At 37.6% G+C, this 72,089-nt stretch overlaps 4 protein-coding genes and 1 pseudogene across 23 annotated transcripts; 4 read left to right on the top strand and 1 right to left on the bottom strand.

Moving 5' to 3' along the window:
- The first annotated feature begins 1,534 nt into the window (after window positions 1–1,534).
- On the top strand, window positions 1,535–1,972 carry LOC110907052 (homeobox protein Hox-D11-like). The gene has a single exon (XM_022152084.1). The coding sequence runs from the start codon at window positions 1,535–1,537 to the stop codon at window positions 1,970–1,972; it is 438 nt and encodes a 145-aa protein (XP_022007776.1).
- A 20,922-nt stretch (window positions 1,973–22,894) lies between these two features.
- On the bottom strand, window positions 22,895–24,490 carry LOC110907053. The gene has a single exon (XM_022152086.1). The coding sequence runs from the start codon at window positions 24,488–24,490 to the stop codon at window positions 22,895–22,897; it is 1,596 nt and encodes a 531-aa protein (XP_022007778.1).
- A 6,734-nt stretch (window positions 24,491–31,224) lies between these two features.
- LOC110908874 (vacuolar-sorting receptor 7) lies at window positions 31,225–36,583 on the top strand. The gene is made up of 13 exons (XM_022153871.2): window positions 31,225–31,751; window positions 33,313–34,008; window positions 34,536–34,624; window positions 34,705–34,774; window positions 34,856–34,939; window positions 35,016–35,092; window positions 35,166–35,247; window positions 35,338–35,420; window positions 35,502–35,565; window positions 35,648–35,776; window positions 35,945–36,048; window positions 36,119–36,246; window positions 36,312–36,583. Exons 1-12 carry the CDS (start codon window positions 31,442–31,444, stop codon window positions 36,236–36,238), a joined length of 1,908 nt encoding a protein of 635 aa, XP_022009563.1. The 5' UTR covers window positions 31,225–31,441; the 3' UTR covers window positions 36,239–36,246; window positions 36,312–36,583.
- A 4,904-nt stretch (window positions 36,584–41,487) lies between these two features.
- LOC110908875 (ATP synthase subunit d, mitochondrial-like) lies at window positions 41,488–49,570 on the top strand. Of its 20 annotated transcripts, none has more exons than XR_002574966.2 (20): window positions 41,598–41,754; window positions 41,829–42,005; window positions 42,401–42,564; window positions 42,665–42,734; window positions 42,851–43,104; window positions 43,305–43,405; window positions 43,504–43,605; window positions 43,737–43,914; window positions 44,224–44,292; window positions 44,650–44,789; window positions 45,168–45,253; window positions 45,317–45,396; window positions 45,574–45,714; window positions 45,804–46,065; window positions 46,358–46,526; window positions 46,621–46,720; window positions 46,805–46,922; window positions 47,018–47,212; window positions 47,992–48,143; window positions 49,183–49,570. XR_002574966.2 is itself a non-coding variant. In XM_035982629.1 (3 exons), exons 1-3 carry the CDS (start codon window positions 41,703–41,705, stop codon window positions 42,273–42,275), a joined length of 303 nt encoding a protein of 100 aa, XP_035838522.1. In that variant the 5' UTR covers window positions 41,488–41,702; the 3' UTR covers window positions 42,276–42,394. The 20 variants fall into 20 exon arrangements, 1 of the variants encoding a protein (XP_035838522.1); XR_002574967.2 differs by adding an exon at window positions 47,583–47,680 and having other exon boundaries at window positions 47,992–49,570; XR_002574968.2 differs by adding an exon at window positions 47,579–47,680 and having other exon boundaries at window positions 47,992–49,570.
- A 7,906-nt stretch (window positions 49,571–57,476) lies between these two features.
- On the top strand, window positions 57,477–62,188 carry LOC110908877 (annotated as a pseudogene).
- Window positions 62,189–72,089: the final 9,901 nt, after the last annotated feature.

Here is a 72,089-nt window from a genome sequence, read left to right as displayed (position 1 = left end):
ATATTCAAGTGTATACGGTCGTATACAATTTATATGATCTTATAAAGATTGAATATTCAAAGCGTATACGGTCATATACAACTTATACGATCGTATAACTGTTGAATATTCAAACTGTATACGATCGTATACACTATATACGCTCGTATAATGTTTGAATGTTCAAACCATATACGACCGTATACGATATATACGGTCGTATACAGATTGAATATTCAAGCTGTATACGAGCGTAAACATTGTATACGATCGTATAAACTTATATTTTATTCTCAATTTGTTATATTTTTAGCGTATCCGGGACGTATAATACGTGCGTATAGGAAACATATATCTGAGGTGTACGTAGCGTATACGTGCGTATAATACTTGTGAGTACGATACGATACGTATACTTCATGTTTACGGATCGTGTACGAGATGTATAACACGTGAGTATATGAAACCTATACTTGATGTGTTCAGAGCGTATATGAGATGTACAATATGTTCGTATACAAGAACAGTAGTCGTATAATACATTAACGCTAATCGTATAGTGATTGCTAAGTTGTAATTGTTCTTTTTACAGACGATATGGCTGAGTCATCAGCAGCTGCTGTGGCCCGTAGAGGTCGAGGTCAGGGACGGGGACGTGGACGTGGACGTCGACGCGGACGCGCACGTGGACGTGGATAGGAGGAGGAGGTTGTGGCCGATTTTACTAAGACGGGGCAGTTTATTTGCGTAATCCCCCGAGGTACGACTGCCTATAGGGTTTTGGGCAGATTACGAGAGATGGAGCTGGATGCGCCTCGGACAATTAATATTCAGTTTTTTACCGATATTGGATCGATCGGTCGGGTCCGGGGGTTCATTGTAGCTAACTCCACGTGGGACCGCTTATCTAATACCGCCGCAGAGCGGGCCCACAAGGAGATTCCTTTAGAGTGTTTATGTACTTTTTCATTTATGGACACCCGGGGTGGAGGTTTACAACATTTTTTGACGACACCCGCTGTAGCTTTTACTCTTTGCGGCAAGACTCAGAGGATGACACTTCCTGAGTTCGCCATTGCCTTGGGTCTGTACTCACAGGAGTACTCAGTGTCCCAGGCATTTTTTGATGCGCACATCAGCACGTCCAGTGACGCGTTGTGGCCTTGGGGGTACTATTGGGTCCGGGGAGTTCACGACACCGAGTTCACGATCCCCGAATGCGCGGGCGAGTTGCCTTTACGACCCGTTACACCGATACCTACATCGGTGTATCGCCGTGACGATCGCTGGTTGTCATGATAGCAGGGAATGGGTCACCCAAAGTGACCTATTCTCCTTGCACGACTTACTTACCGGTGGGGGGGCCAACTTGGCGTACAGGTTGGCCGCATATTTCGCCGAGTACGCTTTTAAGCGTACCTCTTCCCACATTAGCTGTGGGGGCTTCGTCACCCGTCTGGCGAAGCATTTCCCTTGCCTCTTGTCCCCGCAGGTGGCAAAGGATATGACCCTAACACTCCAGCTTGACAGGGTTTGGAGGGGCACAACCCAATCGATGGGTTTGGCTCACGCGGTCGAGGGACAGGGGTTGGTTTGGGCGTATGGTGGGGATGAGGGAGAGGGAGCCGAGGGAGAGGGAAGCGAGGGGGAGGGGGGCGATGGAGAGGGAGGCGGGGGAGATGGAGACGACAGAGAGGGAGGCGGGGTACATGAGGGGGTCGATCATACCGTCGATCGATCACAGGTAGCTGCAAAGGATGTACAGGGTAATCGCCCGTACGTTCGACGGAGCGTGAGACAGCGTGTGATGCCTTCACCGGGGGTGGAGGAGAGACTCGTTCAGGTCGAGTCGAGACTAGCTCAGGTCGAGTCGGATGTAGCTGTAGTCAGGGGGGATGTACAGTGGATGGTCGAGGCGATTGTGGCTATACATTCTGGCGCGCCCCTACCTCCACGAGCTGGCGCTGCACCAACACCACCACCACCGCCGTAGCTGCTTATTGTATTTTTTTTTTTGTTATTTTACGTTTGAAACATTGTAAAAAATTTATCTTTTTGTTTGTTTTAGATGTAAAACATTGTAAATATTAATCTTATGTTTAGATGTTAAGTTGTTTGTTTAATAATTGTTGTCGTAGTTTATCATAATCATATCATATATTTATCATTTTACAAAGTGGAAACTTATTAAACATTATAAATACGTTTAACTACAAACTCGTAACATAATCCGATATATACAACACTATTTAAAAATTTATTAAACTTATTAAACGGTTTCCCGATTGCACCAAAAATTAACTTTTCTATACGGGATATACGGGTCGTATAACATTATATGGCCCGTATACATAATTCAAAACTAAAAACCCTTATCAAACCTGTGAAACAAAATTATGCAGGCCGTATAAAGTTATATTGCTCGTATATATCTGTATACGGCCCGTATATAAGTATATGTCCCGTATACAAATAAAAACAAAAAAACATTCCACCACATTAAATTCTGTGCATAAACATTCTATACGGCCCGTATACTAATAGGGATGTGAAAATAAGATTACAGGGGTGTATAAATAGAAGACCCCTTTTTAAATCAATTTCAAAGATTACGTCCGACCTAGATTATTACCCATCTATTTCAATCCAAATCCTGATCTTCTTTTCCTTTAATTTTGATTTGACCTCATTTAGGTGATGAATTAGGCTGAAATTATTAGTCTAATGATTGAAACTTAGTCCTATATCAAATAATTTCCAAACCAACATTGATTTCATAGCTTAAATTTTTTAAGGTGTGAATTATTCGTGAATGTAAGAGGTTCTAGCTTATGTTGTCTTAATCGAGTCCACGCTAGAGAGCACTCTCGCACAACAGATCCCCGGTTTAAACCCCTCATTGAGAAACTCATATCACCCAGACTTGAACTTAAGACCTAAAAGGAAAACTCATCCGGGCTCACCATAGGTAGAAATTAAATACCCATAACCACCACTAAAAAACTAGTGATGGTTGATTTCAATCAATGTTTTAAATACCGGTATGAACCGGCTGGTTATATCGGTTAAACCAGATATTGGACACGAGTCCGGTACGATAAAGGCCGGTAAAACCCGAATACGGTATGTCTTATGTACCGGCGGTAAATCCGGTTCTATCGGTTCAAACCGTTGTACCGGTTTGCATTATCTTAAGATTTTATTTCTTAATTTTAATAAAATACAATATTAAGGTAATATTGATCTTCCATATTTCCAGTAATTAACCTAGTGACTTCTATTCCAATATTTAATCGTTGTTGAAATTGTTACTGACCTCATACAATGCAATATTGTTTATAACTAATAAAAATATTCTTAAAATGCTTAATAGTTTACAATAAAAATAGTTGTTTTTAGATAAAACTATGATAAGTTACATAAATCCTATTGAGATTGGATTGTTTTTTAGATGAATTTGTATTTTATGGAATTTATGGGGTTAACTAGTAACCCGGTTCAACCGCCCGTTACAACCCGGTTCAACCGGTTAAACCATTTTAGAGCCCAATCCGGTATGGCTTAAAAACCGGTTTTTAAAACATTGATTTCAATCCTTAATCCTTGTATGAATACATTTTAACTTTTTTTAGCCAACTCCATTTTTATTTTTGACGCAAAAGGATGTCCCAATCAACGTTTTAAAAATTGGTTTTTAAATTACACCAGGTTGGGCTCTAAAATTGTTTAATCGGTTGAATCGGGTTGTATCGGGTGGTTCAACCGGGTTATTAGTTAACCCTGTAGTTCAATAAAATACAAATTAATCTAAAAAATAATCAATTCTCAATTAGGATTTATGCAACTGATCACGTGTTTATCTAAAAAACAACTATTTTCTAGTAAAATATTAAGCATTTTAAGAGCATTTTTATTACTTATAAACAATATTACATAGGATGAGATGGGTAACATTTTCAACAGTGATAGAATATTAGAATGGAAGACACTCGATTAATTACTCTACATATAAAAGGTCAGTATTACCTTAATATGGTATTCTATTATAATTGAAATCAAATTGATGAAAGGTCAGTATTACCTTAATATGGTATTCTATTATAATTGAAATCAAACTGATATGGATTTTTTTTCCCTAGTACTAGAGGGTGATTGGGATTACGTTTTGAAGTGATTATTTGATTATTGCGTTTGTAAAACATAAATAATCTAAAAAGGTGTTTGGATAAAAAAGTGATTATCTGCCTCCAAAACGCAGTTTAGAGAAGCATGTACCTACATGCTTTTTCAAAACGCAGTTTTGAAAACACAAAATCTATTTTGAAAACGTATAATCTATTTTGAAAACAACACCAAACACCCCTTAATATAGCAATTTGTTTTGGAAATGATCATGGAATCTGTATTAACTTTGGAGTGTCAAGAGCACCATAGAAAATAAAATAATGAATCGTGGAGTTGTAAAGCTACATCCATTTGCGGGTAGGTGAGAGGGGTGGTTTCTCGGTCCACTCCCATCGGGTTCCCCTACCAACAGACCAAACATCATCGTTGGTCAAGCGGCAACGACCCGACGGGTAGGGTATGGGTTGGGTCCTTGCTGCATGTAACACCTCAGAAAATTTTGTAGAAGCATATGGAAACAGGTGTCCGGTAACGCTCCAAATATTCCAGATTTTCTAGAAGAAAGGGACCAATTTCATGAAAATGGAAGATAATATAAGTTAGAGGGATCAAATGTGATAAAATGCCAAAAAAAATCATATTCTCATGGTCCCGTAGGGTCTGTAAGGCATTTAAAAATCACGTGGGCGCGCAAGGTCCTTACGGACCGTAAGCCTCCCCTTAGGGTCCGTAAGGGGACCGCTGGCAGACAAATTTGAGCTGGCAGTTACAGCTTGGTTCTCTGCCGCTTAACTCGCAATTGTGCCACCCTTACTCCTCCTTGAGACACCTGGGGTGCCACTAATCACCTCCTTAACACCTCATGGGACACTTGGCATCAATTGGGACCAATTTAGGCAAGTCAAAGGTCGAATCGAACTTTGCAACGTGATCGTAATAATGAAGGTGTTAATCCTTTGTGATTACACCATTTGGAAATCACGTTAAGTAGGTGAAATGACGAGTCAACGTATATTAAATAAAAAGTCAAAACATAGATTTTTATAAATTACGATAAGTGAACTTTTAAGTATCAAAACCCAAAGTTTTGACATCATAACAATTTATATAACATATCAGGGCATGTTTAATCATACCCAACTCGACATTTCCTGTTTAGAGCTCATTTCGTAGTCGAAATTAAAGTCAAACAGTTTGACTTCTTCATTGTTATATGACCGTATTATTGTAGGGAATAACCCTCTGAGGTTATACCTTCTGGTCATATCATTTGACGGGTTTATTGACAAGTACGCATAATATACTTTAAAATGCCGAAAATGCTCTTATGGCATACAATGGTTTCAAAACCAATGAAACTCATAGTCTGACTTTAAAACTGATATTACAACATTATGAAATATATTTTGGCATAATGGACTTGTTATAGACCTATTCGACCACCCAATACCGCATATGCGTGTGTCGCTAGTTTAAACAGAATAAAATGTATATAATAACCGAATCGGGTCAAAACCTTTCAAATTCATTTCTAATCAGAATGTTAGGTTATTAAACCCATATTACATATTTCCTTGTACTCAGAAGGGAATAAACCACATATTATCCGGTCAACGATTAATCTAGAGAAGCGAGCGTATCCATTAAGTTAACTGGTCAAAGTCAATGACTTATAAATGACCCGTTAACATTCTAATGGACAATATTTCCGTTCATTCCAGACTCGAAGCCTCCGATAAATTGCACCTAAGTTTAAGTTATTTTGTATATGGTTCTGCTAAACATATTAATATCATAAAGACTAGTACACGTAATACTCTTAGCCTATTTTATTTTATAAAGGCTTGTGATATGTCACTAGCCACTTGGTTAGGTATTGAAAAAGGGAGAATGACGTCATAGAAATGCTAATAACCCGTTTTAATCCGTTTTGCTTGATAAGTTAAACAGTTAGGGTTAATACGACCGTGTCCTAGATATCCCGACTCATTTAATTGCAAATGGTCATGACCTAAGCTCGGGGTGTAGGCTTACTGTAGGACCGGTTTTGACTCCGAAATGATTGCGAAACGAACGTATGACGTGCAGAAACCGTACACGAACATGACCTAACACACACGATGTAAAATAAACGTGATTCTATTAGAAATTTGACAAAAACAAGCACCTTGAACCACTTTCTCTCTCTAGATTCTCTCTCTAGATCTAGAGCTCTCTAAACTTCAAAATGTGCAAAAGTTCCTAAAATATGACATAACATCCTATTTATAGGCCAAGGCTTTAATGAAACTTTTCATTAATTACAAGATTGCCACCTTGCCTTTTGACTAGATATAACACTATAAAGACTCGTTTTCTTCTGTTTCTCTCTACGGCTCGGATTGACGAAGGCGATAGACATAAATGCACTAACAGACTCCCCCTTGGATATTGCCGCAGTCAATCTCGTAGCGTCTTGTCTTTCTCTCTCTCTCTTTGAGTTTTCTTGAAGCTTTAACACGTTTTCATCAACGTAGACTCTCTCGTGCTTGAACAAAATCCCCGTGGATCTGTCATCAACTTCAGCTCCCCCTTTCTGTAGACTCTTCTCTTCATCAGGCTCCCACTTTCGTCAAGCTTCCGTGCTTTGGGATCGACACCTTGCTTTCCGTGTACAAGCTCTTCTAGGATAGTTACATGGCTCCTTGAATCCATGCTTCCTTTTGCGTTGAGCTCGTCTTCAGACTCCCCCTTAGACTCAGCTGTCGGGATCGTAATCTGGTACAACATCTGTAAATCTCAAACGTTTATAAGTACAAACATTTTGATCATTCAAATATCCAGGAATTGTGACCTGGCTTTTTTAAACTTTCTAAATCAAGATTCTGGCTTTAAGATATAATAATATGAAAATATCCAGGATTATCTTGACTCTCTTCCCCTATCAACAAACTTCAAAGATTTGGCAGTTTTTAATAATTCAACATCGAAAACTGGCTCTTTTACAGATTTTAACAATCTAAGAATCCAAATCCCTCATAGTTAATCATCCAAGTTCAACTTAATGACCTTGGAGATATCACAAACTGTTTTTGATTTTTTATTAAAACTTCAAGTTTCAAATTAATGAACTTGTTTTATTTTCAGAAACACAATCAGCATACTTAGATTTTGAAACTTAGCCTCCCAGACATCGGTTGTCGAAACTAAAACAGAATCAAAAATCTTTTTGTATTTTTCTGAAACATAAAGCAGTAAAGAAATATTTACAAACATATTTACAGACAATATTTTTGTTTGAGTTCGTGTCAGAGGATCATATCAGTTTTTAATAAGTCACTAGTACCGTTGAGCTTTAAACACTTTAAGTTCTAAACGATTCACTTAGATTGTCAGTATACTGATCCACTCAAATTTTCACACAAAGTTCAACTGTTTCGAGATATGAATTTAGTGTTTTAAGGACTTAACTTATTCGCGTGTCCCACCTCAGAATATACTCCCGTATCCAGACTCCTATATTCAGTCTTACAGGTGAATGTACACTAATGATATCTGTAAACGGGTAATGCGAAACCGTGAGAGCTCATGTCAGAACTTCCGTTCGTGCAGAGAGATGACGGCTCGACTTTAGGTGTGTCCCGTTTGGGGATCTTTTCTTCAACAGCACATGATTAGCATTTTTCAATGTTTCATCAATCTTTATGCTGAGGGTGAGCTTTATGATTAAAGCAATGCAAAGTATTATACGAGGACTAGGCTATTGCTCCCGCAAAATCAAAAGTCCAGGTATAATACCCCAGATATCACCACGCACAAAGACCTAATATGTCAGAAATAGAAAGCCCTTCAAACAAGATTTCGGGGGTTACCCATATATCCGAGAGATGTTCCCCACGAGATAAGTAAAGTATTTGATATTTAGGTTTATATCTCGAAAACAATCTACTAAGCGTGTAAAAATCTACTGGCATATCATCAGTGAGACCGTTTATCACAATTTAACTTTCCATTTCTTTAGCGTACTGTGATTGTCTACCGATGTACTATCATTTCCTCTTTTTACACAAAAACTCTTTTTCGAATTTTATCATGTTTTTGGCTTTTTCAAATTTTCAAACGTTTTTGTATTTTCTGAAAACTCTTACTTCCCCTAAAATGCAAAACCATTTAAAGAAAATTTGACAAACCGACACTGATAGCTTTGTCTCGCCATCCATCTTCTGCTTAATGTGTACCGAATTGCATGAAAAGCAGTAAATACCCCCAAGATTTACAACACATTGATCTTTTACAGTTTGAAAACCGTTTTTCAATCTTGTGAACTTAATCATGTTTGTTCTGCCGTGAGGGTTTCGGTATATTCAAGTAACATATTTTTGAAATTTTTGGATTTTTTGACAAAATTTAAAAACAAACATATTTTTGGTTTTTAAATTTTTAGGGTTTTTGAAATATTGTTTATTTATATATAGAAAACAAACAAACTCCTTGTTTCAACCAACACAGGGTTCAGTAGCCTCCTCCTCTTGTGCCAGGCTGCTCCAATTTCCATTCTCACAGTCTTCAGTTTTCTTGAGCACCTGCACATTCAAATTACTCAATTACTTGAACAATGTAGCCCAGGTCTGTTTGACCTTAGGCATTTCAACACAATATGCATCATTTAACTTCGGAAAATCTTTGTCATTCTGAACAAAGACTTTTTCAATTTTCATTTCAACTTTGTCGTCATTAACCAAAGCAATTTGTTTCTTAGCACTCCATGTTTGACCTTTTGGAGTACCTCGTTTGTAAAAATGTGACTCTTTTTTAACATTTTGATTTTGAACAACATTTGATTTCCAAAACTGTTGGGGTTTTGTCATATCAACTGATGTTTGCCAACTTTGCGTTGTTCTGAATCAGGGTGTGTGAGAATTCCAGGTCTGTCTTGAATCGAACCTATTCAGGTTTGATTTCCAATTTTGGTTCGAAACAAACTTGTTTGTGTTGTACCTCTAAGTTTGTTTTGAATCAAATCTGGTTGACCTTTATTTCACATCCTCAGATTTTTGTTTTTCCACCTCATCAGACTTCTTTTTCTCAACATCAACAGGTTTCAGATTTGGACACTTGCGTGCAAGATGTCCAGTTTGATCACATTTGTAACATGTTCTCTTGGACACATCTTTGACCTGTGGTTGTTGCTTTTTCTTTTGAGCATAGAACTCTTCATTAGACTGTCGTCTAAATTGGAGTTCTTTCTCTTCTTCGGAACTTGTTCCATGAACAAAATTCATTTTTGTCTGATAATTTGGTGTTTCATTTTTCTTCCAATTCTGTTTCTTCTTATAACCCAACCCAGCCTTCATGTTTTTCTTCTTGTAACCAGATTTGTTATAGAAAGTTTTGTGACTTTTCCAGCAAACTTTAAAATTTCAGACTTTTCAATCTCAACCATCTTGAAAACTTTGTCAATCTTTTCTGAAATCACATTCTGAATCGGGAATACAACATCTAAGAATAATTTGTCTGATCCAATCATGGTATAAACCAATCCTTTTGAATCATCATTCAATTTATTTTTCAAATTTTGAGTTTTTCAGATATTCTTCATGAAAACTACCTTCATTTTCATCCTGTGATTTAGATTTACCTGTTTCAACCGACTCTTCTTTCAACACACTTTCAACGACTTTACCTACCACTTCTGAATCACTAGAATCATCAGATTTGGAATAGGTGACGTCAATATTGTCTAGCAATTGATCTACCATGTTGAAAGCTTTTTCGACCTTTTCATCATCATAAAATACGAACTTTTCCGGTGGTGGAACTTGATGAAACTCTGAGCCAATACCTTTCTTGTTTTGCTCAGAATCTTTCCCATCTGGTTTTGTGTTGAAAATTCTTTCAAGCACATATGACGGCGCATGGTAACTTTTTAATTTGTTTTTATCCTGTTCTAAATCAACTATCTGACGTTTTAGCTTAGCAACATCTTCAATATATGAATTTACAACATCTTGTTTAATTTCATACATTCGTTTTAGTTCCTTTGTTGTTTCAGAACAATAATTCAATCTTGATGGAACAAATTTCATTTCACCCTTCACCTTTTCATATGACTCTTTTGTAATGTGATATGCCAATTTTATTGAATCATATTCTTTCTTCATTTCTTGACAAACATTTTCTTTTTGATCACATTCTTTTGTCATTTTCAAAACATTTGCTTTCAAAACTTCACTTTCTTTTTCTAACATTTTACATTTTTCTGAAAGTTTTTCATTATTGTCTTTTAAAACCTTTTCGTTTTCTAACATTTCTTTGCATTTATTTTTGAAAACTTCTTCGATTTTGGTGAATTCAATCTCTCTTGTTCTGAATTTTTCGTCTTTTTCAGTACAAACACTGCACGTTTCCATGCATTTCTTGCATTGTTCAACAGTTTCATTTAAGACTTCAGAATCAGAATTTACCTCAGTGATTGACACCTCGGTGTTTGTTGCAACTTCTGTTTGATCAACATCTGTCTTTTTCTCATCACCAGCACCATCATCACTCTTCACTTCTTCCAAACTTTCTAGCTTCTCCTCAGCTTCTTCAACTTGCTGATCTTCTGTAACAGCTTCTTGTTCAACAACTTTCACTTCTTCAACTTTAACTTCCTCAGCGACTTTCTTCAAATCGTTCACCATCTCATCAACACTCTTCTTCATTCTTTCTTCATCCCTCTTCCTCAAACTTGAAATCATAACATCTCTAAGGTGTTTTTCAAATTTTTTTACATATGTTTTGTCTTTCCCAATATTTGTATAGTACTCAATGGATCGAGGAATTTCTAAAAGAACATCTTCAAAGATTATGTCTTTCTTGGGAACAACAGGTTCACCATTTCTGTTGACATAGCATTCTCATTTCTTGTCCCATCTCTTGTTGACTACAACACTCTCATACTCTTCTTGCATTTCATCCATTCTGTTCCAAGCAATGTTTCTTTCTCGGTACGTTTTCTCACTCAGAATATCTTCTCTTGTTTTCTATTTGATTTCAGCCATGATGTTTTCTTCTTGAATCACCTCGAAACAAACAAACAAACAAACACAATCAGTTCAAACACTTATCAAACAACTAAATTAAACTGATACTCTGTGCGAACTGAATCACTCGAACTAGTCAATATTCTGTGCGAACTGAAAGTTGACAGACTGTGCGGACTGCTATGACCTGGATCAAAATCAAACGACCTGACTCTACTCCCAACAATCTGACAAGGTTCAAGGGAACTGGACCTTTGAATGATCAAACTGTGTGAATTGAACTTAAGTCCAAATGACCTGGTCCACTTGATTGTGAGCACTATACGACAAAAACTTTTCAAATATACAAACTGATGAATCAAATCTCTAACAATTATTAAATGCTTACACACATATCACTGTATCACATGCAAATAAATTGGGCCGACTGTAATGATGTTACAAAGTGGGTCTATTATCAAGCTGATAAGTCACAAGGGCCAACACGAATTAATGTCAGTTTGTAAATGAGCCGTCCATCTTTTGATTAAATGCTGATTGGGCCTATTTTTTTAAATGTACAGATTGAAGTTTAGATTGGGCCAATTAATTTGTTTATATCAATTCAAGTAATCACATGCAACAAACACTACTCGAAATCTGATTGGGCCGATAACAGTTATTGTGTTTCAAAACCACATACACACTGATTGCTGATTGGACCGAACTATTACACATGCAAACCTTATCATATTTGAAACGGTATGACTCGATATATGTTGACTGCACAAAGTTTTAACTTTTTGAAAATGGCCGACATATATTAATTGAAACAGTTTTCAATGCGACTTGAAATAAATGCTATTCTCAATTCAAATGGGTCGGTGCCTTTAATTGTTTCACATGTATTGTCAGTTAACATGCAATTTACTTTTAATGATGTATTGTTATTGGACCGATTACTTTTGATCAGTTCACATGCAAATCAATATTCGATGAGTTTTAAGTACACCGAGTGTATCACATGTACTGACAAACTATTAAAGGCCGACAAACTTTAATTCATTACTGATTTAATTGGACCCAAGAACTGTTTTATTCAATCAAAGCACATAGATTCTGTTAATTCAATTAAGATGTTCACGTGTGACATGTTCAAACGAAATTACAATCTGTTACTTTCACGCGGAATTACCAAACGGAATTATCCTTTCAAACGAGATTACCAAATGGAATTATCCTTTCAAACGGGATTACCAAACGGAATTATCCTTTCAAACGGGATTACCAAACCGAATTATCCTTTCAAACGGGATTACTAAACGGAATTATCCTTTCAAACGGGATTAGATGTTTTCAAACGAAATTAAGGTGTTTTTCAAACGGAATTAGGTGATTTCAAACGGAATTAGGTGTTTTCAAGCGAAATTAACTTGATGTCACTCGTTATCGGACCAAAAACCTTCGACTTCTCTCAAACGGCTGGGAATTAGGATCTGAAACTTTGTAGGTTGTAGATCAGTTGTTTTTGCACAACATATCAAAAAATCATGTAATTTGGACCGTAAAAACCCGTTCAATTTGACGATTTTCAGTGAAAAACGTGAAAAAAATGAAAAAGATGAAGAAATAGATGAAATTCGGATCTGAAATCGATGAAATCCTGTGCGAAATCGTGTGATAGATCAGTGCAATCGAGCTCCTGCTCTGATACCACTTGTAGGACTGGTTTTTACTCCGAAATGATTGCGAAACGAACGTATGACGTGCGGAAACCGTACACGAACGTGACCTAACATACACGATGTAAAATAAACGTGATTCTATTAGAAATTTGACAAAAACAAGCACCTTGAGCCACTTTCTCTCTCTAGATCTAGAGCTCTCTAAACTTCAAAATGTGCAAAAGTTCCTAAAATATGACATAACATCCTATTTATAGGCCAAGGCTTTAATGAAACTTTTCATTAATTACAAGATTGCCACCTTGCCTTTTGACTAGATATAACACTATAAAGACTCGTTTTCTTCTGTTTTTCGTTACGGCTCGGATTGACGAAGGCGATAGACATAAATGCACTAACACTTACACATGAAAGACGCTAATGCTATGTATTTATATGATATTGGAAATGTGGTATGTCGATTAATCTTGTACCGACATTTGATTTCCGGTCTCCGATTGTATTGACAAGCATGTAAAACTGGTAACAAGAGATTTAGTTTGTCCCAAGTTATTTAAATATACCAAATGGTATAAAATAACTTTTGAAAAGATTTTTTAAAAGAGTCAGTTAATTGGATTTACCAGGGAAAACTGACGTATTTTCAAAAGACTAAGCGCATGTTATTAGCAAATACGGAATATGCTGGAACAGCTTGGTCTTGAGATTTTGGAATTTGCAACTACACGGAAAAGAGCCTATTAATCTCAAGTGATATTTATATTTCGATCCGCCTGTGAATATTTTTGTACGAACAACTTATATAACTTTATTTATTACTTTCAAGCTTTTATTTTATTTACATTATTTTATTTCCATCTTCCGCAATCTGTTGTGATTACTGTTATCAATTGTCACATATAAACCCCAAGTCCGGGCCCATGAGAAATCAGGGTGTGACACTGCATGGAAAAGTGGTTAATGATTTTGTTGTTTTAAAAAAATAGACCGTTCATGTTTTTAAATTATTTTTTCCTTTTAAACATTATAAAAATATAACCACAACATTTCACAATCACAAAAATAAAACCAAAAACTCTTACATCTCTCAACTTTTTATACATTTCTTTACCCACAATTTGTTTACGCAATGTCTCATGAGTTTTTTACTCCACCGTTCGAAATCCTGGATGTGTTAATATCAGACAACAGTAGCCTACAATTTTTTAGATATCGTCGAATGAGCCAAGTTAGAAAAAAGATATATTTATTCGAGTTATTTGTTTTATTTTTAATTAAGTTAAAATGATATATTTATATTTGTAATTAAAAAAAGAAAAAAAATGATAGTATAAAGATCTAAGTGGTGCCACTAAAGAGGATAGTTAATGGTAGTGCAAGATCTAAGTGACATGATGCAAGGAGATTGGTGAGCGTTAGGGTACCCAGTTTGGATACTCATTCTCTCTTAAGAGAGAGGTGACATGATGTGAAGGGAAGAGAAATATATTGAGAGAGATAAGAGAGAATTCCTCAAGTAAGGATAAAAATGTTATACTCTATGTTGTAGGGTGGCATCTTGTGCCACCTTACTTTAATCAAGCGCAAACACCAAAACATGTTTGTTAAAGTTGGGCGCCTAAGGGAGAGGCACCAACCCATTAACGGAGCTGAGAGGGTAAGGAAATGGTTCACCCACAATCAACCAATCACACTTTTTGTTTTTTTAGTTAAAACCACAACATGTTTGTTAAAGAGTAGGTTAATTAAAGTCCCATTGCTTATGTGACAATGACGTGACACTTTAATTACTTGAGTATGCTTCTCAAATTTTTGAATCTGCTGCAGATGTCATTATAGAAGGAGAAGTTGTTCTTCTTTTTTCTGCATCAGCTACTAATCATTTGGAATCGATCTAGTTGCTTAACTTATCTTATGTGGTTTGGGCATACAGATTCGACTAGCATTTCGTGGAAATCATAGTTGGTATTAGACAAGAAGGAAATTCCTTCTCTTCTGTTGTCACAAGAAAGGACTAGGTTTCTAGCCAAGCCAGGGAATCTACAACCGATTGTCAAAAAATCCCCCCTACGGGGTAAGAAGCAAGGAAGGAGTGCCACTTTCAAGAATTCTTTTTTAGTTCAATCACCCGCCGAAGTGAATCCTTCGAAATAGCCAAGCTGGTAAGTAGAAGGGCAAGGTGACCACAGGGAAAGACATTACCAGAAGGAAAGTAGTCCAACTCAATGTCTTACGCATCAGTGGCATTTGAGTGAAAGCAGTAAGTCACTGGCCAAGAATCATCGACTTTGGAGTTACCAGCTCAAGGCAACTCATGGGAATTTATTTAAGTAAGAACGATCCCTAGTGTCATCCTCTTCGTCTTCTCTTTAGGAAAGCATTTTAAGTATACTGTAACACCCCAAAAATTTTCGTCCAACTATGTGACGACACGTCTCCCGAATTTCCAACTAATCCCGACTATTTGGAAGGAGAGGGACCCACACTGAATATATATTAATCGACACATGTCCCAAATTTCCAACTAATTCCGACTATGTGGAAGGAGAGGGAATTTTCGTCCAACTAAGTTCGACACGTGTCCAAAATCTCCAACTAATCCCGACTATGTGGAATGGTAGGGACCAAAACTGCCCAAATGGAGAAAAGATATAAAGTCCAAGGACCAAAAACATAAAATTCCAAAAAATTTGCTCCTGAGGTCCCTCACGGGCCACAAGGCTTAGCCCTTACGGTCCGCAAGGGAGATTCAATTTGAATTACGCGTCAGGGATCCTTATGGACCGCAAGGCATAACCCTTACCGTCCGTAAGGGGTGTTCGGTGACAGTAGAATCACAACTATCATTCGTTTGTTGTTTTACTAGCACCTGGTCGTGTTTTTTCCACTCTTGCTCCTCCTTGTGATACCTTAGGTGCCACTAATCAGCTCCTAATCAACTTCGCTAACACTTGTCAAGATTTGGGGCCATTTGGAATTGTATAAATACCTGATCATGAGTTCTTTCAAACTCACACCTTCAATTTCACTCTAAAGCTGTTCTTTGGAGCATTCCCGAAGTTTAGGAGCAGATCTTAATCCTTCTTAGGAGTCCTGTAATCTAGCATGTACTTCTCCTTTGCTCAAGTTCATTTAACTAGTTAATTTCCAACTGAAAGTCAAACAATTTGACTTTTAGTTTGACTTTCGGTTTTGACCACTATGGTCAAGTTAAAGTTCAATCCGAACTTTAATACGTGATCGTAATAATGTTGGTATGATTCCCATGTGATCATATCCTCCGACAATCACGTTTAATAGGCGAAATGATGAGTCGAGCATATTATATCTAAAAAGTCAAAACTAGTAAATGTGCATTTTACGATAATTGAACTTTAAACTATCAAAACCAAATGTTTTGACATCATATCAGTTTGTATGGCCTAATATAACATATTTTGACATGCTCAACTCATCATACTCAGTTTAGGCCTCAATTCTATATCGAAAGTCAAGCAGTTTGACTTTTGCTTTGACTTTTGATTCTAACATGTTTGGTCGACATTAGAACACGTTTAAACCCAACAATATGATTGTATTAATATAGTGTATAACCCTCTGGAGTTATACCTCTTGGTCATGTCGTTTGGTAGGTCAAATGACAAGTCATGTATATATATATATTAAAAATGACGACTATGCCCTTTTTCGTCGTACTAACCAAATAAACGGTTTCAAACTAAACTAATTAACATTCTGACTTTCAAACAGAATTTCTTATGTTATAAAATATGTTTTGACACCTTGGGCTTGTCATAGACCCAACTAACCCCCCGAACCCGCTTATATGTGCATAAATAGTTATACGAACCTAGTTCGCATACACTAAGTGTGATGGGTCAAATTACTTCAAAATCACTTCAAAACATAATTTTTGGTTAAATAACCTTTATCCAATGATTCATTGCACTCGGATAGGTATAAACCACATTCTATCTGGTCTACGCTTAATCTCACGAAACTGAACCTATTCTTGAGTTAATGGGTCAAGTATAAGGAACTTACCTATGACCATAGACATTCTAACAGATAACTAATTCTGTTCATTCCGGACTATAGAACCCCCAGATAATCGAACTTGGGTCAATAATACTTAGACTTGCAGCTTTTGCTAAACTAAAAATCGTTATCGGTTGGAAGCTAGAAAAAGGTAAATACTCTTAACTTATTTTATTTTTAAACTTGGGATATGATAAACATGCCACTTGGAGCGGGTATTATATAAATGAGCCCTGAGATCTGCTTATAAATATAAGAACTCGGTTTAATCCGTATTACTTGATAACTGAACAATTGGGGGTTAATGGTACCGTATCCGGGCGTCGACACATGAACTATTATGTCCATACTAAATAACGCGCCGGGGTAGGCATACTGACTATAAGACGCGTTATTAAACTTTGGTGGATACCTTAATCATTATAGCACTGAAAATGACCTGCGCTGATTTCTAGTTCCTGAATCCCGACTGTATGACAAGTATTGTAAAACTGGCGATAAGATAAAATCCCAAGAAATATTAAATGATTACCTATTGGTTTTCTCTCTCTATGAAACTCTTTTTGAAAAACTATTTTCAAAACGAGTCGGTTAATTGTATTTACCAACGAAAGCTGACGTATTTTCAAAAGATTGAACCGTAGGTACCGAACCTTGATACTAAGCTGGGAATCCGGGTCGGCTATGATAAAAGCTTTTGAATTTGCAACTCGCCACTTAAGGCCTATGATGTCTAAAGCTCTTTTTACATTGGTCTCGCCTGTGGGCATACACTGAACGCTTGTATATAACTTTTATTTATAAATTCAAGTCTTTTATTTAATTAAATATTTTTACTCCAATACTTCCATTGCATATAAATTGTGAAACTATTATCCAATCGTCACGCTTAAACCCTACCCTTTCGGGCCCACTGGAAAGCGAGGCGTGACATATACCAGCACCATATTTTAATAACTGCAACAATTTGAGTCCAATTAGCTAACTGTTTTTTATTTTCTCAGTTAACTTAAAATAATTTACCAAAATATTCTTAGATAAATATAAAACATTATTAAATTTATAGTTAAATACATATATGAAGAAACACTAGATAAATGGTCGGAACCGAGATATCTAGGGGGTTTGAATCCGCATAAAAGGTTAGTTCTCTCTCAATTGATTCAGTCGCAGCCGAGTTCCTTCGCCGGTGATTATGCAAAACAGAGCACCGTTAGCCTCGTCAAGGGGAGAAGAGGGTTCTCTCCTTGACCCGACTCCGGTGTGAGAATAAGTATTTGTAATGGATAAGATAAAGTATTTGAGTAGTGAATGTGATCTGAGTTTATACCTGAAGAGTTCTCCTATTTATAACCGGGAGTTTGGGAGGGAAAATCTGTTATTGAAAAGATAACGGAAGATGCTAACGCCGTAGCGGTTATTTTTCCTTCCGTTAAGTCCTTTTAATCTTTGTTAAGTTGCTTTGATCCTGATGTGAATGCACACGGATCGTGACTTGATCTATGGTTGGGGAATTGCCACGTGGAAAGTGGTTTAAGTGGAGATCATTCTCCAATTACATGCTATCGTTGTGATTTCAGGACGTTTGTGGTAATGACACGTGTCCAGATGGTTATAACCGTCTGGGTGGTGCACGATCATATTCCTTCTAGAAGATTACTGCTGTAATCTGGTGTGACACCTTACAGTGTGCATACAGCTGCATAAATCTCAAGTCTGGGTAAAATGATATTTGGGCGGAAGTATTGTTCTTTGGGTTTTTAACTCTTTGCCAATGGAAAGTGGCGCAAGGATTTTATGCTTTCCTTTAGGCGCGCGACTATCGCTTGTTGATCTCTTTCTTCCTTTTGCAAGACCAATGCGCGGCCGCGCAAGGTTGAAGGGTTGAAAGGCCAGTTGGTGGTATGGTCCCATATCCTTTTTATGAGGTTTTTGGGACCTTACCCCTTCAAGTCCCCCCAGTCTAGTGTTGTACTTATGCAAATAAGTGGAGCATTGGACTTAGGAGAGAGAAATGTCTATTTGGGCGCGAAAAAATGAGAAATCTGTTGTGAGAAGATTGAATTTTTGTTTCGAAGATTTTGGAAATCTTTTGACTTTATGGGATGGTACAGCTAGGACTGCAGGTCAGGCTGACACTGCCAGGTATATGCTGCTATCCGTGCTTTTCACGCGCGTGTACAGACGCGTGTGTACTTTTTCTGCTGTTTTGGGGGACTGTGATACCCGGAAAAATCACTGTGACGGTTACCGATGCTATTTATTGCGATAAGTATATAGCGTTTGGGTATCTTCCTAGTGCCATCATTGTTTTGTTGAAAAACTTTTCCCCTTCCTTTCTTTCCTGGAAATCCATTATTCCCCTTTTTATGTCGACCGGAGAACATCAAGAAGGTTTTGCTGAAGAGATGTCAACTGAACTTCCACCATTGAAGTGGCCTAGAGCGTCTTTTGACGGTTTGGTTCGGAATCTCAAGTTTCCAGAAAGCTGGGGTGCTCTGTACCCTAAAGAGGGGCAGACAACAGCAGATGCTCCGGCCGGGTATATTACCCTCTTTTGGGATTTTTTCTGCGATGGCAACTTTCGTTTGCCTGTAACGACGTTTTTTCTTGAAATCCTTGCGTTTTACAACATTCATCTTTCTCAACTTCATCCTATTGGTATGGTCAGAGTTCGACATTTTGAGTTTGTGTGTCGGACTATGCATATTGAGCCGACCGTTCCTCGATTTAGGGTTTTTCATCAAATGCATTGTACCCAGGGATTTTATTCATTTGTTCAAAGGGCTACTGCAAAGAAGATTTTGCTTAATCCTCCGAAATCTTTCCATGATTGGAAACAGAAATTCTTCTTTATCAAGGCCGGAGTGATTCCGGTGAGGATGGTTTTGAGGGGAAAAGAAGATGTTCCTATTGAAACACTCCGGACCCCTTCTGATGAAACTTGGTACCAGGATCTGAAGGAGATACCTAACATTGCTTTGCCGGAGAAAGCCCTTGTCGGAGCTGGGATGAGTTTGAACTGGAAGATGGACCGGGACGACAAGCCTGTGTATACAGAGGGAGGCCATGGTATGGTTTAGGTTCCTCTCTTCTTCTTCTTTTCTATTATTATTTTATTATTATTATTATTATTATTATTATTATTATTATTATTATTATTATTATTATTATTTTTGAGCGTGTCCCCCTTTTTTTGCAGTTGTTTTGCTGTATGTTGTTGCATACAAAAGAGAAAGGGGGAGAATGGGTACCATTAAGAAAAATCCTGATGAAGAGTCTTGGTGTGATCGTATTGCGAGGAATTTTTCTCTTCCGCGGGACGCGGATTTGTCTGAACATCCTGCTGCTGGCGTAGGTAAGATTGCGCATACTGTCTGTTTTAACTTTTTATTTGCGCCCTTGAGTGAATTGTTCTTTGCGCTTAATAGGTGAGTTGTCAAATTTGGGCGTAGGCCCTGAGAAGAAAAGACGCGCTACGACTAGTAATGTTGCGCCAAAGAAAGGCGATGCTGGGAAGACTCAATCTTCTAAAGCTAAAAATGTTGAGAAGAAAGGTATGCGCCATTCTTCTGACAAGTGTGATTATGTGGTGGTTTCTGATAATTTGGAGGGTCTTACGCCCGCAGTTACTATTAGGCGACCGAAACCGGAACCAAAAGATTCTGCTGATATTCCTCCATCCAACCCAGATGATCCGATTGATTTGGAATCTAGCCCTGAGCATTTAGTGCAAAGGGGAGCGAGCAAGAGAAAACAACCCTATACTGACGCGGAGGGTCAACCTCCTAAGAAAGTTCAAAGAAAGAAGATTATCCGAAGGGGGAATCTTGATGCTTTTGTTACGGAATCTGTTCCTGGTAAGTAGCATCTTCCTTTGTTTCCTTTTTATGGATTAGATTCTTACGGATTTTTATTTTTACGGCAGCTCCTGTTGCTCCAACCTCCACAAACGTGCAATCTGTGGTGCATGAAGAACTTCCTCCTACCCCTCCGCATGCTTCTGCAGCTGTCCAGTTGAACGCTGCAGAAGGTGCAGATGATGATGCGGAGGAGTCTGTTGAAACCGAGAGGCCTGCTGATGCTGGCCTAGGTATGGTGGATGATACTGATACTCCTTCGGCCCCTGAAGTGGTTGCTCAAGACCAAAGGGGAGGGGCAACTGATAAAACTCCTACTTCTTCTCCTTCAGACGCTATGCCGGAGCATGCTGAGAGGACGACGGTTGAAGAGCAAGACTCGTCTGCCGGCGTTAGCAAACAATCTCCCATCCGCCCAGAGGAAACTTTGGGAGATTATTACTACCAGAGTTATTCGGAGAAGGATGCTGCTGACCTTCATGCCCCTGTTTGGAATTTGAAAAAAGGAGATACTTTCGCGGACTGGCATGTGTGCCAAGATTGGCTGCAGGGGATATTTCCGCCTGGGGAGGTCAAGTTTCAAGAAACCCGATCTTGTGAACAGGCCTATCAGTCTTATGTTGCTGAGACTGCTTCTCATGTTTCTACCACCCACCGTATTGTTCGTGAGTGGTATAATATGCATAAAGAGCAGAAATCTTTTATGGTGGCTCAGAAGAAATTTTCCAACGATGAGAGACGTCTGGCTCAATTGATGGCTAAATTAAAAGATGATCAAGCCAAGTTTGAGGCTGAGCGCAAGATTGAGGAATGGTCTGTTGCTGGTTGGAAAAGAAAGGCCGAAGCTGAGGCTGCTCTTCTTTCTGAAGAACGAAAAAATTGGAGGAAAATTTGTGAAAAAGATAATGCTGAGAAAGCAAATCTCTGCACCATTATTTGTAATCTCAAAGCTGATGTTGAAAAGCTGAAGAATCAAGAAGCGGAGGTTGAAAGATTGAAGAAGGAGAAGGCTGACTTAGAGGCTGCGCTGGCGGAGGCGCGTTCTCACAGGGAACGGAGTGAGCAACGGGAGGTACAAGCTTTAAGCACTCTTGCCATTAGAGATAAAGAACTAGAGGAACTTACTGCTTTGGTTTCTGACCAGGAACAACTGAAAAAGGACCTGGAGCTTGCGCGTTCCGAACATGCTGAATCCTCTCGCCGCTTGACTGAGGCTGAAGAGAAACTGGAAAGTTCAGAAACGGCGCGGGTCTCAGCGGAAAGTGAGCTTGAGCCCTTAAAGAACGATATGACCTGGTTGAAGGATCGTGGGATTGCTTGTGTAAGTTCCCTTCCTTATATATGCGCTTGCTTTTGCTCTTCTCTCTTCTTTTTTCTTTTTTGTTTTACCAATGTCGATTGATTTCATAGGTTGCTGAATCTGTATTGAACTCTAAAGAACTGGATAAGACTGTTGCTGATTTGGTGGTTGCTGCGCGGCGGGATGGTTATGCGCAAGGTTATGCAGAATGCTCCCAACATGTAAATAGTGCGCTGAAAGTTACTTGGGATGATAGCAAGTCCGCTGCTTTTGGCGTAGATACTGCTGCTGCGCTTGCTTCTCTGAAGGCAGAGTTTAATAATTTACAACTTCCAGTTATGGAGTTGATAAATGTGGCGCTGCAGTCGGATGATCCGGTAACGCAGCTTAAAGAAATCTTCCCTGATGAGGATGAAGAGTTAGAGTAGGGTGAAATTGTTTTTGAACAATTTGTGTTTCCCCCCTTTTCTCTTTTTTTTTTTTGTGTGGAATGTAGATCCTTATTTTGTTGCGCTTGTTTGTGTAAAACTTGAAACACTGTCGTGTTTGAATCTTTTCAGGGCGTATTTGTACGCTGAAGGTAATATGTTTCTATTTGTTTGAATGACTTTACAATATTTGCATGAGTACAATTGCTTTTACTTAAGTAAGGCGAATAAAGTTGGTATGAATCTCATGTGTGAAGCTTATGGTCGTTTGTGAAGTAATCACTGACCGCGTATGGAGCTCATTTTATACTACCATAATGTTTTTGCGCTTACTAAAAAGAAATTGCATGCATTTTGTAAACACAAATGATAGAAACTTTGTAATTTTATTCATGGATAAAGCTCAGAGGCGTTACAAAGTCTTTAATAATTAGATGGAACTTAACTTACTCCTTGATAGTTTCGCCATATTTGATGTTTTTTCCTGCGGGGAACTCTACAGAGTCCCTTGAGTCTTTGCTCGCTTGCTGGAGGTTTCTTCCCCCCGGGTAATCTGCTTTATCTCCTTGCGCATATTCTGGAGTAGATGCGCAAACTCCCCATTTTTGAGGGCTTTCTCTATTTCTGTGCGCAAGGAAATGCAGTTGTTTGTGGTGTGCCCAGTGTCCTTATGATATTCGCAATATTGCGCCAGGTCTTGACCACGTTTACTCTTCATTGGGATTGGCGGTTTGAACTGATAATCCTCGGTACTCAGAACCTCTGCCGGGGTCTTTGTTAGGGGGGTCCACTGCCTCTCCCTATTTTCATGCTTGTTTTCTCTTTGAGCAGAGAGTTTGTTAATTGTTGTGCGAGCATCTTCAGAGGAGCAACTTCCGGATGACTCGCGCCATGATTTTTTGAACCTTCGCTCGCCCGTTGCACTTAAATCTGTGGGCCTGCTGTGTGGTGGTGGTGGCCTATTTGTAGTAAGGTTTTTCTCCGTCTGCGCATAAACCTTGGCCGCCGCCATTATCTTTTCCCAACTCTTGGGAAGGCCATCTGTTCCGGATAATACTTTGACCATGTCGTCACATCTAACCGCGTACTTAAACTGAGCACGGATTAGCTGTTCGTGAACACCACCGATCTCCAACACTTCCTTATTATATCTGGTTATAAAATCTTCTAGATTCTCGTCATCTCGACGCCATATGTTCATGACATCGGATGTATCCCGCGTGGAACGCCTTTGCTGGCTGAAGTGTGTTAAGAATTTTTGGCGCAGGTCTTTCCATGACTCGATTTGCCCCGTCGGTAGGTTATCAAACCAGATTCGCGCTGGCCCAGTTAATGTTTGAACAAACAAATGACACCAAAGCGGAAGAGTCCAACCGCCAACCAACCCTACGCTGGTGAAGACTCTCAGATGATCGTCGGGGTCAGTTAACCCATTGAATTTCCCTACGTTAGATGGTAATTTTGCCCTCTCTAACGGAGCCAGAGCTATTTCCAGTATAAACTTCGAGTTTTCCGCTGCTTCTGCAGGGCGGTAAACTAAGTCATAATTATGCTCTGCCTCAGGGTTGTAAACCGCTCGAGGCCTGGATTTGTTAGAGTTTGGGTGTAGTCTGTTGAATACACTGGTGTTTGCACTCAAACGATATGTTTGATCGGATTCATCGGTGTGGGCATCCCATTGGGAACCCAACCTATCATGAACCGATTGCCTTTGACGAGGCTGTGACTCATGGTGTTGTCTCTGGTAGCTGTTTGTACCATCATAAGTTGATTCTTCTCGCTGGGAAGCATGAGCTCTAGATCCCGGCCTTCGTGATTGTGTTACAGGAGCAGTTTGAACACACAACTGCGTGTACACTGCATTTAATGCCCCTTGTGACCGGACATACCATGATATCGGAGTTTCTCCCGGTGGTAAAATTGATTGAGCGGGATTTGTGGGAAATACCCCTGGAGTAACAGGGTTATTTGCTCCATTAGATTGAACCTCATTATCGTCTGATGCCTCTTCTACCATCCCTTCTACTGGTAAATTGTTTCCGACATTTGGTCGAGGACCATGTTGTCGGTGAGAAGATGAATTTTCTGCCATGTGCAAAAACAGAAAAATGAGATGAACTGAATCGAAACGAGATAGAAACTAGAAAAACTGAGAAAACGGTGGGCGCCAATGAAGAAACACTAAATAAATGGTCGGAACCGAGATATCTAGGGGGTTTGAATCCGCATAAAAGGTTAGTTCTCTCTCAATTGATTCAGTCGCAGCCGAGTTCCTTCGCCGGCGATTCTGCAAAACAGAGCACCGTTAGCCTCGTCAAGGGGAGAAGAGGGTTCTCTCCTTGACCCGACTCCGGTGTGAGAATAAGTATTTGTAATGGAGAAGATAAAGTATTTGAGTAGTGAATGTGATCTGAGTTTATACCTGAAGAGTTCTCCTATTTATTACCGGGAGTTTGGGAGGGAAAATCTGTTATTGAAAAGATAACGGAAGATGCTAACGCCGTAGCGGTTATTTTTCCTTCCGTTAAGTCCTTTTAATCTTTGTTAAGTTGCTTTGATCCTGATGTGAATGCACACGGATCGTGACTTGATCTATGGTTGGGGAATTGCCACGTGGAAAGTGGTTTAAGTGGAGATCATTCTCCAATTACATGCTATCGTTGTGATTTCAGAACGTTTGTGGTAATGACACGTGTCCAGACGGTTATAACCGTCTGGGTGGTGCACGATCATGTTCCTTCTAGAAGATTACTGCTGTAATCTGGTGTGACACCTTACAGTGTGCATACAGCTGCATAAATCTCAAGTCTGGGTAAAATGATATTTGGGCGGAAGTATTGTTCTTTGGGTTTTTAACTCTTTGCCAATGGAAAGCGGCGCAAGGATTTTATGCTTTCCTTTAGGCGCGCGACTATCGCTTGTTGATCTCTTTCTTCCTTTTGCAAGACCAATGTGCGGCCGCGCAAGGTTGAAGGGTTGAAAGGCCAGTTGGTGGTATGGTCCCATATCCTTTTTATGAGGTTTTTGGGACCTTACCCCTTCAATATATAAATAATAATATATAATACATTATCAGTTTACCGACACACACCTTCTACATGCTCCTAGCTATGGATAAGCATTTGATATCGGGTAACGGTACCGTATTTCCCGTATCGAATAATTTTCGATACCTACTTTTCGGCGTCTTGGTATCGGTACTTTCGGTTTAGTATGGTACCCGTTAGGGCTGTAAACGAACCGAACGAACACGAACAAGGCCATGTTCGTGTTCGTTCGTTAAGAAAATTAACATGTTCGCGAACTGTTCACGAACGCATACCGAACATAAGTTTATGTTCGTGTTCGTTCGTTAAGGAAATTCAGTTGTTCACGAACAGTTCGTGAACACTAGTCTCAAACACAAACGAACGCAAGCAAATAAAAACAAACACAAACGAACATTTAACTTGAAATAAAAACATTGTTATCTTTAAACATTGGATATAAGTAGTTAAATACAACAATCCAATGATAAATCAAAACACAAGAAGTCTAATAGACCACCAAATGATGAATCAAGTTTAACTAATTTAGACATAATTATCCCCAAAAATGTCTTAGAATGTCCAAATTTTAGTTAACTTAGAAAAAATTGGGTTTCAAGTTTTCAATATGTTTAGATAAAAGGTTTATTATTTATTATTTTTTGATATAATCAAACGGACACAAATGAACGTAAACGAACATATTACCGAACGTTCACGAACGTAGTCGAACGAACGAGACCTGTGTTCGTGTTCGTTCACTAAGCTAACTGAACGAAATTTTTTGTTCGTGTTCATTCGCTAAGCTAATCGAACGGACATAAACGAACTTCCCGCCGAACAGTTCACGAACTGTTCGCTGAATGTTCGGTTCGTTTAGCCCTAGTACCCGTATTTTGCCTTCAAAGACCGATACCGTCCCATTACCGTACTGTACCGTACTGAGCATTTTTGCTACGAGTACCGTGCTTATCCCTACTCCTAACCGACCACCAGTAATCACCTGCCACCACCACCATCACTACCATCAGCTAACCACCACCACCATTACCACCAGCCACCACCACTATCAGCTAACTACAACCACCACCACAATCAGCTAGCTTGACACCCTAAGTCGAACCTAAATAGCTCGGTCAGACCAACGTCTTCTCCAGCTTAACCATCTTCTTCTACTTCGTTCAGACTATTATCAACTTATGTGACGACGGTGATGGTAGGGTTTCGCTGGAAAACACCAACAGACGCTGCTGTGTTGCCGAAAAGTTGGTCTGAACCACAATCGTTGCCATAGCTCGTCACTGCCTCTGCTAACCAACCACTCGATTAACAGATCTAGATGGATCGAACGTATGCAACCAGATCGGCCAGTGATTCTCATTGGGCTTTGTTCCACCTTCTCTATGGTTGGGCTTGACAAGAAGAAGCCATAATTGTCACCAATCAAGACTTTCCTCACTCCGATCATCCAGGTCCAACCCTTAGAATAGGACTTTGCGCCAACGTTGGGTCTAAATCTCACAAGACCACCATCGTCGTGGTTCAGTGGGGGTGGTGGTGCTGAGGCGATGGTGGTGAGGTGATGGTTTAGACGAGGAAGATAGAGAGAAAGGGGGGGGGGGATGAGGTAGGTTTGTGTGTATGTAATAAAAGTAAAATAGGTAAAATTAATTTTCAAATACCTTAAAGTGTAAGTGACTAAAATTTGCTTAGAGCATGACCGGTAAGACGTTTTAAGGTCCATTTTTCTTGTTTTTTCACGTCATTCATTTTTCCCTACTGTGGAACTTGTTTTTGGCCTTTGTTTTTTTTTATATGTAGTTTTTAGCTAAAAACTAGAAAAAATGGATTAAGGCGGGGCTCCTTGTACTTTTAAATTATAAAATATATATAGAAAGAGAGATGAGTGGTTAAACATAAAAAGTAGTGATGATGTGACAATAATTTTCGGGTGTTTTAGGTTTTCTTATTGGGTGTGTTTTGAGTGCTTTTAAAAAAATGAGTTTTTTCTGATATGTGGTATGTGACTTGGCATGTTTTTAGGCGTTTTTTTAGTTTTGTTATTGTGGATGGTGTTATACTTAACTGATTTATTGGACGGAGTTAGTCAATTGAATTCAAATTGTTGCAACTAAAAAAATCAAATACTCAGATAGTTAAAAATTCAAGAATCAAACTCAAATAGTTATAAGTACCAAAACATATGAATTGAAATACTAATTTAGTCTTTCAAATAAGAATTACAATCATATATAGATAAACTTGCTATAGTTATTACTTTTATCAATTTCATATTTTTTTTTCCAAATGACCCAAACCCGTTGAAATTTTATTATTTTAAAGTAGATCAATTCGATCTCAACAGTAACACGTTTAAAGTAGTAAACTGGTCCATTATAGCATATTTTGGGCAAACATTGATTCAATTTTCCCATCAACACGAGTAGCGATGTAAACGAATCGAACGTTCAACGAACTGTTTGTAAACCATTTAACTGAAAGTTAGTTTACGTTCGTTCGTTTAATAAACGAAATACAATGAACAAGAAATTTCGTTCGATTAGTAAACGACCGAACACGAACAAAGACCACATTCCTTTCATTATGTTCATGAGCATTTGAATGATATGTTCATTTATGTTCGTTTATAGTCAGTTGTTTTCGTTTACAACCCTGAACATGGGTCTAAACGATTTAGTTTAAAATAATAAAGTTAAATTTAAGGTTAATTACTCAAATGGTTCATGTGGTATGTCCATAATACAAGTTTAGTTCCTATGTTTGAAAAGTCACACTCTTGGTCCCTATGGCTACAAAAACGTTAAAAAGGTGGATCAAACTATTGCCTTTTTTATTATTTAACCTTTTTAAATTACGAAATTGAATAAAAAGATGTGAAAAAAGAGAAGTACAAATGAATCTTAGATGCGCGCGTGCAGTGAGAGAGAGATTTAACGCACAAAGTGCTTTTATCTTACAAAGTGTACGAAGTCAACAGGACACTACACGTGTCTTGGCTGAGGGGTAATTTGTTTGCGCCATAGTTACACACAAATATTAAATAATTACACACAAAATTAAATTATCACACACAAATTACTCAACATATATAACTAAAAAACACAATAATTAGGCAACATATTATGCAACTTATATAAATATATACACGACATTTATAAATAATGTTGCGACCTATGTTTATAATTACGAAACCTATGTTTAAAATCATGCACATTAAAAATTCACACCTTATACGCACAATTTATCGATGTTTTTCTTTAGTAAATTTTTTTTATAATATAGCAATATCATACTCAAATTACAAACAATAAAATACTATACGGTATAACTTAAAAAATGATGATGCATGTAAAAGTTATCATGCGTTTAAAAAATGTTGTAATAGAAAAAGGTCATTGTTGTTTTTCCTACTTTACCCTTCTAGCCATTTTGAACCTCCATATGACATTCCTACCATGCATTGCCTTCCTTGATCAAGAGTTCAAAATATATCCTAAACTTTGTAGGTTAAGAACATTTTGTATTTAATTATTTGTCTATATGCATAACTAAAGTATATGTATATAAAAATAATGAAAAACAAATTAGCAAAGCTTAAGTTTGTAAAATTGCTTATGAACAAAGCTCGAGCTATAAACAATTATCTGAAAATGAATCAATCTCTTGAGCTCTCTTAATATAAACGAGTCTGGTTTAGTCGAGTTGGGGATTGACTCGACTCTTATACACCCTATTGATCAGGGGTACATGACGGAGTTGTAATCGGTACTCAAAGGCAACTGATGACTTAAAGGTCATGTTGACTAAACTATCTTTTTGGACTTTGGGTGAAGAAGGAAATAGAATGAGATTATGATGATCAGAAAAATGGCGCGAACAAGGAGGAACTTGGCCCGTTTGATATTTGAGCTATTGGGTTAGTGTAAAGTTAACATAAGTTAGCCTGAAGTTGGCCCATTTGAAATGGTTTGCGATTCGTGTCTGTCACCACCACATGGTCCACATTTTTATCATTTTCTAAATGGGTTATCTTTGAGAAAGTTGAGTAAGTGCTTTAGTCATTTAGTTATTTTTATAATCCTTTAAATTCTTCAAATTGATCGTTTTACGTAAAAGTAAATGAAAATCTACAAGTGATTAGAGATCACGATATATATTTTTTAGTTTTTTTAATTATGTCCCTAAAGTATTTCTTTGCTACAGAGTTTCTTATTCTAAAATTAAATACTATTTTAAGCTGGGGCGTGTAGAATAGCGCCCCACCTTCACATCAGCCGATAATGCCGCAAACACCACCCCACTACTGCCAAAGGGGAGGGGGTGCCATCATCACCATCGCTTTTTTTTTGGGACCACCCTTGAACTAACCAATCAGATTTCCTTTAAAAGAAAAAGAAACACTAGTTAAACAATTTTAACACACAATATGCTTGTTAACGTTAAAGCCCCCGTCTATGTGGCATTGACGTGGCACGATAACTAACATAGGACTTCAAATCATACAATCCAGCCTCATCACAAAATTGCATCAATTGTCATTTTATAGAAAGTAGCATGCTTTCCAAACTGGTGAGTGTTCTAATATTGTGATGAACTTTGGTATTACATCTAGAAGTAGAGTGGGTGTGTGTTTATTGTAAAAAAGAAAAGAAAAAAAAAGAAAGGTAAAACATGGTTAGAAAAGAGAGTAAACTCATGTTTGTCAGAGAGGGAAGTTGATATTAAATCACCAAATTGAAAAAGTGACGTTGATAATGATAACATGTGAAAGTAGCTAGGGTCAAGTGTTTTCCATTTGCTATGAGATCAGCTTCTAATTTTAGTAACGCATGTATAGTTCTTGCTATTTTTAAACAACTTCGAGTAGAAGTGATCCTTTTGTAAGTAAGCCGGTTTAAACGTGTCACGCGATATGTCTAATTTCCCTATTTTGCCATCCCTAATTTCCCCAAGTTCTTAGGTTTGATATGAATTTATGCATCCAGGTTACACTAGTTACATGTGTTGGGTTGGAATTTTGGCTCATTGTCAATTGATGAATGGCATGCATTTATTGACAATTCAATGGAAATGAAAATACAATAACATAGACAACAATTGTTTTTCACCTCTAATGTATTTCAAACTAAAATAATGACGCCTCTTTGACCTTTTGGTAAGTTAAGTTATTCAAATATTAATGACATAGCTCCCTAGGTCATAACAAACACAAGCTTAGGTTTAGATTAGATTTGGATTGATACTTTAGGTTTGGTGATGCTATATGACTTAATCAAACAATATACCAAACATGATATCATCTCAATGAAAAAAATTAGGAAGTATGAGAATACCCGTTAGATTTACCGATTTGGCTATTGAGTATAGTCCGTGCATCAACGGTTAAACTAAACAAAGTTGTTATATTCTAATAAGAAAACAACCTAAACCATTAGTTATTCATCCAATTGTATTACAACTAACTACATAAAAACAAAAATAATCCAACATCTCAATCAACGACTTGAGTTCAGTTGACTTGTCTCGAAATACTATCTACCCATATAAAAACACATAAAAAAACCCAACAACACGTCTACAAACTTTCGATACATTCATAGTTAAAATCCGATATCGATAACATTAACATTTAACGACCGATATGAACCATATTTATGGTCAAGCAAACGTAGAAAGAGGGCTAGTAGATGGAAAGTAATAGTCAAGTAGTTGGGATTGACTCCTTCCACCATCTTTCTTTCTTTCAAACATCCAACACCCGTTTCCTTTACGCCATACCCAACAATATTCAATTACCACCTCAAAAAATTATACAAAAATAAAAAAATACACAAAAATAAAAAATTACTCTCTCTCTCTCTCTCTCTAAGTCTACTCTTGACTTCAAATAAACTAATTTTCCACAATCCCTACTATACATATATTATATATCCCCTCTATCCCCCTCCCCTGTTTCATCGTATTCATTTCCAGAATTCTCATCAACCTTGTTGCATATGATAACCATGGAGTTAAGTAGGTTGTTGCCGATGATAACCATGATGATAATATTGGTTGTGAAGGAAACAGAGGGGAGGTTTGTAGTGGAGAAGAACAGCATAAGTGTTCTGTCGCCAGAAAGTCTTCGGTCGAAGCAAGATGCAGCTATAGGGAACTTTGGGCTGCCGGATTACGGTGGTTCGATGGTGGGTACGGTGGTTTATCCGCAGAAACCGGCGTCTTCGTTCGGTTGTTCGCGGTTTGATGGTGACAAACCGTTCAAATCGAACAGTTCTAGACCGACTATTCTTGTTCTTGATCGTGGAGGTGAGTTGATGTTTGACTTTGACTTTAAGTTTAAGTTTAAGTTTCTGGTTCGTTGGCTTACATGATTCATTACAGTTTTTTATTGGGTTTTATATATTTTTTTAAACATGTTGTGTATTTTATTATTTTTATTATGTCAGATTTTTAAGTCAAACCAAAAATAACATTTTTTAAGAGAATCAAAATTGGTAAATGAACGATTCATGCATTCTTTATACCATTTTGTTAATTCAATAAAGTAATATATTATGGATATGAAGAAAAAAACATCTAATAAACTAATAGCAGTGATGAAGCTTGAAATTTTTGACGGGGTCGAAAACATATATACTCAAAAATTTCTATAGAACTAGGGGGTCGAAAACGTATTTACCCAAAAATTTCTATACGAAAGATACATACATAACACTACTGAGCGAAAAGTTCGGAGAGCCGGATGCCCCCCGGCCCCTTCTAACTTGCGCCCCTGACTAATATCACACTTTATAATATAAAGAGAAAACTATCTTGCAACTAAGAAATTAAGGTTTCTTTTTTATGAATGTTACCCTTCCAAAAATATGTTTATATCTTGGGTCAATTTCATACATTCAAATCCTTGTACTTTAAAAAAAATTAAAGTCGTTAGGTAGCTATACAATTATGTAGACTACGTTTTGTTGATTTAGATGCCTTGTAGACTTTTTGATGATATTGAATGTCACTTATTTAATATTAATCGCTCTAAATATGAAGCATGCATCAATCTTATATAATAAACGAATATTATCTAGAGTTAAATGCCATTTTAGTCCATGTGGTTTAAGTCATTTAGCCAATTTAGTCTAAAGGTTTCATTTTTCTCCTATGGGTCCAAAAAGATTTTATCGTTGCCATTTTAGTCCACTGGGTTAACTTCGTCCATTTTTTCTGTTAACGAGAAGAGCAATTCGATCATTTTATATGTAATTCTGTGAACTAGAAGGGCAATTCAGCCATATAAAATGACCGGATTGCCTTTCTCGTTAACAGAAATAATGGATGAAGTTAACTCAGTGGACTAAAATGGCAACGGTGAAACTTTTTTGGACCCACAGGCAAAAAATGAAACCTTTGAACTAAACTGACAAAATGACCCAAACTACAGGGACTAAAATGACATTTAACTCTATTATCTATTATTAACGTTAAATTAACCTACCCACAAATACTTTTATACCTGCACTTTACCATTTGTAGGATTTGAATTCTCTACCTTTTGCACAGACGGGAGATACTTTACCACCAGATCATTTCCTTAGGGAAAAAGAATCATGGACTTTAATAAGTCAAGTATTTGGTTGAAGTTAGAACACTTGAAACATCAATTCATCAAATCCAGCCCAGTTAGGACGTAAAAAATACTATTTATAAATTCACAAGTATGTGTGTTTTAACAAAATTACGAACTTGAATGTATCACAAATATTGAGTTGAAGCACTTTTTCCGCATAGAATGAGTAATTATGTTAGATTTATAATGATATTAACCCTTATAATTATTAGTTAATTCAATGATTTTATTTATTACCTTCAACTGCAGAATGCTACTTTGCTTTAAAGGCATGGCATGCACAGCTAGCAGGTGCTGCAGCTCTAATAGTAGTCGACACCGTAGACGAGCCCCTCATAACCATGGACTCACCAGAGGCCAGCACCACCGCAGACGACTTCATCGAAAAGCTCACGATCCCATCCGCATTCGTCCATTTATCCTTCGGTCAATCCATAAAAGACGCCTTACAAAAAGGTGACCAAGAAGTCCTATTAAAACTCGACTGGTCAGAGTCCGTGCCCCACCCAGACCAGCGAGTCGAATACGAGCTATGGACCAACAGCAACGACGAGTGTGGGGCCCGTTGTGACGAGCAAATGAACTTCATCAAGAACTTCAAAGGGCATGCTCAGATACTTGAAAGAGGCGGTTACACAATGTTTACGCCACATTATATAACGTGGTACTGTCCGAAACCGTTTGTTTTCAGCGAGCAGTGTAAGTCACAGTGTATCAATCACGGGCGCTATTGTGCACCGGATCCTGAGCAGGATTTCGGTGAAGGGTATAGTGGGAAACAGGTGGTGTTGGAGAATTTGAGGCAGCTTTGTGTTCATAGAGTTGCTAATGAGACCAACAGGTCTTGGGTGTGGTGGGATTATGTGACTGATTTTCATATCAGATGTTCCATGAAGAAACAAAGATATAGCATACAATGTGCTGAAGAGGTCATCAAGTCACTTGGTAATTACTTCTTTCTTTTTACATTCTAGGTGATTTACATAAATGTGTACAAAAAAATCGGTTTGGGCTCGATTAACCGGCATCCAGCCTGGCCCGATAACCAAAAAAATTGGTTTGGACCAAATCAATTTGGGCTGGACCCAAACTGGCAGTTTGGTACAAGTTCGAGTTCTTTATGTGTCGAACCGTTTTACAACCCGAGCCGTATGGGTTTGAACCTGATAAAACCGGTTTTTTTGGGCCAAACTGGTTTTGAACCCGATCCAAATCGATTTGAGTGGGTTGGGATTTTCAACCCTAAAATCGGTTCTCAACCCGAACTGGTTTGGGCCAAACCGGTTTGAGCCCAAGGTAAAAAAAAAGGACTAGACTGGTTTACAACCAGAACCGGTTTGGGCCCAAACCGGGTTTTGTACCCCTAGATTTATGCACCAAAGTGTTTATGAATCAAAAACTTTGGTGCACATATCACCTTGAGATTCATAAAAAATGAGCTAACCGAGTAAAAATGTTTAATGAATTACCAGGGCTGCCTAGTGACAAGATACAAAAATGTATGGGTGACCCTGAAGCTGATGTCGAGAATGAAGTGTTAAAAATGGAGCAAGATGCCCAGGTTTAGTGTCCCTTTGATCAACAAAAACATTTTAAAAATGTTCGGTAAAATGACTGGTTTTAGTTTTTGTTCATAATAAGGTTGGACGAGGATCACGCGGTGATGTAACCATCTTGCCAACACTAGTCGTTAATAACGTCCAGTACCGAGGTAAGACCTGTTAACCGCTTCTTTCAAGATGGGGTAGCAGTGTTTTAACATGTTTATATTTGCTTTTCGTTTATTCCAAAGGGAAACTAGAGAGAACTGCTGTATTACGAGCCATATGTTCGGGATTTAAGGAGACAACTGATCCACCTATATGTTTAAGTGGAGGTATAATTTGATTACAAAAAGTCAAAAGCCAAGATATGCATAATATTTATGTTCTTTTATATCCTGTATGTTATAGATCTTGAGACAAACGAGTGTCTTGAAAATAACGGCGGTTGCTGGGTCGACTCTGAACATGGCATAAATGCTTGCAAGGTATACACTGCGGAAACACTGTTCATCTAAAGCCATTTCTTTCACATATTTCATAAGGGTTTTGTGGTTTTAGGATACTTTTAGGGGAAGAGTATGTGAATGCCCTTCGGTAAATGGTGTGCAATATCAAGGAGATGGATACACATTTTGTAAAGGTATCCATATGACCATATGTCAAAACATTTTATTGAAACTGCGACAACAAATGTTTCATGTTTTGTAACATGGGATTGTTTAAATGACAGCCGTTGGACCTGGTAGATGTACGGTCGACAATGGAGGATGTTGGTCAGATATAAGGGATGGAAAGAGGTTTTCAGCTTGCTCGGTTGAGTATCGTTTCTATGAGTATGTTACTAAAACAGTTTATGTTTCTGGTTTTCTCATCTGATTCGCGTTTGTTTTACAGGTGAACAACGTGACCGGTTGTAGTTGTCCACAAGGTTTTCGCGGGGATGGTCATACGTGTAATGGTAAGATCTTTGTTTGCACCATTGACTCGGCTTCTGTTTAAAGCTTTAGTCATATAAGTATATAACTTTCTGTAATATGCAGATATCAACGAGTGCCAGGAACGTTTAGCTTGTCAATGTGACGGGTGCACGTGCAAGAACACTTATGGTGGATATGATTGCAAATGCAAAGGGGACAAGCTTTATATAGCTGATCAAGATGCGTGTATTGGTAAGATAGATGTCATATTCGACCAACATGTTTCATGTCTTAACCCCTTAAAGGCCACCTGCCCAGCATAAGTTGCACTTTTCTGGGTCACACTAATTAGCAGGGTATTAGTGGGGCCCGTGAGTTTTCGCTAACGGGTTCTAATATTTTTGTTTTTGGACTATGCAGAAAGAAAGGCTTCAAAGTATGCTTGGTTCATTAGCTTGGTGGTACTAGGGGTGGTCGCAAGTGCTGGTTTAGCCGGCTACATCTTCTATAGATACAGGCTAAGGGTATGTGTAACAAACCAAATGTTTAAACAACTAGTTTCATAGATAATCTTAGTAACGATTAATAAAACAGGCATACATGGATTCGGAGATCATGGCAATTATGTCTCAATACATGCCTCTCGACAACCAGAACCAAAATCAAGTGGTTGTTCACGAATCCGAACCTCTGCGTCAAACCTCAACCGTATGATGCACAAGGTAGTTCATCACTTTATCTGTTTTCGATTTTCCACGTTTCCTCTTACAAAAGTTTCAATGTGCAGGAAAGCGACAAGTGACAGACAAAAAACAGGACCCATGGGACAATTTTCGGACCAATGACTTGAACTTTGTGTGTATAAAGTTAGATAGCGAGATGTGTATGTGTTGTTAAATAGCCATACGAGTACACACGATATGTTTAAAAGCATATGATGTACTACATGAATATACCATAAGTAGCAGAACTCTTTTTGAATACGAATCACTGCGTATACGCGTTTGATTGTGTGCACAAATGACAATGTATATGATCATTCCAAATCTGTTTTAGGTTTATAAGTTGTGATTATGTTTGGGATTCTTGTGCTGACTAAAAGCTGCTTAAAATAAAGATCTCAATTTTAAGCATATGTTAATAAAGCATCTTCCTAGCTTAACAACATGTTTGCAAAAAGATGATTCAAATTGCATACCCACATAACATGTACGAGGATACATACAGTGTACAATTGTACTAAAGATCCACATTTCAAATACGAGATTTAGGGAAATTTTCATTCAGCGAATTATCGAACAATGGATGGAAAAAATATCATTATTATATATATATACGAAGAAGTTGTTAGCTACAGAAAAATATAATTTGACTTGTAGGTAACTCACAAACACAATCAAATCCATCCATGTGGATGCATATAAAATTATAAATACATTGGAGGATACATATAAATATATTATATAATGCTTTTGGTGCATCAATGACATATATAAAATAATTAAATATTAGATGACGTTAACATGTTTTGTCATTTAATTTGTCAAATATCCTATTTCATAAAAGAAACTAGCAATACATTATTATTTCTTATACTAATTTTGCAACTGTTGGCTACACTAACTTTTTTTTAAATGGGTAAATAGAATCGTTGAAAATATAGTTCAATTCGAAAGAGAGTAAGTTTTTCGTATAGTTGTGACGAACTGAAGCGATTTTGTCCAAACAACAATCGCTATTCAAAGTAAATTAAAGTTTTCAATCGATGTAAAGCATATGTCAATATCCATTTGGGACGAGTACCGTGCTCAAGCGAATCGATGGTGTCTGGATAACATCGGTACTGATGCCAGTGGTCATTTGTATCTCTTTCGGTTGCTATACTGCGTCTCGATATCATAATAATGTTGTAACTCACCAAACTGATATCGATTGAAATTCCGTCGCGAAGCGCGGAATATCCTAGTAGTTCTTAAAATATTCAATACAAATTGTTGTACAGAAAAAGTAAGTACCGATCTCGGCGGTGCAACTGGTGTCAGCCTTGTGTTTAGGAAGTCAACTCATGGTGGGATTCCTACTCTTCAAAAGAAAATTAGCACTTTCGGTCCTTTGACTATTAATTAAGCTACTTTAGTTCCTGTGTCTTTGTGTTGATATAAATAAACCAATAAATAGTCAAATAGATAAATAACACGTAATTGTCCTACTCACATTTTTAAGTTCCAAGTTAACTAGGGTTTTAAACGAAATAATGAATACCAACAGAGGCATGTTCATATTCAGTCATTTAATTTTAATCGAACACAAGTATGAACGTATGATCAAACAAATTTTTTGTTCATGTTCGTTTATTGAGAAAATAGCATTTTTGTGTTCATTTATGTTCATTCGTTTAAAATCTAAATGAAGAGTTCACGAATGTAAACGAATCCAAACAAATATAAAGAAACAAACTTAAACGTACATAACTGAAAAACAAAAAATGAACTATAACCAAACATAAATGAACAAAAATATACGAACGTACACAAACATAAATGAACATACAAAAGTTAAGTTCATGTTTGTTTGTTTATCAAGTAAACAAACTTCCAATCGAACAAGTCATCAACATGTAACAACCCGCACGTTCGTGCGTTGTTACTACTCGTTATACTCGTTACGCCTAGCACCAGAGATTCGGATCATAATGTAGCTATATCGAATACATCGCTATTTCGCAGTATTTTCGCATATTACGCATACTTTATCGCTATAACACATCACATCGCACGTACTAACACTCACGATGACGTTGAGTGAGGACCTATTCTACCCTACTCGATAGCCGTGATGTGTCGTAATGCAACGCGCGCAATTCGATTATTGCAACACAGACTTTGAAATATGGATATTTATACGACCCTTTGTGACTAATTATAATAAGTATATAAATGTGGGTATGAAGATGCGTAACCAAACTATCGCAAAGCTTAACGAACAAAACGAAACATCGAAACGCAATTCGCGTGGAGACCACCGATCGAGCGACTGATCGGTCAGATGGCCAACCGATCGGATTGCCACCCGATCGGATTGCCACCCAATCGGACAAGCGTCCGATCCATGGCACTCCATCACCTTTTCCCCTCTTCACCTATAAATAGCACCTGTCACATCACTTGAACAGTGATGTGACAGCTATCACTCGACCAGCACGCTTTGGGGCTATTTTCTCTCGATTTCTCGCGATTCTTGTAAGTTTCTACCTCAAATCTTGTACTTCTATGATCTACACGCACTTCTTCATCATTTTCTCTTTTGAATCTTAACTTTTAAGCATGAAATCAATGGATTTAAGGTGTTCTAGGATAATGTCATCATGGGGTTCTTATGAACTTCAAGTGTTGGCCTCATTCCACCAAGAATCACTCAGATCTGAAGGATTTCCACAAGATTAAACAACACTTTCGCATAGATCTACACATATTCATGGATAAAAGGATTGAAAGATGGTTTCCAACTTTCTTTCAACTCTTTTACACTCAATGCACTCAAAACCGATAGAATCGGAACTCGTTCTGATACCCCTTCTTAGTAATGTGTCGGTTCCAGATATGCGTTCTATCGAAGAGACAACTGACCTCGGGTTAAACACGAACCACCATCTCGAACAGTTGACCGACTGGACTAGGGTGGTTCCGGTCCGATCGAATCACTTGGGAATAGATAGGGTTTCTATTGCTTGACACGTCGTTATACCGTCTCGAGAAAACCGCAAAACTACCAAAACGGCCAGGTATCAAAGACGATCAGGCAGTTGGGACGGATTGCCACCCGATCGGACAGCCGACCGATCGGCTTGCACTTGGTCGCTCACTTAAACTATTATTTTAACTTTTCAGGGTACTGAACGTCGAACGAATTGCAGTCCGATCGGATTGCCATCCGATCGAACGACCATCCGATCATGTGATGCTTGATACTTCAACACTTAAACAATTTTCAACATGTTCAATGCATGAGCAGCGACCAACGGATTGCCACCCGATCGGATTGCTATCCGATCGAGTGACAAACTGCTGTGAACTTGTTCTCACTAAGTGTCCTACCAACCGGATCGCCACCCGATCGAGCCGTCGTTCGATCGAACAACCTGAAGGATAGGGATACTTCTCTGTTTTCAAAATGCTACAACGAAAACTTCAAAAGGCAAACCATCATACACAAACGCATCCTTGCCAAACGAGGTGACAATCCAATCGAATCACCGGATCGACTGGCCATCCGATCGGATTGCCATCCGACACTTGGTTCACCGCCACCGTTTAACGTACTGTTCTCAATCTATAATCAGGCTAATCTCTGACGCGCTCCCTTCAATCCAACCAAGTTGTGTTTACTTGCTGAACACCGACTGTGAGTATACTTGACCCCTTTTTATCGCATTTTGGGTGTAACATACGTTTCTATCAAAACAAAGTTATCAAAACAAATTATTCAATCAACTGTTTATAACTTACGAATAAATGTTATGCATATTTACACGTGATGCTAGTTACATATGTGTTAGGACTTATTCTCGCGAGGTCCCGCCTTAACTAGTATAGTACTATAGAACCCGACGGGGTCTAGTTAGGATGAATAGCAATCGCAATCGCAGCTCGAGAGACTTAGCTGGTAGTATCTGTCTTATATGCATGTATGTTGAGGTATCTCGTTTATGTATTGGGTAATTCGCAGCACTTTTAACTATTTACGCTACTCTATCAAAACTTGTATACTCGCCAATACTTTTGTATTGACGTTGTTTTTAACGTATGTTGCAGGTTTAGTGGTAGTCTACATCAAATCAAGCTAGGAAGTCTAGAAACACACCTAAAATCTAGGTTGTCGGATTTGTATTGTTTGCGAGAACATGAAATTCGTGACAACTTATGTGATTGTAATTGTTTATTAGTATGGGATAATGAACGCATTAAATACTGTCGCAATTTAGTTGTTATGGATTCTCTTGAGCAATCTGATTCGCCTAGTGCCGCGCCCCGATGATTCCGCCATCGGTTGGGGTGTGACAGAACAGTTCATGAACGTTTGGTTTATTTACAAGCCTAAAATTAAGTTTTCGTTATGTGGTTTTAGTAATTTAAACAAATGTAAATGAACAAAATAAACGGACGTACACGAACATAAATGAACAAACAAAAGTTGTGTTCATGTTTGTTTGTTTATTAAATACACGAACTTTCAGTCGAACAAGTCATGAACAGTTCATGAACGTTCGGTTTATTTACAGGCCTAAAGTTAAGTTTTAGTTATGTGGTTTTATTTTTATAACAAGTTGAAGGTCGTTTCAGACACTATAATGAAAAGTAATACTAGACCCTAAACTTGTTCTAAATTTTAAACCACAGAACCCAAAATGCAACTTTCTGAAACGAACATAAAGATGACGTGCAAAAATGATCGAAATTTAGGTTGTTATGTGACTTATGTCTAACCTCAATCATGACATAAAAGTTATTTTGTTTGGGTGTATATGTTTTTTTTTGGACGGTTAATTTCTTTAAATTATCTGTCGTTTGTGAGACTTAAACCCAATACCTTTCCTTCCCAACCGAGGTATTTTTAAAGATTTTGACTTTGCCAATAGACCACCACCCACTGATATTTGGGAGTATATGTTTAATCCATCAAACGAAATGAGTCATCTTTGAGTTAACATGTTTAAGTAAGCATGTCAACTCCTCAATCCTTTTCAAATTAGAACAGAAATATATATATTTTTTAAGGTTAATTTAGCAACCTATTTATGATCATTTCAACTCATTTTTTAAAACTCGTCAATATGTTTATAACCTATTTACAACTTAATTATAACATGTGAACCCGTTTACAACCTTTCAGACAGTTTGACTCGTTTAGATGAATAAATTTAGATGGGCCGTGTTTAGATTATACAATCCATATATATAATATATGAATAAAGTGTGGGACACGTGTCCTTTGGTTGTGCAACCAAATTGGATTTTTGGCGGGAAAATTGTGAGAAACCTTATGTTTCCACACGGGATCCGAATGGCAACAACCATACCCGCTTTGTTTGACCCGGAGATATATACTCCTTGATTAACCTAATTTTCTGGATCCCTCATTCGGTTCATCAACAATCCACTGCTGTGCAAAACCCTAGAACATGCGAACTATTCAGATCTTGAATCCCAAAAATCATCATTTGTCTCATCCAGGTTTCTTTTTGATATTTCACTGATTGTTTTTTCTTCAATCATTTGTCTAAAGCTTCTTAGCATAGTGTTATCAGTGTAGATAGAGCGGTGCAGGTAAGAAAGTAGTGGATGTTGCATTCAAGGCATCAAAATCAATCGATTGGGATGGTGTGGCGAAGATGATTGTATCCGATGAGGCTCGCAAGGAGTTTTCTTCATTCCGTCGTGCTTTTGAGGAAGTCAACTCAACTCTCCAGACCAAATTTAGTCAGGTATCGTTATCAATCGCTTGTATTTCTCCGATTCTATTGATATGTTTGTGTACGTATTGAATCTCTTGATGTTGATGCGTTTGAGCGATGCGGATCTACGTTTAACTAGTTAGTTAACATTTTATTTTATGAATCCAAAACATTCGGATTAAGGTTTCATACTGAATTGATTATTAGGTTTATCTCTATGTATCCGAGTCTATGGATATGTTTGTGTACATATTGAATCTGTTGTTGTTAATGCGTTATACGATGCGGAGCTACATTTGATTTGATAGTTAGGGATTTTTGTGAATCCAAACCATTCGGATTGGTACGTTTTGCTACAATGAGAAGGATATCCTATATTCAGGTTTATATGTTCTTTTTTCACATTATGTTGGTACAATGTGAAGGGCATACTACCATTAGCAACCAACGAAGGTCTGGACGTGTTCACGCGATATTCCGGTCATCGGACAATGGTTCGTGTTAGGTTTTTCTGATGGACAAAATTCGTGGTACCAGGGAGCTGCTTGGAGATGAGTGTCAACCCAGTCAACTGATACGAGTAAAAGAGGTTCGTGTACACGAGGCATTTCCCAACCCGAAAACTTAATTAGCTAATCATTTTCTCATGTATTTCGTATATATAATTGTTGATCAATCACGCCTTGCAGATTCAATGACTCACATTCAGGCTGATCATCATGCTCAACGCAAACCTTTTGCTTCGCATTGGCATTAGAGGTTAGTTTGAAAATCAATTGTTTGTAAATTGTTCAGTAATAAATCTTATTTAATATTATTATGTTTGTAGAAAGATTATGCGTTTTGATTCCATTGCGCATTTTGCGTTTTGGTAGGCACCTCATGTGAGTACATTTCTCGGGAAAGCTGGTAACGTAGGTCTTGAAGTGTTATACACACTGGGCAGCAGTATGACAAATTTGAATGCTAACAGTGGATTTGTATTCAATATGGCTTCAAGAGGAGATAAAGTATCGATTTTAGCATTCGAAGTAGCTAATACCATTGTTTAAGCCTTAAGGGTCCAATTTTAGCATTTGAAGTTGCTATAATGATACTAATGGCTTATCTTTCTTACATGCTAGCTGAGGTACATCTTTCTCTTTGCTTATCTTGCAAGCTTCTTTTTTTTTCTATATTAGGAGCAATTTCGACCCATTTACTTATAAATGGGTTAATTTATCTCGACCCGGCCCGACCCGTTTCAACCTACCCCGCACAAATTTCTACCTCAAAAGAGGACAACCACCTATACGGAACTTAACTGATGCTCATCAATTACTGTTGCAGTTATTCTCTTTGAGTGGCGTTCTCACAGTGTTCTTATGTGGAGTTGTTATGTCCCATTACACTTGGCATAATGTCACCGAGAAATCCACATTAACAACCAAGTACGTTTATTCTTCAAGTTAGTACCATTGTTATTATTGCTAATGTATCCTCACCAAACTTAATAATTTCATTTGTATCTACTTGCCAATATTTGCAGGCACGCCTTTGCAACATTTTCGATTATTGCAGAGTTGTTTATCTTCCTTTACGTCGGTATGGATGCTTTAGATATTGAAAAATGAAGCTTTGTGAAAGACAGGTACGATGACGATCCATCTATTATTCGTCCATTGTTACTTATTTACTAACCTTTTGTTATCTTAGCTTATTTGCTAATTGAGTGTAAAGAATGCAAGTTTAACACGTTGGTGGTTGTTTTTGGTTTGTCAGCCCGGGGACATCAGTTGAAGTGAGTGCAATTCTATTGGGCTTGGTATTGGTTGGAAGAGCAGCCTTTGTCTTCCCCTTGTCTTTTTTATCCAATTTAACCAAAAAGGCCCAACACGAGAAAATCGATTTTAGTCAGCAAGTTGGGTGACTTGTATAGCGTCGCTTGGATGGAAGATTGGTATGTTAAATCACTAAAATACCCTTTTATTAGTTTCGGAAGGTAATAAAAAATATTAGCCTTTTTTATAACATGCAATTTAGTGTGAAACTCTTGTAATTGATTCTATTCATGCTTACAGTGATGTTCACAACATGTGAACAGAAACTATCAAGCAGCAGTATAAACTCGTAAGAACTATACTAGCCGAATTCGGTTTCTTGAAATCACAAATGCAAAACATTTTTGAAGTTGTCTAGCTTTTGAAGTTCCTTTTTCCATTAAAAACAACTTATTCATTTAGTGCCGTTGGTTTTTTAATTTTTGCAGGTTAATGAAAGAACCTCAAGTGACGCTGTTAATCAGCGTGACGCTGATCTTTTACATTTCTGGCATAAGGTGTGTCCAACTCTTTCCTTCTTTCTTCATCATTAACTGTATTAATCTCAAAATTTTCGGCCCGTTTACTTATAACTAGGTCAATTTGGGTCATGTTATACCTGTAACTGGCCGGCTTTAAAGGGGGAATGAATCTCCTAAATTATCTTACTAAAATGTTTTGATTTTTTGTAATCATATTGGGCCCAATGTTATAATAAAATTTAAGAAACTGATAATAATAATAATATGCTTGCGGTTCAGCCCAACCGTTCAACCCGTCTTGACACACTTCAAAACTGATTGTTTTTTGACCCATTACCCAATCTGCTGGATTCTCTATTTTGACAACTTCAAGTTAATTTTTTTTTGTGACAGTACCCGAAGGCTCCAGAAGGTTCTGATAAGAAAACCGAAGTTCAGGAAAAGCATACGGAAGCCATGTCTCAAAGAATGCACATAGACAGCAGTATACAGCTCATTGGCAAGATTTTGTTTGGATTGGAAAGGGTCCTGAGGTGCTATACGTTTATTTCCATGTTAATTAGCTTAACTATTTTTTGAAAATTTTCTTTAGATGAAACAGGAATTCTTTAAAATTTTCTACCGGTCCCCAAACTCTAGCGGAAGTTCACTTCCGCCATTTGGGAGGCATTCAGTTATTCACCGACGCCCGAAAACAATTATAGCGTAAAATCAGAGTCGTTATTGTCAACCCCATTGCCACCGATTGGACCATGTACTATCGAACCGGGTAGCTTCGGTGGTCTTGGGATGAGTTCTTATTCGGGTCGTTTTAGTCATGACGTTAGCAAAAAGCCTGATAACTCGCCTATGAATTTGGGTCATTGATGTGTTCATTTGGAAATTCTGACCCTATCTAATGATGTATACAGAACGAAGCTATGATTCCAAACTTTAGTGGTCAATAGGACTACTCATTTGCAGAACTGATACCAATGGGCACTATAGGTGTTTCTTGGTACGTGATACGTCACTTTTAAAGTGTCATGTTATATCGGTAATCACTTGTAAACTTTTTCAGGACCATTATTTAACCAGCTGACACTATATATATCACATTGGCATCGAAATTATCTACACAAGAAAGGAAACTGGGTCAAAGTAAGTTTTTTTTTTTAATCTTTCAAAAGTTCTATTTCATTTGAATGTTGTTGGAATATATTATATATGGTATTATTATAATTAACCTCTTGACTTGTTTTAATTTTTATATGAACCTACTTTCTTACCCTATTTCACGGCTAATCTTTTTACGTCAAAATCTAAATTACAACGCAGCCAGTTAGAGAAGTTGATGACACAAAGTCGATGTATAAGGATGTCGTGCTAGGTGGAGATGTGTGGGATCTTTTGGATGATTTAATGATTTACATGCGGAATCCTATGCAATATTATGAAAAAGAAGTGAAGTTTGTTCGGGTAATTTTTTTTATATGATTAAACGTTTGAAAGCGTAACTGTAAATGTACAAGCGTGTTATATTATAAAATTTTAATTACTTGTGGCAGGGAGTACTTTTATCAGGACCTCCTGGAATGGGGGAAACGCTATTTGCTAGAACGCTAGCAAAGGAGAGCGGGATGCCGTTTCTATTTTTAATTTTAATAGTTGGTATATGAAACTTGTAATAACGTAGGTTTCTATTTTTATTCTGCAGGCTCCTGCTTTTATATTTGTAGATGAGATTGATGCTATTTCCGGAAGACATGCAAGAAAAGATCCAAGAAGGTGATCAACATTTGACGCATTGATAACGCAGCTTGATGGAGAGTTAGTATCTAAAACATCTTGAGCGCTATTCGTTTGGATTTGTTTATTTTTTTTTACTAGGTTAAAACCCCGTATATTACACGCGTTGAATAAATCTATATCTATATATTATATAAACAAATAAGGTTAGGGACACTTGTCCTCTTCTGGTGTAACCATTTTAGGTTTTTGGTGGGAAAATGAATGGGTAAGTGTTATTTGTTAATCGGTTCACATACAAATAAGTCAAAATTTTCACCTCTATGCTTTTCGCATGATAATATTTTGATGGATGCTTTGTCGGTTTTGGCAGGAAAACTCAAGCATCAACTCAAATACAAAACTTGGGTGTTTATGGTCAAGGACTTCTGAGGTTGAGCGGTCGGGGTGATGCAATCAAAGAGCAAAGACTTTCACAGGTTGGACCGGGTTCTGAATCTTGAAGCCCCATTAAATGATGAACAGAGTAAAAGCATGTGAGGGTAACCTTCTAACCAATAACTATTTTGGCATTTTTATATCTTAACAAGCACAAACAATGTATCAGCCAATCTAATTACCCTTTTGTTTTGGCAGGGTAACAAAATCCCATTGTGAGAATCCAACATGCCCAAGAGATTTGATTTATCCACCTGACGATTGTCATGTTAACGACACACTTTCGTTTTCACTACAAGTAAGAAACACGTAACACTTTAAAACTTTTTAAACTGGATGAACTTGGTACTGATTTTGGTGGTTGCATTTTAACCTTTCGCAGATTTGTCGTGTTGAAGACATAGCTGTGGATGGCACAATTAAAGGGATTATCATTCAGATACACAGAGCAATGAGTGTCATCGTCAGCACAGAAGGCATGATAACCGCTTCCGAGTTAGGTATTTTTCTCTAAATTTTTAACTTTTAAGCGAGATCTACTTTATCCAAAGTGCATGTATATTGACATAATAAATACTTGAGATCGTTTCTGCAGGTTCTCGAAATGGTTTCGGTTTGGGAAACTATTCAAATGGTGCTGGCGGTGGGCATGGGGGTACTAGGTTGTACTATGGAAGGTTGAGTGAAGGTGGTAGCGTTTATGGTAAACAGGGTCTTCCCTGTGAGTTAGGAAGTGGAACTATTGGCCCTAATGAGTATGTTTGTCGGGTTGCTGGTGGAGGAATGATAGGTACTCTTTCCTTTCTAAAATAAAACTATGACATCGTTTTTCAAATTTAAATCTAGCTATGTGGTTATAATAGTAGCAATGATAGTAGTAGTAGTAGTAGTAGTAATAATAATAATAATAATAATAAAAATCATTATATTAATATAACATTTAATATATAATAATGTTATTTTCTATGTACATGATGTATAATTGTACCACAACCCAACCGGTCAATTGGATGTCATTAACCATATAATGAAAATGGAATATAACCGAATGGGTCAGTTATATTATATTATCATGCCGACACACTTGGTTATGGGTCAGTCATAAAGCAAAGACTTTTTGAATGAATGTTTATCCTCCGAGGATCATTTGATTAAGGAAGCTGGTGAGTGGGCCAAACAGGCCATAAGTCGCGCTATATCTTGCCTGACGAAGTGCTTGAGAACGAAGAATATGATCCTTTGTGGCCTCCCCCATAAGGTTCATCGTCTAACTTAATTGGTTTTTCGTATAGTGTGTTTGAACAAGAAAAAGAAGTTGAAAATAAACTTGCTAATGAGGATTTGGGTTGAACATATCAAAAGACACCTAAAGTGATGTTTTACCATATAAAAGCTCCCAAAATTTTATTCAAAAGTTTTAGTTATTACGGAACCAACAAATTTTGTACTTGCATTTTACAAACTAAATGTTCGTAAAAATACACCTAAAAAAACCTCTTATGTTGACCTATTTGGAGCAACAAAAAAACTAGATGTTAGATGTTTAAGACTGATGCATGGGTCTTTCAGGTCAAATTTACCAGGGCGACTTGGCGAGTAGGAAGCAAACTTATAGGGTTGTGGAGGGCTAAGCGTCGATCAAAGAGGAGTTTTTGCAATTTTTTGAACCAATGATGAATAGCAAACCCACAACAACTACAGGCCTTTTGACTTCCTCCAAGGTAGCGTGCTCGGATTCGATACCTGTTGATGGTTGCCTTTTGAAAAAAAAGCCATGTGCAAATTGGATTACGAATGTGACAGGCAAGTATATTATACTTCTAATGTGGAAATTACTCCACGCCTTTAAAAATTTTATGAGCAACCTTAAATATATAAATTTAGTTTAGTACAAATATATGAGATGACCCGTTCGTGTCGTTTTTCTATGTGTTCCCGGCCTTTCTTTCCCACTAAACCATGGGTCCAATTTAATTGACCATCTGATCATTTAAACCTGTTTCTAATACTGCTAAAAATGAGGTACTTATCACACAAACAAACAGTCGTTTGATGGTGTATGGTGGCGCAAGGCACCGACCGTAAAGGTTTTTTTTTGCAAATCTATAGATTTGCCAAGTTGGGCATCAGCCGTAAGGAAGTCGGTTGAGAGTTTTGAAACGATGTCGTGCTCTCTAAAACATGTAGATTTGGGTTGGGTTTTTTTATTTCAAACGGGTTAATTTGGGTTGTGTTCAACTTATAACGGGCAAATTTAGGTTGGGTATTTTGTTTCAAACGGGTCAACGTGGGTTGTTTTCAATTTGAAACATGTGGCATTTGGGTTCTGTATTATTTCAAACGGGTCAATTTCGGTTATGTTCTATATAAAACATGTAGACTTGGGTTGGGTATGCATATTTGAAAGGGCATTTTTGTCATTATTGTATCGATCTCTGGTATACAACCAAGCAACCTGAAACAAAAGATTAAGCAAATTCGAGTGGAATGAGTTATCCGGTTTACAAAAGGTATGCTCAACATATTCTTCGTCTCTTTAACGCAAAGTCAACCCTATTTGTTTTGTATATATGTCCATACATCAGTGGCTCCTTTTTTAGTTATTTTGACTTTCGGGGTCAAATTTTAATCCTGACAGCAAAGACTACACTCATGTTGTAGTTATACGGTTTCTCATGCTTTAGTGATATGGTTTCGATCATGTGACTTTATTCCAAGCTTTTTGACATGCTCACTTATTGCTTTTGTGTTTTTTTGTAGGTGACTGCAGCGAATGCCTCAATTATATCTTTGGTATTAGTTTTGTCATAGGTGATCACCACAAAAACTTGAAAGCTAGATCCGAGAACACGTGTTCAAGCCGTTATCTCACATAATTTGTTGTATTAATGTATTTAACTGTTATTACACACTGTGAGGTCGTGCTAATGTGAGAATCGCATGAGAACCAGAAGTTAGAATCATCACATGTATACAAGTATTTTGTCCTAAAAAGGTTGTGTGTCTGATGTATATATTAAGCGAGATGTGTGTTCGGTGAATTTAGTTGGACTTAGTCTTGTATTCTTGGTCAATTAGATTTAGATTGTTTTTTTGTTTTTTGTTTTGACAACATAGTTGGCTACTTGCCAAGTATTAATTTTTTTTATTTATCCAACCAGTAGAGATTTATAATATAACAAGTACATATTTTTATACTTATTGGTTGACCATTCTTTTGGAACTTACAGCTTCTTTTTATAACACGTCAGTTATTTTTTATATTTTATGAAGTTTAGTATTGTATCTTTGCCTACTAGGAAAGTATGCTAAATGAATGGGCAAACATATATTATAATGTGGCTACAAGGAAAATATAGTTAATGAAATGGGTAAACACATATTAATTATAAATAGTTTTTAATATAAGTAAATTTCTCGAGTCTGGGAAGCAATCCCGGGTGATAACAAAAAAGTACTCTGTCTAACATTAATCGATAAATCTTAATAAAAGAAAAACTAATACCAAATACATATGATTTCATAAAAGACGATTATAACTTCTTTATTAACGTCATTCGTAAATGTTCTTTATGTACTTTTGTTTAATGTAAATTAAATTTTCCTAACCCGGGATGTTCCCGGGTGATAGCCTAGTTAACTATATACGACTGTACGAATTAGTGTTAATATCTATCAGTTATAACAAAAAAATATATAAGTCTTGTTTAGGTTCATCATTTTAACCCGTCAAACTAACACAATTCTTGATTTCTTGTCCTGAAAAAGAAAATTACTTCTTTGGTCAAAGATGTCAAAGTGAAAAGCAAAGAAAACCACATCTAAGTAAAATGATCAGTGTTCAAACTTTACGTTACAGAAGTCAGTAAGTCAAAAACATTTGATGAAAAGTAAGCAATAACATTAAAGTGTGACTAATATTCTAACATAATGTAGTCAAAATTGATTTTAATAATGCCACTACTTGTAATTGTCCCCTAATATACACTTTAACTCATGTACTATTTTTGACATTTGGTAAAGAAAATGTAGGTATCTTAATCATTCTACCCGTGTTTGGCATAATTAGTTCCAAAACTTGAGATTTGGTTCAATATCACGATTTCGATCACCGGAGTGATTTAAGAATTGAGTATCGGCTTCAGAATTGCTATTAGGAACTTATGTTCGTGTGACTAGAGAAAGAATCATCTTTAAAAAAGAGAGAGATTGAGAGAGAGAGAGAGAGACTTAATTACAATGATTATCAGGTAAATATAACAACGTTGATCATTTGATGAAATTGTTGTGGGGTGAACTTGTGGGATTGTGTAAAAGGGATTTTGCATGAGTAACAAGATATGGGTTAATTTCTAGTTCTAATAAAAATAATAATAAAAAAAGCCTTTAAAATAGTAAAAAAAAAAACTCTTATTTTCTTTTGCAAAATAATAACATTTAAAGTAGACTATCATTTTTGTCTCTTTTTTACTCGTGTGACACATGATTTTGCCAAATTTATTTGTTTAGTAATATATTTTTGAACTTTTAAAAATAAAGATTGTTTATTAATTATATAGGGTTTGTAAAATATTTGTATTTTTTTACAAACAAAGAAGATCCGCGTTAAGGAGAATACTAACAAATCCATATAATGCAAAGTATATATTTTCTCATACAATCTCCTTTCCAAAGTGTGAAAGTGAAACGGAATAGAATATTAAGAGGCAATGAAAAAAATGTGTATATTTGTGAACATAATAAAATCTAAATTGCATTTTATCTATATCCTATTATAAAAAGGAGAAGTGATGGATATGAATATAATTTTACATCACATACAACTTTAAAAGCAATATGTACAAATAAAAACAACACATTTGAGAGGGATATAATAGTAATTAACATTAATTTTTAAGACATCAAAGGGGTATAATCGGTAATTTTCCATCTTCTAGAACCCTAATACTAAATAGTGTTGGTGCAGTTGTCTGTCGACTACATCTTCGTTCGAGTCCTAGAGTCTCAGAATAGGAATGGTTGTTAAATGATTGTAAATATTAGAAATAGTGATTGTATAGGTTTAGACATTGGATCGCTTTTTAGGTCATAAATAGGCTGAACCGCTCGAACGGTTGGTGGACTGAACCGCTCGAACGGCAAAACAACTTGGACCGCTCATTGGACGTGATTGCATGAACCGCTCCAATGACGTGTATGGGCCGCTTATTGGGCCTGTCCAATAAGCGGTCCTAGAAGCCTATATATACCCCATTAGCGATCTAAACAGTAGGAACATTGTGTAGAAATCGTGCCGAAGCTTTGCCGGTGCGAGATTTGAAGTGTAATCAGCGTCAAATCAATAAAACAAGTAGTTAAAGTGATCTGCCTGCTGTTTCTACCTTAGTTTCTTGTAATTCCGCACCTGAAACCAAGGAGAAAGCCTCTGAACGACTCGTTCGGGTCAGAATAAGATCCTACAAGTGGTATCAGAGCTCAGGAGGAGGTTCTCTGCAGAAATTAGCCGGATTTCGTCACTTTTTCTTACTTCTACACCTTCTTTTTCTGATTCGAGAAGATTTCACGGTCGGAATTTGCTCAATTTTTCACAGATTGTGCTAAATAGTATCGAGATAAACCCTAGAAAGTTTCAGATCAAAACTCAAAGTTTTAGTGGATCAAAATTGGAATTGAAGTTGAACCGCTCGTTCGAACAGCTCTTGGACCGCTTATCCGGACGAATCAGGAACCGCTCATTCGATCGGATTACCTTTGAATCGCTCATTCGAACTATTGAGGATCGCTCATTCGAAAGATCAGGGATCGCTCATTCGAACGATCAGGAATCGCTTATTCGGACGGATCAGGAACCGCTTATCCGAACGATCAGGAACCGCTTATCCGGACCACTGTGAATCGCTTATTCGGTCGGATCATTTCTGGATCGCTTATTCAGACAATTTCTGGACCGCTTATTTGTCATCCAGTTTGTGTATCTGGACCGCTTATTTGGATCAACTGCTGTTTGGTTCGCTTTTCTGTCACATTTAGATCGCTTATTCGTCAACAAACACGTGTCGTTCTGTTTTGCGAAACATGGCAATGATGTTTGATGAACAGGAGAACTATTATTTCGAAAGATTTAATAACTGGAATAACGGATTTCTAGATGAGGGGTATAGGAAAGTGAGCAAAGATGGTTGGGCAAAAAGGTTCAAATATTTCGTGTGTCTGAAAGACGAAACGTTGGATGATCTTAAAGACAGATATAGTGTTTTATTGAGTTATATGAAAGATCATGAGATATACCCGTCAAATGTTGAAAAATTGGAGAAATTTGCAGATGCATTACCGATTGAATGGGGTGAATGTTTGAGGAATTTAGGAGAGAACTCAAATTTTTCAAAATTACCTCTAAATCAATTCATCAGCAAACTTCAAGCTCATGAACTTGAAACCAGAAAGAAAAAGAAAGAAATGATCAAGGTTTTGGAGAATAATGTGCTAGATCTGGGTTTAGATGTGTTTGAGGAGATGATCAAAAGGATTGGTAAATGTATCAGGGCAAAACATGTGCTGAAATACGATTTCAAACGAGGTTGTTATATTGATAATAATGGAAATCCTCTTGATTTCGTTAAATTGTTTTGTGCAGGTACATTGATAGCAAAGGAAGAAGAAACTTCAAAAGCTGAAGAATCGGTGAAGAATGAAACAATGTGCTCAACATGCGATAACTTTAAGACTGACAATGACAAACTCGTGAGAGACATAGAAAGTTTAGCATTTGAAGTCAAAAAGTTGAAAGACAAGAAGCACGTTGCTGAAAATCAGATTCTTTCTCTGGAAAAAGATTGTGAGAAGTTGAAAGCCGAAAATGACAAACTGTTGGTTGATTTTAACAGTTTGACTTTGAAAAATCAAGAATTTGAGGGGCAAGTGAAAATTCTTGAAGATGGGAAAAATGTGTTTAGTAAAAACAACATTGAAAAACAAAAGATGATAAATTCCCATCTTCAGAAGATTGTCGAACTTGAAAAAGAAGGTGAAAGCGCTCAAAAGAGAATCAAAGAGTTGGTAAAAGAGCTTGAAAACAAACAGAAATCTTCAGAAGATTTAGATTTCTGGATTAAGCTTGAAAACAAGAATCTGAAAGCGAATGAATCAAAATTTCAGGAACAGATAAAAGTTTTGATAAATGAAAAGTCTGTTCTTGAAAATTTGAAGAATGATAATGAGAAAACAATCAAGTCTCATTTTGGGAGAATATCTCAGCTTGAAAGTGAAGCTGAGAATTCGAGGAACAAAATTGATGAACTTGAGAAGAAATTGATAGGTTTTGTGACTAAATCTGACAGTTTGAATTTTCCCTATCCAAAACCAATCAATTCTGTTCCAATAAGTGACAATGTCACAAACTTTGACACTGTCAAAGTCAAAGATTGTGATGATAAAACTGATGAGGAAAATGAGAATTTTTATTCAGCAGATGAGTCTGAGACAGAGTCTGATGATGAAAATGTTAAAAAAGAAAAACAAAAATTGTTTTTAAAGTTGAAAGAAAAATTTCAGAAAACTGTTCTGCAATCAACTGAAAAAGGTGAATGCTCTAAGCAAAAACCTGTGAAGAAGATTGTAAAACAGAATCAAAACTTTAAAAATGAAGAAAAAAACTCATCAGTACGATCATCCAATCAAAAGAAAAAATTACAAAAAATAGAAAATGAAAATTCAAAATTTGTTGTGTGCAGGACGAACCACAGTGCAAAAGCGTCAAAACCAGCACATTTGAGGAAGGAATATCACCAAGCCAGACAATGTTATGATCTGAGCGTTTGGTGTGAAAATGGTAACTGGTATGATAACAGGGTGTGCTACAGCTGCGGATATCAGGGGCATATTGCTGTTAACTGCCAATACTGGAGTTATGAGACCAGGAGGTGCTATAATTGCAATATCAAAGGTCACATTGCCAGAGATTGGCCATGGAAATCGCATGAAAGATTGAGGGCCAATTCTCAGAAAATGGCAAAGAAGATACCAGTCGTTGTCAAGCCCAAAGAATTAAAAGTTTCGGGCCAAAACGTCAGAGAACAGAAGGTCAAAGAACCTAAAGTTCAAGAAACAAAAGTGAAGCTTTCTCAGGGGCAGAAAGATCGACTGAGGAAAAAGAGAAAGAAAGCGAGAGAATATCTCGAAAAGATTTTGTCCTCGGGTTCACCCGACAGATCGAAGAAGAGTTCTGATGAATCAACTTCCTCGGCTGCAAAGTCAAGCAAGATGAATTCATCAGATACAAATCTGGGGACAAAAGAGGATAAGAAGAAGAAGAAAGTGAAGTTTTCACTTCCTGGCGATGAATCTGTTTCTTCAGAAACAAAGGAGCCACATGTCGGCGATGAATCTGACTCATTAAAGTCAGACAAGCCACATTCAGGCAATGATTCTGGAATGGTAAAGCCAGAGGAGCCATGTGTTGAGGTAAAGGTCGAGAATTCTAGTTTAACAATGGATGAGAAAATTTTTCCACCATTGTTGAATAAGAATTCAAAATCACCCAAGGCTGGTCAGGCTTGGGTGAAACTTTTCAAATAGAAAAACCTGACTTGCCGGAGCTCCCAGGTTTGTAAGAGTGGAGCATGAATCGGCATCTTTTTAAATCTGTGTTTGAAGATTTTGCAGGAATTGCCGGAGATCCCAAGATGGTATCGTGGATCATGAATCGGCATCTTTCTCAGAATTTTATTCGGTAACGTCAATCATGCAAACGGTAAAGAGGTTTGGTTGTGTTTATGTATGTTTTACAAGTGGTACAGAGGATTCTGGACTGCAAATGGTAAATCAAGGACATTAACTTGTACTTGGATTTTCCTACTTTTGTGTAGAAAACAAGATGATGAAGTAACCCCGTACCTAAACTGTTTGGTAAACAAACTAAGTTTTCCGGAAAAACCATTTTGATTAAAACAAACTTAAGTGTTTTGAAATCACAATGGGAAAATAGTTTGTTGTGAGGGGGAGTTCTGATTGTTTATGCCAGGTGGATAGAGAATTGAAGTGATTCTCATCAGGTTGTCAAGTTTGTACAGTTTGTTTCAAATTTTCCCAGAAAATCAAAATTGAAACATATTTTGATTTTAGGGGGAGAAAAATTTTAAAAAAATTAGAAAATTTGAAAATGTCAAAAACATTAAAAATTTAAAAATGAGTTTTGTTGTGAAAAAGAGGAAATGATAGTAAATCAGTTAGACTATCACAGCACGCTAAAGAAATGTAATGCCAAATGTGATAAACGGTCTCACTGATGATGTGACGATAGGTTTTTGTACATTTAGTAGATTTATTCGGGATATAAACCTAAAATTTCAAACTTGTGAAATTCGTGGGGAACACTACTTGGATATATAGGTAACCCCTGAAATCTCGTTTGAAAGGTCTCGTATTCTGATATACTAGGTGTTTATACTCTATGATGTCTGGGGTATTATTCCGGGACTTCTGCTGAACGGTAGTTCTGACCTAGTCCTTGGCTAATACTTTTCACAAAATGCTTGAAATATAGCATAAAGCCCTCAGTTGATTAGACAATAAAATTGATAATCATCTGTTGTAGCTGAAAAGATCCTCTAAAGGGGACACACTGCTAAGTCGAAGCTGATATCTCTCTGCTGAACGGAAGTTCTGACCTGAGATCCCTCAATTCTCGCATCTTTCCCCTAATTTATGTACAGACATCATTGTAGTGTTCATACCTGTAAGACTGAATATTGGGATTCTGGATACGGGAGTATATTCAAGAGGTGGGACACATGAATTGAACTAAGTTCATAAAATACCTAAATAGTATCCTGAATAGATTGAAAATTGTATGAAAATTTAAGAGGACAATTATATCGTCAATCTACGTGAATAGTTTAGAACTTAAAACGATTAAAAGCTTAACGGTGCTTGTGTTATGTCTCAAAAACTGATATGATCCTCTTGCACAAACTCACAAAAATATGTTTGTTTTGCATTTAAATTTCTGTCTTTGCATTTATGTTTCATATTTTCAAAAATCCAAAAAGATTTTCGACAACTGATGGTGAAGAGCTGATTTTCAAAATCTCAAAGGCTAAACTTGATGAACATACAGGTTGGTTAAGACATTTGAAATGTTTAAAATGATTCATTAATTTTTTAATTTGAATTAGAAATTGAAATGTTTCAAATTTGTGAAGCAGTGGTTAATTGAAAACAGTATCACATGATTAAGTTGATTCATTAAGTTGAATCACAATTTTTCTGTTTTGTGATAGAGTGGTTGAGTTTTGCAGGTTTCTGATCCTGTTGCTACAGATAGCCAGGAGACATATCAGAACCAGAAATGATGAGCTGAACAGGGAAAGCCAGGAGATAATTTCGATGGTGGTAACAAAATACCAGACGACTATCCTAGCAGAGTGATAGGGGGAGTCTGATGAAGGTTATAGCCAAAGAAAGTTAGATCCAGGCAGAATTCTTGAAGAAGATCGAACTATATCCGAGAATGTCTTGTTGAAGACTCTCACTGAAGATTCCGTCAACATTCAAGGGGGAGTCTGTTGGTGCAGTTGTCTGTCGACTACATCTTCGTTCGAGTCCTAGAGTCTCAGAATAGGAATGGTTGTTAAATGATTGTAAATATTAGAAATAGTGATTGTATAGGTTTAGACATTGGATCGCTTTTTAGGTCATAAATAGGCTGAACCGCTCGAACGGTTGGTGGACTGAACCGCTCGAACGGCAAAACAACTTGGACCGCTCATTGGACGTGATTGCATGAACCGCTCCAATGACGTGTATGGGCTGCTTATTGGGCCTGTCCAATAAGCGGTCCCAGAAGCCTATATATACCCCATTAGCGATCTAAACAGTAGGAACATTGTGTAGAAATCGTGCCGAAGCTTTGCCGGTGCGAGATTTGAAGTGTAATCAGCGTCAAATCAATAAAACAAGTAGTTAAAGTGATCTGCCTGCTGTTTCTACCTTAGTTTCTTGTAATTCCGCACCTGAAACCAAGGAGAAAGCCTCTGAACGACTCGTTCGGGTCAGAATAAGATCCTACAAATAGCAGCCTTCAATTCATTTAATTCACTGGAAAACCATACGATCCATCATAAATTCCTCATCAATAGCACCTTAGTACATACGATTGAAGAGTCCCAAACCACCGCCACCCTCCTTTCCGGTTTTGTCTCCTCAATTTGTTCCCCCCATCACCGCGTCTCGAATAGTCGCCACCGGTGCTGTGCTACACATCCACCGCTGCCTGGTCTTTGCCTCTGCTCGTTGGTGTCGCAAACAGGCCATCTCAAGTATTCATTGGCATCCGATTTGTTCTTCTTGGTTACGATCCTCTAAAAAACTCACAGGTTTTAAAAAGTTTTTGTTTTTGTTTATTAATTTCTGTACATGTATCTGATTGTTTCATATATGATGGATACATTCATGTGTTAAGAGTTTATAATTGGATTATTTGTTTGTTTGTTGTTTGATTTTTTTTTTCTTTTTAGTTGAGTCTTGTTTGTTAGTTAGGGTTTGAGTTGATTTATTAGAATTATAGGCAGAAACTGTAATTTAGAATTGATTTTTTTTTAATTTAAGTTGTGTTTACAGGTTTCACTGAAGTTTGTTAACGGCGGAGCTGTTAATGTCGGTAAATACGGTCCGAATTGCACTCATGTTATTCATGATAAGCTTGTTTGGGTTTTAAAATTTTCATATGTGGTACCAAATAATTGGGTTTCTGCATGTTCAGGTCTCCTCTGTTTTATATCAAAAACCCATTTTCTGTTTTAATTCCCATGTCTATTAATCTTTGTACTCAAATTGTACCATAAAGAACAGATTTGTGATTTTAATCGATATATATGGCGAAAAAGTAAGAAGCGATCAAAATCAATTTATTCTTCGATCACCATCTATTAAGAGGAAACGAACGGACGAATGAACAGAGCAAACACGCATATTCGGTTGCGTATGCGACCGTTGTGGCGGCAGAAGTAGCGGTGGCAGCCGCCCATGCTGCCGTTGAAGTCGTTCGCTTGACGTCCATTGCGCATCTGTCGAGTAAATCCGCAGAAGAAATGGTTGCTACCAAGATTCAAACAGCTTATCGCAGGCACTTGGTAAATTATATTAGCACAATAAATATTTGTTAAACAGTTTCTTGATCTGTGGGGTTATATAATTATATTGTTTTCAGGCGAGCAGGGCGTTGCGTGCTCTTAGAGGGCTTGGGCGGTTGAGATCGGTGATTCTAGGTCAATCAGTCAAACGCCAAACAACGTCGGCGTTGAAATGTATGCAAACATTGGCTCGTGTACAGTCTCAGATTCGGTCAAGGCGTGTGCGTAGAAAGTCTAAAGAAGAAACGGAAGCCAGTTTATAAAGGAAACAGGGGGCTCATACCCAAAGTACACGACTGCTGCTCATACGCCTATAAGAATCACGAGTGTGAATACTACACAAAGTGTACAGCATAGGCACCGCCGACACCAGTTTTTCTTTTTTGGTGGTTTGGAGTACTGGATTGGGATGGTGCGCTGGAAAGTCCTTTGCAATCAGATCCTAAGGCTGAAGAAGTGGCAGGGTATGTGCATTGGCTGCTAATTTGTTGCATATTGTTACTAAAGGTGCAAAATATCCGGGGTTGGGTAACGTTCAAGGCAGTGCCGACACCGTAGAAGAGTCCGATGATGATTAGGGGTTGATTTCAGGTACGTTAAATGTATCTGTTTTTAATAAACTCTCATGGCCAGTTGAACTTATGGATTGTGGTTTCAGGTTATGGAGAAGCATACAGGATGATATTGGAGATCCAGGGTTTGGTCGAAGGTTTCATGGTAAGTCAATTCTATGCCTGAATTGGTTTCCGATATTTCATATCTTTGTTTGTGTGCAATTGTTTTGCTCTCATTATCGCTATTATGTGCATCAGTCATATATAGGCATTATAATATTGCATGAATGAACTAGAGAATGATGAGGAGCTTCGTGAGTATAGCTTGCAGGTATAATTTTTTTTACACATCATTCTTCGAGTCGAATTGCCACATTTGCGAGCCCACACGACAATTATTGGATCTCAGTTTTTTTTACACATCATTGTTTTGTGATTCTTTGGTCAGATCATAACGTTTATGCTGATCAAGAGGTATATCATTGTTGCCAAAACTGTAGTTAAAAGGCCTTCTTTCCATTTTTAAAGGATAATATCTTTGTTTTTCGGACTTGCAGAAGCACATTCGACACTGCCCCATCTGTTCTTCAGGGAAGACATGCTATAGAATGTTACAGGCAAGTAAAGTAACTTTTAAGACACCTGTGGTTTTATACTTTTATATCAGTATCAGTTTATCCTAAATATAGTATATTTTTAATCAGGAGAGAAGTGTGGGGATCGACAAGTTCTCGTATACTGTATACCTATGTTATTTGCTGTTTGCTATTTGCAGCTCTCTATATTGCCAGACCCATTATAAGCTTCAACGCATTTGCCTCACAGGTTCTACAACGCTCAACTATTCTTGATTAATTATGAAATCAACATGCCATGACATATATCATGCAATCGTGACAACCCGCTTCAAGGCCATGAAAGTAATTGTCAAAAAATTTGTTCCTTTGGGTAATTTAACAAGTGTCTCACCAATGTGTTATCTTTTCTGGCAGCTGGACACACCTCAGAAGAGTTATACACTCAAACAAGTGATTTGGTACGGTTTTCATTGGGTACTTAGCCTGTTTCTTATGGAAATCATGACACATTTCTTCTATTACAATGCATTTGCCATTAGGTCAGCCTGTAACTAACAAAATGTCACTATATATTGTATTTAGCCGTTTTTTAATGTATATCGTCTTTGATTGATTCCTGTGTGTTGATATTTAGTGGAATCTGGAAACAGTTATCACCTGTGGAGGTCTTTATTGTTGGATATGGGGTGAGATCTCATGGTACTTGATTTCACTATCTCACTTAAAAAATGATTTAGGAGAAATACACACCTGATTTTTAATCCGTTTGATCCGTTTGACTTGATTCTTTATATGCTAATCGCATTCTTGGTTAAACGAAAACGAAATGTAGGTAAGTGGTATTGAAGCCCCTGAGAATATGCCACGTTGTATAAACAACTGCTACAATTTAGAAAGCTTTTGGAAAAATTGGCATGCTTCCTTTAACAAATGGCTTGTGAGGTACACGTTTTATATTGCCATCTTTTGCTTATTTATTTATGTTTTGTTTTAAGTCTTGAAGGACATACTTTCTAATTTTATCTTACACATGTGTATAGGTACATGTATATTCCGTTAGGGGGATCTCGAAGGAAGCTTTTAAACGTATGGGTTGTCTTCACATTTGTTGCCATATGGCATGATCTTGAATGGTATATTATTTTTTCCAGTTTCTTATATTCTTCCTTTTGGGCCCGACTTCTAACTGTTTATTTTATGTACAGGAAACTTCTTTCATGGGCATGGTTGACGTGCATATTCTTTATTCTTTCATGGGCATGGTATCGTTTCGAACCGAACAAAATTGCCCCTTGATGTACAATCTCTGCAAAAAAACATTTTTAACCAACTCGACCCGAAACCTGTTCCGACCCGAAACCCGTTCTGACCCAAACCTGTTTCGACCCGAACCAAAACAACCCCTTTTTTTATTGACCCGTTTTGACCCAAACCCGTTTTGACCCATGACCCGACCCGACCCAACCCGTTTTCCAGGTCTAACCTCTATTAAGGTGACCTACTGAATTTTGTATTGTTTCTATGTTGAAGTTAAATTTTAGCATATAGAGATTGAGCGAGTGTTTGCAACATATGTCCAAAGAATATTGCAACCGTTAATTTGAAAATTGATTTTGCAGGTTGATAACGTTTTTAAAGCGTTCATTTTCCGTGAGCTTAGTGCAGTTGCGGGTGCTATCACAATCACTTGTCTCATGGTTTGTTTTTTCCTATAAAACCAATCTACTTAGTGATGACCACTTTCCACCCAAACCAGCTATTGACTTACTATTTGGCAGGTGGCTAACCTTGTTGGCTTTGTCGTTGGACCATCTGGCGTAAGTTGGTTAAAGTCCGTGTTTCTTCACGCTGAAGGTTTATCTCTCTTTACTGATTTCTTTTCCAAATTATGCGCGCACGTGACTGTGCAGTTGACAAAAGCTACGTAATATTGCAGGATTACCAACATTTTTTGGCTTGCTTGTGACGTTTTATATCGGCACAAAGGTACAATGCCATAATTTCACTTCTTTTGAAACTTTTAAGATCAAATTGCCATTTTATCACCAAAGAATCACTAAAAAAGGTTTTTACGTAATATGGTATTATACCACGTTGTTTCAACTTGGAAACCCAAATAGTTGATTTCATTTTTCAAACGATTCCTATATTGCTTTGCTGGGAGGGTATATTAGTCATTTCGTCTGTGCACGCCAAGAGTGTGTTTCAATTTATGAAATATCATTTAATCGGAAAACTTTTCTTCCATTGCAGGTTATGTTTCATGTATCCGATTCCAAGCAAAGGACACATCAGAGTTGAAGAGCATGGTTATGATCTGGATCCAAATACGAAGCATCTTCGACTTTCTTGTTGTGTCTTGTTTTTTTTCCTTACACCTTTTTTATATACTTTACTATCTTAAGCAAGTTATATCATAAAATCAAGAAATTTATAATCTTTCATTCAGTTAGTTGTAAATATATATTTAAAGCAGTTACAAAAATGTCTAAAACTTCTACGGCTATTTTTTTCGTTGAATGGAATAAAATGTTAGAAACCTGGAATGCGTTGTGGTTCGTAATAGGCATAATAATTAAATCTGATATCAGTCGGGACACCCGCCGCAACGCGCAGGCTTTCCCACTAGTTCACTCTAAAAACCTAAAAAAAATCATCTTATTCCCTATCTCACTATTAATCACCACCACAACAACCACCCGCCACCGCCGCCACCCTCCGCCGTCGACCACCGCCACACCCCGTCGCTGCCTCTACCCGCTGACCACCGCCACCCACCGTCGTCATTGCCACCACCCACCACCACCGCCACTGTCACCACTCTCTGTAGCCAACTACACGTGCCGCCGTCGACCATGGTTAAGCGTTGCGTAGGCGTTTAAGCGAGTTGCGAGTAAGCGTTGCGTTGAGATAACCACATAACAATAAACAAATAGTCACACAAATAACACACATACACATAAATGCATAAAAGTAAATCTGCGCTTCGAGTTTGCGATGCGATAACGTTGTGATAGCGTTTAGTATAAACAAGCGATGTGATATGCGATAAAACGCGTTTAAATAGTATGTGTTGTAAATATCGTTTAGTTGTGATAACTGCTTTTTGAATAAGCGTTGAGAATGCGTTGTAAAACATCGTTGGAAAATATAGTTTAACCCTTTTGCGATAATCGAAATCTCGAGAGTACAAGATAATTAAGCGATAAATGACAGATCTAAGTAGTGACCCGGAAATTCGGGTTGTTACAGCCTCCCCTACTTTAGGGAATTTCGTCCCGAAATTAAGGCGTAGGCGTAACGAAAAGATGTGGATGTTTAGCTTTCATATCACTTTCGAGTTCCCAAGTGAACTCGGCGCCGCGTTTGCCTTCCTAGCGAACCTTCACTATGGGAATGCGGAAGCGTCGGAGTTTCTTGGTCTCTCGGTCCATGATTTCTACGGGCTTTTCCATGAAGTGTAGACTTTCGTTAACTTGCAAATCCTCGAGGGGGACATGCAGGTTTTCTTCGGCTAGACACTTTTTGAGGTTCGAAACATGGAAAGTCAGATGTACGTTGCTGAGTTCCTCCGGTAATTCGAGTCGGTAGGCCACTTTGCCAATTCTTTCCAGAATCTTAAAGGGTCCAACGTATCGAGGCGCTAGCTTTCCTTTCTTGCCGAATCGGATCACCCCCTTCCAAGGTGAAACTTTTAGGAGTACGTGATCGCCAACTTCGAACTCAAGGGGCTTGCGGCGTTTATCAGCATAACTCTTTTGACGACTCCGAGCTTTCAAGATATTGTCTCGTATCTGGAGGATTTTGTCAGTCGTTTCTTGTAATAACTCAGGACCGGTAATTTGCGCATCTCCGATCTCGTGCCATACAATAGGAGATCGCCATTTTCTTCCATATAATGCCTCAAGTGGTGCCATTTGAATGCTAGAGTGATAACTGTTTTTGTACGAGAATTCGACTAAAGGTAAATGCGAATCCCAATTACCACCAAAATCTATAACGCACGAATGATGAATGTCTTCAATGGTGCGAATTGTGCGCTCAGTCTGACCATCGGTCTGGGGATGGAATGCGGTACTGAGGTTAAGAGTAGTACCGAGAGCGGATTGAAACGTTTCCCAAAGACGCGAGGTAAATCGACCATCGCGGTCAGAGATGATGTCACGGGTGCCCATGTCGACAAATGACTTCGTCGGTATAGATTCGTGCAAATCGTTTGTTGGGATTGAACCCTACCAAAGGAATAGATAATGAAAGCCAAAACCGGATCACAACAGTGGATTCATAATAAGCAGCTTTTCACATTAAGCTTTCCCCTTGATAGTGGTCATCTAGCATCTGATAGACTTGAAAGTACTGCTCAATAGAACAACTGCTACTAAAGAACTGATGAAGTTTAAAGGCTGAAGCTCAATCTACTGACAGAATCTAAGCACTGCTGAAGAATTAAAGCACTGCCCATTCAAGGTCTGATCACCCTTTGAAGAAAGCACTGATGCTCAAACAACAGTGGTTGACTACATCAATGGAATGAAGAATCAGTATTTATACATCAGTGATTAGAATGCAATCAGTGTCTGTATGGTCAGTAGTTATAGAACAGTAGATAGAGTTTGTTAGTTTGTTAGATGTCGCTTTCATGGTGACGTCAGCTGAGATGCCTCAGTGGTTTGGTTTGCCTATAAATGGAGCAGTACCCTGTACTGTTACATTTGATTGACTGAGTGAGTTCTTCTCCTCATGTCTAATCCTTTCATCTTGTGCAATCAACCTTGGAGCATCAGGCTGAGGAGGAGTTTAGTTTTGTAAGCATGCTTTGTAATCTTTTGCTTTGATTTGTAATCTTTCGACTAATGCAAATCATGTGTTTATCAAAACTATTTTCTTCTTTGATTGTGTTTACAAAGTTTGTTGTTCATTTCCGCTGCACTTAAACTCTGTTCATTTCTATTGATTTGTTCAAATTATACAAACAAACATAATTATGAAAGCCCCCGATTCTAACAATTGGTATTAGAGCTCGGATAGTCAAATTCGATCTAACAATCAATTTGACATAACAGTTCAGCTCAAAATCCATTGATACTAAGGGTGATTGTATTTAGTTGAAAAATAGAGTAACGAGAAATCATGTTCAAAATGATTATTCAGATACTCTGTAAAACAACCAAGATGTCATAAGACACACAAACTTCACATAACAAGTGATATCATGCATAAAACACCTATAGTGCTCAGATCTGAAAATATGTCTGATAACTATGGTATAATCATTTCCTTTACAAAATTGATGTCAAGTGTTAATATGAAGTTTGTGCTGTTTCCATCGTGTTTAATACTAAGGTATGAACCTCCTGTCAACAAAAACCTAGTTTCATAAAAACAATAGTGTTTTTGTTAGCATAAAAGGAGGGAAATTAAAACTTTAGTTATTACATCTTATGTGTTGAAAAACATGTTGAGAATCCTGTTAAAAAGGATCAAATCAACTCTGTTAAGAACACATCGAGAAAATCAGATGAAAAAACAGACTAAATGATATGTGATGTGAGATTTGACATAAGCATATGCAAAATGTCTAAGTCTCTCCAAACATTGCTGTAAAATGATTCTGGTCTGAGTATTTTTCCAATAAAAACCTCCCAGTAAGTATTCTAGTACTTATGAATGAGAAGGGTAAAAAGGGAAGAAGAAAAATAACAAAACTCAAAGGTGTGTTAATCTCAAAACTTTTGGAGTCAAAAGAAAAGAGTATAAATATGAAACACTTAAGAGTCCAAAGTTGGGTAAACAGTGGTCATCAAACAATTTTGTGCATTCATTAATTCAAGGAAGTTCAGGTAACAATGGTATCACCGATGATGAAACTGATAAGAGGACTAGACAAATTTCCTCACATGTCTCCTCTTTTTGCAATCAATTAACAAGGAAATTGTCACACAAAATAGTCATCTCAAATCTTTGACCATTTTCCTAAAACTTGAGACTGATGTGCCTATGAGTTTTAATTGGAAAATATACCAGAACTCTTTTTGATGTTGTTTTCAGAATAACCTTTAATTATTTTTCTTGAAAAGGTTTTTCTCAATAAAACAGGATATATTATTCTTTGTTTTTTAATATATTTTGTATTTTTACTTGTTTTTGATAGTAAAAATATCAATCTCCTATCAGGATATAGAACCTCTATTTTTGTTGATGATATTATCCTTAAAAACTGATCAAAAGGAAATGGTACTAGTGCCAAGGTCATATCATCCTCAAGTTTGTTTTATCACAGATCAAAAATTGATTGCTAACAGACTTTAAACTACTGAGATACTCATTTTCTAATTCAAGTAATTAGACAGAAAATGAGTAGCCTTAGTAAAAAAGATTTTCATCATCTGGGATACTAAAACACTGTCAGGAATTTATAAAAGCTTCAAATTTTGTAAATGATATGTGGCAAAAACCTTGAATACAAATTTCTATAAAAACTGCAGACATATTCAACTTGACATTTTGCATCTAAAATGTAAATTGTTAAGAATAGCATTCTTGTAGATCAACAGATGCTGGACATGATATTGTGGTTACACAAGACAAAATCATTCCCCACATCTAAACAAGCAGATGCTCAAAATTTTTGTGAAAAGTTTTTTTTTTTCTCATTGTTGCACTTACAATTGCTGAGCTAATGGTCTTTCATTTTCTTACCACTGTCTTTCCCCTAACTACTGTTGTGCCCAAACATCTGCTTTCTAAAGTCTGTCCACTGCTGAAAATCAACCCCTGCTCTCTCATATTCTTGACAAGCACTGTTGTTCAGAATCAGTGTTCTATCCACTGATATGCTATCCACTGATAGTGAAAAATCACCCACTGTTTCATTTGTTACCGTTGTAACTACTGATGGTTGATCCATCAGTGGCTTTCAAAACAACTGTCCTCCATTATTTAATCTTTCATCAGGGGTTGGCACGTGTTCAGTTTTTAGCCATCAGATCGTTGTAACCGCTGCCACATCAGCATTCACTTTTTCCCTAAATAAAACCCTGACCAAAACCCCAAACAGGGTTTCACTGTCGAATTGAATTCCAAAAATTCTCTTCTCAAAGCAGTTTCCCACTCTTCATCACAAATCACTCTTCGATCCTTCTTCATCAAAATGAGGAAGTCAAAATCAAAATCAAAATCATCTTCTTCCTCTTCTTCCAAAGACGCCACTCAAATGGCCGCTGAACCCATCGAAATACCATACAAAGCCCCTCACAACTACTTGGGTCTACTCACAAAACCCACTACCACCAATACCTTCGACTCCATCATTGACACCTTATCTGCATCAAAGTACAAAACTTTGCTAACAGCAGATGCTCCCATTTACCAACAAACCCAGAGAGAGTTCTGGAAAAATGCTATCCTTGAAAAACAAGATAGCATCGTCATAGCCATTAACTCCTCTATACAGGGCAAAGCGATTCAAATCACTCCACAATCAATCTCAGAAGTCTTTAAACTCGATGATCAGAAAGGTAAAACTTCTTTTTCTAAAACCGAGTTGAAAACTGATTTTCTGGGTAGGGGGTATGCAGAACAACCAAAAAGAGATACCTTACAAAAAGGCTATTTCCCTTCTTCACCAAGGTTTCTATTTCACACTCTTTTGATGTGTGTTTCAAATAAAACAACTGCTTTTAACGAAATACCATTAAAGATCCAATGTCTGGGATATGCTATTCTAAATAATGAAAATTATAACTACTCCCAGGAGATCTTTAATGACTTGGTAAAAAATGTTGATAGCAAATCATTTTTGCTTTTTCCAAGGTTTCTAAGCTACTATTTTGAACAAAAATTTGGAAAAGAAAATGAAAATTTGCTCAAACAAGGTACCTATTTTCAAATAAATGGTTTAACACCTGAGACATTCTCAAGAATGTTAACACCTTCGAAAACAAAAGCAGAGGTGCCTGAGCAGAATTTAGCAGTTACAACTGCTCCTCATGTATCGGCTGCTGAGCCCACTGCTCCAGGTGATCATAGCAGCACAACCACTGCTTTGAAACCCACACCTGTCATTACCAAAAAGACCAAAAAGAAAACATCCAGAAAGCCCCCCAAACCGAAGACAAAGGCACCTTTGGAAGATGAGATCCCAGAGCCACTGCCAGTGACAACACAAATGTCACCTATAACCACTGCTGCTACTTCCTCACAGCAGATGGAAGAAAGATCTCCACCTTTGCCTCAAACTCCTCCTGCATCCTCACAAAAGGATCAGGTTGTAAACACAGGGACCCCACAATATGAAGCTCTGGATTCAATTGGATCCATCTTCCTCAGTCCTGATCCTAAGGACATGTCTCTTTCAACACCCATATCTTCACCCCTTTCATTACCACAAACAATATTACCCTTGTTGCATGCAGTTGATGTTGTTCAGACACAAACCAGTTCCTCTCAATCACCTATCACTGAGAGTACACTCCCACAAGTAACTGGGTCTGACACTTATACCTCTGCTATCCCAGCAACAACTGAGGAGGTTACACTGCAGGAGTTACAAGTAACTCCTGTCAGTAGTTCAAGTTGAGCAGCCACTACAAATGTTGAACCCATTGGTTTACATTTGGACAGTGGTTACATTCATAAGACTCCCTTGAAGGCAATTCCTTCCATAGCACCTCTGAGAACCACGAGTGAGTTTGTTATGCCCACTGGTACCTTCAAAAGGCTATCAAGTGCTGAAGGAAGAAGACCCCAGTACCAAGAACAAGGGGCATCAATGAATGATTTTTGGGATTCATTTCCTAAGTCACACATTGGTACAACCACTGCTGGTGGGGAATCAAATGATCCCATTAACTTGGGTGATGATTTAAAATATCAGGAATTGACGGGCAGAGTTGAAAATCTTGAAACATCAGTTGCTGAAATAAAGGATATGGTGCAACAGCTGTTAAAAGCTTAGAAAGCACAATCCACTGCTGTCCCAGCTTAAGCACCTGCACAACCTGCACCTGCTACAAATGAGCTATGGAATGTATTTCAACCCCTGCTTGAAAAACAAAAACAAATGGCTGATCAACAACATGCAATACATGTACAAATGCTGACAAACATGGTGGAGTCAAGATTTAAAGATACTCAAGCAGATATCAAAGCTATCAAGGCTCACATACAAAGCACCTCTGGAAAGGTTCCTCCCACTGTCCTCTTCATGAATAACCCCTTTTCAGATAATGCCAAAAAGGGGGAGAAAATCAAGTGGAAGAAGAAGGGAATTGAAGATGGTGTTTATATTGAACCTGAAAAAGATAGCCAGACTAAAGCTGCCGTATCAACACACACCACCTCAACACACAACACCACAACCACTGCCCTACCACCATCATCATCTATGATCACATCACCACCACCAAAAAACTCACCACCAAAAACAGCCACCCCATCATCTCCTCCTACCAAAAAGCAGAAGACAACAAATGTTACAACATCTGTTGTGATGACAACAGTGGTTGAAACACCAGTTGTTTCAACAACTGTTAGTCAGACACTTTCCACCACTCAAATCACTACCATTTCAAAACCTGCTCAAAAGCGGAAGACACCTACTGACACATCAGTAGTTGTAATGACAACAGAGGTTGAAACACCAGTTATTCCAACAGCTGTTAGTCAACCATCCACCACTGCTCTCAACACTTCTATATCACAACCAAAATCCCTTTCTCCAAAAAGGTTTTACACCAGAAAAAGAAAAACAACTCAACCAAATGAGGACAAATATGATCCTATTGCTGCAAAATATCCACTGGAACTGGAAGTTGTAAAAAATGAGATGAGACAATTCTACACCGAGGATGATCCTTCAAAAAGAAGTTTTCCTTCTCTCATAGGCTTCATAGTCCCAGAAAATATGGATGAATATCTCCAGATCAAAGCAAGGCAAGCTAAGATAAGAGCCAAACTTGAAAGCGAAGATCAAAGTGACAAAGCCATTTCTGAAAAAATGGAATTTCTACTCACTAAAGTCAAACAGATGGAAGATTATGCACAAGAACTGAGCAAAGAAATGTCAACTTTACCACCCAAAGCAGATCTACGAAAAGAAATGAGAAAAGAATATCTTGCATACATCATGAAAGAAAAATTCTATCCAGCTGAAGAAAAACAATTTGAAGAATGGCCAATAGTTGTTTTAAAGCATGAGGCAAACATGATTGGTAGAATCAAAAATGATCCAAGCAAGAAGAGGACAGTTCCAAACTGGAACAAATACAAAAAGTTCATTGCTGACCTTACATCTGAGTATAAAAGAAAGAAGCTGGAGTTGGTGGATGCAAAGGTGGATACTGTCACAACCATAGCAAAATGGACAAAACAGTATACCGATGAGGCTTATGAAAGGCTGAAGAAAAGGAGGATGACAGATTCTGACACTCCAAAGAAGCCTGACTACAAAAAGCCAGAACAGCAGATTAGTGCTCCTAAACCACTAATCACATTAGCAGATACCCCTATCCTTGTGATAAACCAAGAAAAAGGAAAACTGTTGACCAGTGAAGAAGAAAAAGAAAAGGAAGTTGAGTACTTTACAGAAGCCATCAAGAAAATGGATCTAAAAGAAGATAGCTCAGTAAAACTTCAAAACCTTGTTAAAAAGGTATTAACCAAACCTGCATCACCAAACACTTCAGTAGACATGACAGCCATCGAGCTAGATCAAAAGAAGAGACAAGAGCAGATTGAAAAAGAGACTACAGAAGATATAACTGCAGCAAATGATGTCATCCAAATGGCCTTTAAACAAATGTCTGCTGGAAGTTCACAACTTTTCACAAGGCCAATATCTCCAAACTCATCTGTGACTAAATCTCTCCCAAGAAACCCATTGGATTCAAAAATACTAAAATGGATGTCTGATCAAAAGACGCATGTATTGACCCTACTCAGATCCAATGGTGAAGTGAAGTACATATCAAGGAAACAAGCACTAAGCCTTGGTGTTGAAGATCTACAAGGTCTCCTTGAACTTACACTGTGCAGGGATGAGGATGACTCAAGTTCCAAGGACTTTGAAGCAGATTTTAAAGACAAGTTAGGGAACTTCTGATGAGAAATAAAAATCCAGAATAATGAAGGGTTTTGGCATTATCTGTTCCAGGGGGAGATTGTTGGGATTGAACCCTACCAGAGGAACAGATAATGAAAGCCAAAACCGGATCACAATAGTGGATTCATAATAAGCAGCTGTACTGTTACATTTGATTGACTGAGTGAGTTCTTCTCCTCATGTCTAATCATTTCATCTTGTGCAATCAACCTTGGAGCATCAGGCTGAGGGGGAGTTTAGTTTTGTAAGCATGCTTTGTAATCTTTTGCTTTGATTTGTAATCTTTCGAATAATGCAAATCATGTGTTTATCAAAACTATTTTCTTCTTTGATTGTGTTTACAAAGTTTGTTGTTCATTTCCGCTGCACTTAAACTCTGTTCATTTCTATTGATTTGTTAAAATTATACAAACAAACACAATTATGAGAGCCTCCGATTCTAACATCGTTCCACCTTATAGTCTTCTTGTATCGGTAAGAAGTGAGCGGATTTCGTAAGACGATCAACGATAACCCAAATGCTATCATGACCTGATGGCGTGCGATGGAGTTTTGTAATGAAATCCATAGTTATACACTCCCATTTCCACATCGGGATCTCGGGTTGTACGAGTAAGCCAGAGGGTCGTTGATGTTCAGCCTTAACTTTTGAACAAGTCAAGCATTTCGAAACATAGAGAGTGATATCTTTCTTCATTCATGGCCACCAATACCTGGCATCTTGTCGGCACTGGGATGAATGGAATATCGAGATTTGTGGGCTTCAGTCAGCAATATCTCCCGAAGGTTATTGCGACTGGGGATCCAAATGCGATCGAGATAGTAATAGATACCGTTCGATTTGGTGACAAGTTGAGTTTCAGCACCACACTTCATTTCCTCTTTTAAGGTATTCTCAATGAAGCATGCGTGCTGAGCGTCGCGTATGAGGGCTTCGAGGTCGTGTTGGGCTTGAACATTACGAACACTATGTAAATAGCTTCGTCGGCTAAGAGCATCGGCAACGACATTTGCTTTTCCTGTGTGGTAGCGTATCCCACAGTCGTAGTCGTTGAGAAGTTCAACCCATCTGCGTTGGCGCATATTCAGTTCCTTCTGATTCAAGATATGTTGTAGGCTCTTATGGTCGGTGAAGACCGTACACTTGGTACCATAAAGGTAGTGTCGCCAAATCTTTAGCGCAAAAACAACTGCACCGAGTTCGAGATCGTGGGTTGTGCAGTTCTTCTCGTGGATTTTGAGCTGACGAGACGCGTACGCGATAACCTTATCTCGTTACATAAGGACGCAACCGAGACCTAGGTTA

This window comes from Helianthus annuus, chromosome 14 (genome assembly GCF_002127325.2).
Source record: "Helianthus annuus cultivar XRQ/B chromosome 14, HanXRQr2.0-SUNRISE, whole genome shotgun sequence".
Classification (NCBI taxonomy): domain Eukaryota; kingdom Viridiplantae; phylum Streptophyta; class Magnoliopsida; order Asterales; family Asteraceae; genus Helianthus; species Helianthus annuus.
This window is presented reverse-complemented; position numbering and strand designations above follow the sequence as displayed.

Coding starts and splice junctions, on each gene's coding strand:
- LOC110907052 (XM_022152084.1), top strand. CDS start 1,535: ATGGGTTTGGCTCACGCGGTCGAGGGACAGGGGTTGGTTTGGGCGTAT.
- LOC110907053 (XM_022152086.1), bottom strand. CDS start 24,490: ATGGCAGAAAATTCATCTTCTCACCGACAACATGGTCCTCGACCAAAT.
- LOC110908874 (XM_022153871.2), top strand. CDS start 31,442: ATGATAACCATGGAGTTAAGTAGGTTGTTGCCGATGATAACCATGATG. Junction 35,248..35,337: donor TGGATACACATTTTGTAAAG/GTATCCATATGA, acceptor TTTAAATGACAG/CCGTTGGACCTGGTAGATGT. Junction 35,777..35,944: donor TGATCAAGATGCGTGTATTG/GTAAGATAGATG, acceptor TGGACTATGCAG/AAAGAAAGGCTTCAAAGTAT.
- LOC110908875 (XM_035982629.1), top strand. CDS start 41,703: ATGCGAACTATTCAGATCTTGAATCCCAAAAATCATCATTTGTCTCAT. Junction 41,755..41,847: donor TCATCATTTGTCTCATCCAG/GTTTCTTTTTGA, acceptor AGAGCGGTGCAG/GTAAGAAAGTAGTGGATGTT. Junction 42,006..42,182: donor TCCAGACCAAATTTAGTCAG/GTATCGTTATCA, acceptor ATTGATTATTAG/GTTTATCTCTATGTATCCGA.